This window comes from Prunus persica, chromosome G1 (genome assembly GCF_000346465.2).
Source record: "Prunus persica cultivar Lovell chromosome G1, Prunus_persica_NCBIv2, whole genome shotgun sequence".
Taxonomy (NCBI): Eukaryota; Viridiplantae; Streptophyta; class Magnoliopsida; order Rosales; family Rosaceae; genus Prunus; species Prunus persica.
The window spans coordinates 12,234,823-12,295,770 of NC_034009.1; the positions used below are offsets into that span (position 1 = coordinate 12,234,823).

At 38.0% G+C, this 60,948-nt stretch overlaps 7 protein-coding genes and 2 pseudogenes across 7 annotated transcripts in view; 1 reads left to right on the forward strand and 8 right to left on the reverse strand.

Annotated features, from left to right (window-relative positions):
• The window catches only part of LOC18790567 (sugar carrier protein C), a 6,975-nt gene extending 6,440 nt beyond the window's left edge, over positions 1-535 (reverse strand). The window contains exon 1 of the mRNA XM_007224252.2: positions 1-535. This exon is cut by the window's left edge and continues 94 nt beyond it. Within this exon, the coding sequence (XP_007224314.2) occupies positions 1-535 (535 nt within the window).
• Positions 23,641-25,113, reverse strand: LOC18792521 (annotated as a pseudogene).
• Positions 25,214-26,440, reverse strand: LOC18793947 (2-hydroxyisoflavanone dehydratase). Its single transcript, XM_007222608.2, has one exon. The coding sequence runs from the start codon at positions 26,298-26,300 to the stop codon at positions 25,320-25,322; it is 981 nt and encodes a 326-aa protein (XP_007222670.1). The 5' UTR covers positions 26,301-26,440; the 3' UTR covers positions 25,214-25,319.
• LOC18789154 (2-hydroxyisoflavanone dehydratase) lies at positions 30,034-31,320 on the reverse strand. Its single transcript, XM_007222582.2, has one exon. It carries the CDS (start codon positions 31,230-31,232, stop codon positions 30,249-30,251), a length of 984 nt encoding a protein of 327 aa, XP_007222644.1. The 5' UTR covers positions 31,233-31,320; the 3' UTR covers positions 30,034-30,248.
• LOC109946502 lies at positions 31,734-34,367 on the reverse strand (annotated as a pseudogene).
• Positions 34,456-40,995, reverse strand: LOC18789130 (ARM REPEAT PROTEIN INTERACTING WITH ABF2). Its single transcript, XM_020554583.1, has 19 exons — positions 40,313-40,995; positions 40,007-40,164; positions 39,223-39,395; positions 39,018-39,138; positions 38,855-38,929; positions 38,645-38,739; positions 38,460-38,535; positions 38,036-38,143; positions 37,552-37,680; positions 37,362-37,430; positions 37,101-37,160; positions 36,836-36,959; positions 36,574-36,713; positions 36,282-36,345; positions 36,068-36,147; positions 35,860-35,924; positions 35,659-35,776; positions 35,444-35,568; positions 34,456-34,880 (listed from the first exon to the last, which is right to left on the reverse strand). Exons 1-19 carry the CDS (start codon positions 40,551-40,553, stop codon positions 34,787-34,789), a joined length of 2,115 nt encoding a protein of 704 aa, XP_020410172.1. The 5' UTR covers positions 40,554-40,995; the 3' UTR covers positions 34,456-34,786.
• On the forward strand, positions 43,016-47,389 carry LOC18793331 (probable LRR receptor-like serine/threonine-protein kinase At1g67720). The gene is made up of 9 exons (XM_007223207.2): positions 43,016-43,653; positions 43,735-44,272; positions 44,379-44,830; positions 45,099-45,234; positions 45,353-45,424; positions 45,519-45,587; positions 45,905-45,976; positions 46,781-46,852; positions 46,932-47,389. The coding sequence occupies exons 1-9, from the start codon at positions 43,581-43,583 to the stop codon at positions 46,969-46,971; spliced, it is 1,524 nt and encodes a 507-aa protein (XP_007223269.1). The 5' UTR covers positions 43,016-43,580; the 3' UTR covers positions 46,972-47,389.
• Positions 47,009-48,887, reverse strand: LOC18789712. Its single transcript, XM_007227096.2, has one exon. The coding sequence runs from the start codon at positions 48,735-48,737 to the stop codon at positions 47,967-47,969; it is 771 nt and encodes a 256-aa protein (XP_007227158.2). The 5' UTR covers positions 48,738-48,887; the 3' UTR covers positions 47,009-47,966.
• On the reverse strand, positions 55,661-57,689 carry LOC18793500 (probable membrane-associated kinase regulator 1). Its single transcript, XM_007224795.2, has 2 exons — positions 56,065-57,689; positions 55,661-55,972 (listed from the first exon to the last, which is right to left on the reverse strand). Exons 1-2 carry the CDS (start codon positions 57,230-57,232, stop codon positions 55,965-55,967), a joined length of 1,176 nt encoding a protein of 391 aa, XP_007224857.2. The 5' UTR covers positions 57,233-57,689; the 3' UTR covers positions 55,661-55,964.

The following is a 60,948-nucleotide window of genomic DNA, read 5'->3' on the forward strand; positions in this document are numbered from 1 at the left end:
TCGACAATTGGAACATCATGTTGAGAGCACCACGGTATTTAGATGGGGCTGTTTCAGAGACATAGATCGGCACAGACTGATTGGCACATCCAATACCAAAACCAAGAAGTAGACGACCAACATAAAGCATCCAAACAGCATTAGCAAAGGCATTGACCAGGGCACCAGCCAAGAAAAGGACTCCACCCAAGATCATTGTGAGCCGGCGACCACACACTCTGGTTATAGTTGATGCAAAAATGCATGCAACCAGAGCAGCCAAATATAGCGAAGATGTGAAAAGTGTAAGTGTCTGGCTGTTGAATTTGCAGTACTGATCGTCGGAAGGCTTGATTGAAGACTCTTTCTGGTAAACCGCTGGAAAGAACTGTTTCAAGAAAGAGTCCATCGATGTCACACCGCCTGAAACTCCAAGGTCGTACCCAAAAATCAGACCACCGGTAGCCGCAACAATACATGTTATAAGAACCCTAGCTGTGAGTTTACCGGGGTGTTGTTTTCCACCACTCGATGGAGCTATATCGCCCCCAGCCATTGTTACCTTATTCTAACTCTTTCTCTCTTTCACTCAAAGATCAATCTAAAGAAAGCTAAGAAAACTACTTGAAGCAATAAAAATTGAACAAGAGAAAACAACTTGGAAGGATCGATGGAATTAAGCGTGCAAAATTAGGTGGGTTTGATGAGATATTTATAGTGCAAAACCTCCTATGCCTAGCAGGATTACTAGTACTTGTTAGATAATGAGAGTCTATATTTGGCTACTACATTTTTATATCTAATTGTGTATCACTTCTCTAATAGAAGTGGGACCCACCTGTAATCTTGTCCCTATTTGTAAATCTAATAAAATCCTAATAGCTTTTGATATCCAGATGAAGTTTAACTTAAAATTGGATTTTGGGTTTTTATTTAAACATAATAAGATTATATCTGTTGTTATTGAGCAAGTTCAGGTCAAATTTTAATCTTATCCGCATTATACAAAAACAGTTTAGTTTTCTTTTTCTTATTATTTACACCATTGGATAATTTTGTTTTCATTACATTTTGCTGGAGGAGTAAATGCGATAACCCTTCCCAATCCAAACACTAAAATCCGAACAAGACAAAACAGATTTAATTAAGCTAAACCTAATATTGCTGTTGGCCTATATGATACATTCATGAAAGGAGATGGACTCTCATCCTCAGTTTCCTTAACTTAGGTCTTTTTGTTTTATTTTCTTTTTTGAAGTCAACGATATAACATTTTCAACTCGAAGAAGAACAATCCTAAAAATCGGGTTGTTGTTGATTAACTAGGGTTTATCAAATTGTCCTTGAATTATAAACGGATTTATTTATTATTTTTTTAAGAAAGAAGATGTCATTCATTTTAAGGACCCGCCTCGAATTTTCTCAAAATCCGAGACGAACCCTTTGGAATTCCTGACATCACTCCGATGTCAGACCCAATCACTAAAGACCGAGACTTCCTGCCGAAATTTAGGCAGAGTCTCCCCTATAAATTAGAGATTTCCCAAAATTTATACCTGCATGAAAACGCATTTAATATTCCCAACTGGCAGCATGCACAATATAATTCATGCAATTCACACAAATGGCCTTCGGCCTTCCAATGATTCTTAAACGATTATCAAACAATTTAAATACCAAATATGACTAATATTTAGTCTGCGGCTGCACCCAATAACCTTAGGCTACCTACGTACCCTCCTTGAGGGATCAAGCCACACGTAGTTCTTCCCTAAAACCCAATTCCACACATCGGTGATACCTTATTTCAGTTCTTTGTATTTCATATAATCTCCCCATACGCCGGTACAACCAACGCCACGTATGGGGCCTGTCAACACGCTGGATAACCTACGCCACGTGCGACCATGCCATACTATCATTATATCTCCCCATACGCCGGTACAACCAACGCCACGTATGGGGTCTGTCTCAACGCCGGATAACCTACGCCACGTGAGACCTGCACATCATATCACAAATCTCCCCATACGCCGGTACAACCAACGCCACGTATGGGGTCTGTCGACACGCCGGATAACCTACGCCACGTGCGACCTCAACACAGTATCACAATATCTCCCCATACGCCGGTACAACCAACGCCACGTATGGGGCCTGTCTCAACGCCGGATAACCTACGCCACGTGAGACCTGAACATCATATTGCAAATCTCCCCATACGCCGGTACAACCAACACCACGTATGAGGTCTGTCCCAACGCCGGATAACCTACGCCACGCGGGACCTAACTTTCACTTGGTGGTGCTTGTAGTGAATCCAACATCCGAGGAGGTACCTAAAGTAGTGCGTATAGCACTCCAAACTGACACTCTAGACTTTGTTGTACCCTTGTACAACCATATATAATTATAGTTATATAAATTAATTCTTATATTGTGTAACCCTCCACAATCATCTAACACTCGATAATCCCCCCTAGAAAGGTGAGATTACTCCGGGAGACTCACGGTCAACCAATGGTCAAACTACTCTAACCCTGGTCAACCGGACCTGCGGAACCCACGACCTCCAATTTCCGATCCGAAAGTCCCTATGGGTTCTCACTACTACAAAAAAGCAAAAAGACGACGGTAAATCACCGTCGTGTATTCGGTTTTTCAATGGTCGTGGAATCCACCGTCATCTTTTCCCTCATAAACCACGACGCTAAATCATCGTCGTTGTTACAATATACAACGTCATCAACAAATACAAAACGACGTCTTTGAACTGCAAAAGATCTAAAAAAGCAGTCGAGGATGAGAATAGACGACCAACTCTCTAAACAAACCGTCGTTAAAAAGGAAAAATATGACACATATTAACAGAACAAGGCCGCAAGATAGACATACAACGACGAAAATTAAAATAAAACGCCGTTAAATATCATTTTCACGACAATAAAAAATATGACGTCTTTAAATACATTAGAAGACAACGTTATTTATACCTACTACGTCGCCTATATAAAAAGAGCCGTAGTAAAATAAATTTTCCACTTCGATTTTTCTATGAAAGATGACGTGGAAATAGTTGTCAGTGTCATTATTTACGACGTATGTATTTATAGAGTAGACGTTGAACAACGAAACAACGTCGGTTACAAATATATGAGAGTCGTATTACAAAATTTATACGTCCTATTTTCAGAAACAAACAACGACGATAAATATTAGACGTTGTTAAATACAACAACGTCGAAAATAAATAAAAACAGACGTGTTTAGTCTGCTAAAGTTCTAAAAAATAGTCGAGGATGAGAATAGACGACCAACTCAAACAAATCACCGTCGTTAAAAAGGAAAAATATGACACATATTAAAAGAACAAGGCCGCAAGATAGACATACAACGACGACAACTAAAACACTACGCCGTTAAATATAATTTTCACGACAAGAAAAAATATGACGTCTTTAAATACATGAGAAGACGACGTTATTGAAATCTACTACGTCTCTTATTTAAAAACAACCGTCGTGAAATAAATTTTCCACTTCGATTTTTCTAAAAAAGATGACGTGGAAATAGTTTTCAGTGTCATTATTTACGACGTATGTATTTATATAGTTGACGTTGAATGCGAAACAACGTCGGTGGCATTTATATTGTCGACGTTGTATTTATATGTATTCATTACTCACGACGCACTTATTAATATAGACGACGTTGAACTTCTAAACAACGTCGGTTCCAAATAAATAAGAGCCGTATTACAGAACATATAGACGGCGTTGATTATGATGAGAGCCGTATTACAAATAACGTCGTTTAATTGATATTAGACGGCGGTTATAATGAATTACCGTCGGAATTCATTTCGTTCCTCTTCGTTTATAAAAGAACTTGCAACGTGGAAAATGTATGATTACGTCGTATTTTTTAACGTTCAGATTATATATCTCATTTTTTAGACGTCGGTATTATAGGATTGGAGTCGTGTTATTTTGAATTACATGGCGGTTCTTAATCCTTCCCCGACGTGATATCCTGAATAATTGCTTCACAATATCGTCGTGGTTCTTCATTGTTACGTTGCTTTAAGACGTCGGTAAATATGCTGAATAACTGGTTCACAATAACGTCGTGTTTTATTTGAACGTAGAAAGTGAAGAAATCAAATTACAATATATTACAAAATTAATGTCATACACTGCCAATTACATAAGCATCATTCAATCCATATATCTTCACACCCATCTCGAATATTTTGACCGCCTAACTCACCCACCAGTTCATCAAATGTGTCAACATTTGGCATCCCTCTAGTAAATGGCTCACACTCAATTATCACATCACCTAAGACTTCATCACCAATAACATCATTATATTCTCTATTAGGCATTGATAACACTACCGACCAACCACGATGCATCGGGTCGTCAACAAAAAATATTTGTTTGACTTGAGAAGCCAAAACAAATTGGTCATTCCTATGTCCAATTTTACTCAAATCTACAAGGGTAAATCCAAGTTCGTCGACTACAAGACCAGAACTATGTATCCAATCACACCTAAAGACTGGGATTGTAAACTTTTGGTAGTCAAGGTCCCAAATTTCTTGAATGGCACCATAGAAACCCATATTTGAGAGAATTGGGTTTTTATCCTTGGCACTAGCAACTTGCATGGTATGTGGAAGTAAATAAACTCCACTATTTTGAGTTGTCCGCACATCATCTTGTGCCTTGATATTGAATTTAATACCTTTAATAAGATAGCTCCTATATAATGGCACTGCCATGTTTGGACCAGCTGCTAGCCACCTTAAATTTTCTGATACGCCATGATTGTCTTCCTCAAGTTCACTTTGAACCTGCAAATTAATCATATATCTTAATTCAATCTAACATAGAAATAAGAAGAAAATTAAAAGAGAAATATGTTATTCAACAACATATACCTTGAAGCGTAGCCATTGAATGAAAGTGCTATTGTGCTTAATACTAGGAGATAGCTTGTAAAACTTATCTCCTAGTATTAAGCATTCCTGTGAAGTCATCCTTCAAGTTTCGAATGGGAGAACTTGGTCTGTTGGTTTGAGCAAAGGAAGGCCCAGATTCAGGCGTGGTTGGATGGACGTTGTGCGTGACAATCATTTGGAAGTTGGTGATCTGTGTCTTTTTGTGTTGATTTCCAGCAAAAGTACACCTTTATTTGATCTTGTCATTTTCCGCTCTGGAGAAGGTGCAAAGTGCACCAATGATGGGGAGCAAATAGTACCTACGAAGGAAGAAACTGATAATGAAGATGGGGATTCGAGTGATGATTCTAGTAACGATTCGAGTGATGATTCTGTTGAAATCATGGACAAGTTTCCACCCCCAAGAAAAAACAAGGGTGGTGAAAAGATATTGAAAATCTAGTGAAATGTCCTTATCAATTGATCTTTAAGTCAGTTAACCAATTGGACAAATCAGATTCCTTCCTGTAATTGCAAGATGTATCAGTCCTTTTGTGGTTTTTTTAGTTTCTCCTTTTTTTCCGTACAGAATGTGCTCGTGAGATTATCAGCCCTATCAAACTAACAAGATCCCTTTGTATTCTGAAGCCAATTCACACTTTGTATCATGCCCTCATTTAATGATAGATGATTCTGTGTCCCCAAGGCAGATGAATTTCTTGATCTGCTGGTAAACTCATACGGATCGGAACCAAAATCACCAAAATCATTATCATCCATATCAATTTCTTCAGACACAAAACTGTACCTACTATGGCCATCATCTTCTTCAACATTTGTACTAGCATTAGTAGTTGCTTCCCAAGGTTCTCCGTGAAATGTCCAATTCTTATAGCTTTGGTCAATTCCATTAAAGTATAAGTGATCCCTTATAATTCCAACCCCAAACAACTTCAAATTAACACATTTAACACATGGACAACGGATATGTGTTATAGTTAGAAGATTTTCTACAGCAAAGTTCAAAAATGCTTCCACCCCAAACTCATATGCCTTCGATCTTCTATCCGAATGCATCCATGACTTATCCATCTCCGACACTATAACCTATTATCTATAATAAAGTGAAAATACAGGCAATGACCATCACTATAGCAGATTATACAAAGATCTAATAGCAAGTAATACACAACAGAGACGACGGGTTTTAAACAAAAACAGACGTATTTGGCATATATAGACGACGGATTTTCAACAGACGTCGTCTAATATAAGTAATACAAACGACGGTTTATGAAAAAAGCGTCGTGTATAAGTAATACAACGACGCTTTTTTCATAAACCGTCGTGTAATCGTCGTCGTATGCCTAAAAAGGCGTCGTGTCTCAGTTTATTTTCAAGAACCCAAAACCCATTAAGAACACAACATATATATGAAACCAAGCAAGAAACCAACATATACATGAAACCAAGCATGAAAACAATAAATCCATTCCCAATTCAACATAACATAGGGTGATTAAAAGATCCGACAAAATTAAATCCATTCCCAATTCAACATAACAGATAATGTAATCCATGAACCCATTAAACAGAAAATCCATGAACCCATTAAACAGAAAATCCATGAACCCATACCTATAAGCACATTATTAACATATCGCAAAGCATATACCTAAAACCCTTTAACAAAACAACCTAATATCATTCAATGAATTTACAAGGGGAAGATAGGGTTTGTACTTACAGGTTGGACGAGCTCACAGATTCGACGGAGCCTGGAGAGTGCAACTTTTAATTAGAGCAGAAGTGAGAGAGCGAATGTTATGTTGCGCGAAATCTGAAAATTTTAGGGTTCAGGGTTAGAAGTATAAGAATAAGAGCCAAATATAAAAAAATTTAGGGCACGCGAAAATTTTTAGAGCGCGCGCTCTTTAAAACGTCGAAAGAAAAACCATGGCGAAAGTTCTACAAGAACCGACGTAAATGTAATATTCCACGACGGAAACACTGAACGTAACGCCGTTTATTTTGACGCTTCATTTTTCGGATTAATTTTAAATTTATTTTGAATATTTTGATATAAAGACGACTGAAAAACCACGTCAGGGTTAAGAAAATGAAAACGTTGTAAATTATAATAGACGACTTACATATTAAAATGACGTCGTTTAAAGTGGAAACCATGTCGGATATTTTACTGCACGACGTAACATATGTATTCCACGACTCAACCACCGTCGTTAACAATTAATACCCTAAACCCTTAAAACTAAATTATATAATTTTAAAAATTAAGTTTATAAAAGGGTTTATAGTTTTACAGCCTAATATATACCCTAGACTACCCAAAAATTATACTTTAAAAATAAACCCCAATAAATAACAACCCTAATCTCTAAACCCTAGACTCTAAACCCTAAACCATAAAACTAGAAGTGATTTTATGACTCATCAAAACAATTTTGTTTTGGATAGTCATTTTAAATTTTTGTTATTCAAAATGAATTTTTTCAAGGTTTAGGGGGAAGAAAATATATCAATGACTTCATAGGAGTTGACTTTGCATTTTTCTGATTTATTTTAAATTTATTTTGAATATTTTGATATAAAAATAATAAAATATTCTTATCACAACAACAAACCACGTCGGTGTTAATAAGTTGTAGACGTTGTAAATTGTAATAGACGACTAAGTTGTTAAAATGACGTCGTTTAAATGAGAAACCATGGCGGATATTTAACTATCCGACGTAAAATATATATTCCACGACTTAACCGCTGTCGTTACAAAGTACTACCCTGAACCCTTAAGAAATTGAAGACGTTGTAAACCATAAACGACGTGGTTATTTCAATTAAACCATCGTGGTTATTTCAATTCTTGTCATTAAGTAGATCTACCGACGTAGGATAAGAAAATCAAAGAAAAAAATTGTTAACAAAAATTCTTATTAAGACGACGGTTTAAATTAAAGGTACGACGTATAAAATGAATAAATATGACGTTAAATTTTATTGTACGATTTAAAGATAACGTCGTAGAACTATACGAGAATGACGTCGATATATTTATATTTTCCGTCGTTGTACATTAATTTAATACGGCGATATTTTGTATTTTAAAGCCGTGAATTTGTTTGTAATTATACGGCGTCTTATACGAGAACCTCATCGTGTTATTTTATGAGTAAAAACGGCGGTTTTTATTGAAATCATCGTCTTTACTTTCTACGTCGGTCGATTCATAACTTCTGCCGTTCTTTGTTGGCATTGATTTTACACTGCGGAAATCTGTTTCAAATAGACGTCGGTTGTTTAATTAGGTACGTCGTTGTTTTTGAACAGCCATTTGAATCTCCATTTTTCAGTTGTCTAAGGTTGTATTACACGACGGTGTTTTTAGAACCGTTGTCTTTTTAAAAACCACGACGGTTTTCACTTAGACCGTCGTTGTTTTCTGGTCGTCTTTTTCACTTTTTGTAGTAGTGTACGGACCATCCATCTATGAACTATTATGCTCCTTCCCATATATTACCAAAACTCAACTTTCAATCTAGACCTTTGAATTAAATATTCAAACTATAATGCAAACCGTTTGAGTATTCTAAAAATACCACTTCCCTCATTCATTTTCCTCACACCTAAACTCTCCAAAACCTTCCTCCCTCTGTTCCTCTCTTTCTCCTCCACCATAACCACCCACCTCCTTGGAAGTTACTATTCATCTCGCGATATTTTTCACCCAAAAACACTATTCATCAGAAATCATTATTCATTCCATAATCGATCCTCTTGGTCACTATTCATAATTTCATGCAACTTTTGCTCGGGGGTACTATTTAGTCGTGGTACTATTCATCACAGTATTTTACCGAGGTAATTTCTTTCCCTTACCTCGTCCTTTATTCATTTCCTTTCTAAAGTGTTATTCTGCCCAATTTAAAATTGTTAAATTCAATTAATCGTATTTTCTTAAATTGGGTAATTTTTCAAGTCTTGTCGTTACTCTGCCTATTTAAATTCTGATCAAAACATTCTGATGGACCTATATTTCCCATTTTCCTTAGACTATTATTACTGGACCCGATTATACCTATTTCATTTGGTCCATATGTATGAACAATATTAAACTATTTGGACTTTAACGTTACCGTACCGTGAACTGACTGTTTTTACACCTGGGATGGAACTTGAAGGACTTTTGGACATTTTGAACCATATTACAATTACCTGAGATTTCAAGGACTATGAACAATTATTGGACAAAATGAGGACCGAATGACAATTTGGACACAATTAAAGCGCCAAAGTGCAATTTAAATAAATATAAAGACCAAAGTGAAAATAAACACAAGTACAAGGAATTAAGTATAAATAAGGAATTTTTAGTAACATTTTTAAATGTTGGACTAGGATTCAGTTTCCCAAGCAAGGCAAGCTGAACTCAAAGGCTCAGAGGGCAAGTCAAGCTTGAGCTTTGGATTCCAGATAGGGGGGACTCACTCCCGAACTTGTATTTTTGTGTATGTATAACATAGTAAATATTGTTGTGTGCAAAAGTTTTGGAGGGTATATCTTAAGAAACCAAACTAGGGAAGATTGAAGAACGAATTGACTAGGGTTTGAATAATAGACAATTGGGTGATGATTTTCTGATGCCTCTCATTGTCAACACTACAAGGTATATATACAAATGAATGATTTTCTGATCCTCTCATTGTCAACACTACAAGGTATATATACAAATACAACATTCAATTACACCTATTTCTAAGGCTAGGAATTCGTGATCCACCTTTGGTGGGATTTGATCTAGACTAAATCAAGAAAGTAAATATTACAAATATATTACAAAGATAATTCTTAACACTCCCCCTCCAGTTGGAGATTGAATGTCATGAAGTCCCAACTTGTCATGTAGTGTCACAAATTGATCTTTCCCCAAGGCTTTTGTGAATACATCTGCCAACTGGAAGCGTGTTGGTACATATGAAGGACTAATCATTCCAACTTGCAGTTTTTCTCAAACTATGTGACAATCTATTTCAATGTGTTTCGTACACTCATGGAAAACTGGATTTGCTGCAATATGCAAAGTTGCCTGATTATCACAGAACAATGATGTTGGAGCTTTTTGTGGGACTTTTAAATCCTGTAATATATAGCGCAGCCAAGTGAGCTTCAAATATGTGTTAGCCATAGATTGATATTCGGCTTCTGCTGATGATCTAGAAACAATGGTTTGTTTCTTAGACTTTCATGAGATGGGAGAGTTTCCAAGAAATACACAATATCTAGTAACTGACCTTCTAGTGGCACGACAATCTCCCCAATCTGAATCAGAAAAGGCTTTCAAGGCAAGATTGTTGGAGGCAGGAAAAAACAAACCTTGACCAGGAGTACCTTTGATGTATTTAAGGATCCGTAAAGCGGCATCCCAATGAGGTTTGCGAGGCTGATGCGCAAACTCACTCAATGTTTGAACAGAGTAAACTATATCAGGCCTTGTGATGGTAAGATAAATCAGTCTCCCAACCAATCTTCTGTACTTAGTTGGATCATTTAGCAACGCTCTATCTGTGGGAGTAAGCTTCAAATTTTGCTCCATAGGAAATTTGTCTGGACGTGCACCTTTAGGTCCCAAGTCTTGCAAAATATCTAATGCATATTTTCTCTAAGACATGAAAATACCTTTCTTGGAATGGGAGAACTCAATGACTAGAAAATATTTCAAATCTCTGAGGTCTTTGATACGGAAGCGTTGGATAAGAAACTTTTTGAGACGTTCCATTTCTTGAAGATCATTTCCTGTGATAAGTATGTCGTCAACATAGATAAGTACTGCAGTAAATGAATTATCTTCGGCCTTGGTAAATAGTAATAATCAGCCTTTGATTGTTGATAACCAGCCTTTTGTACACTATCTGAAAAGGTAGAAAATCAGTTTCTAGAGGCCTGTTTGAGTCCATGGAGGGATTTATTGAGCCGACATACAATGTTCTCCCCCTGTCGGCGAAGACCAGAAAGAAGCTCCATGTAAACCACTTTGTGTAAATCTCCATTCAGGAAAGCATTCTGGACGTCCAACTGGTGGATGAACCAATTGCGGGCAGCAGCAACAGTAATGAGACATCGGAGAGTGGTGAGTTTTGTTGTAGGGGAAAAGGTCTCTTAGTAATCAATGCCCTCAACCTGAGTGTAGCCCTTAGCAACTAGCCGAGCTTTGTATTGTTCAATGGTGTCGTCAGATTTGTATTTGATTTTGTATACTCATTTGCATCCAATCGGTTTATGACCAACGGGTAAAGGAACCATACTCTATATGTTATTTTGCTGACTTAGTTGTACATGGGGTAGTCGTTATGCCATGCCGGAGGGTGTTTGGGATGAAAGGGCTGACGCGGAGGTGGTATAGATTGTGTGGGTTGAAGTGTGGGCTCGGAAGATGATGAATGGACAAGAGTTGGGTTGACCGAGTGTAAGAGGACTTCAGAGGGTGCAGAAGAAGTGGATGGGGAGGACACGGGTGAATCGTAATGGGTTAATGGAAGTATGTTGGGATTATTTGGTAAGGTATGGGTGATGGAATTATCGGGTAAGGTAGGTAGGATATGATTATGTGGTGGTTGGAGTAACGGGCTGGCAAGTGGGGTAAGATTAACTGGTGGGTTAGACACATGGTCGTGTGTGTCAGGCACATGGGGGTTTAAGCTAGGTGAGTGCTCTGTTGAATTTGGCAAGTGGGTTGGCTGATTGATAGTGGGAAAGGGATGTGAGGATGGCCCATTGTCAGTGATGTTGGGAAATGACGAGGGGAACACAAAATTGGGATTGGGTGGTGTAGAAATAGATGAGAAAGGGAAAATGGTTTCACAAAATTTGACATCACGACTTACGAAAAACTTGTGAGTCTCCAAATCGTAAAGTTTGTAGCATTTTTTACCAATGGGGTATCCAACAAAGATGCAGCATTTTGCACGGGGATCAAATTTTTGATTAAGTTGAACAACAATTGCATAACATAAACAACCAAATACTTTCAGGTGATCAAAGGATGGTGGCCGGTTACATAACAACTCAAAAGGTGACTTGGTGGATAAAAGTGGTGGTGGTAGGCGATTAATTAGGTAGACAGCGGTTAAGACACATTCTTCCCAGAAAGAAAGAGGTAAGTGAGGTTGGAACAATAAGGCTCATGCTACGGTGAGAATATGTCGATGTTTGCGTTCGGCAACTCCGTTTTGTTGTGGAGTGTAAACACATGTAAGTTGATATTCAATTCCATTAGTTTGAAAAAAATCTCGTACTCAATTCTGTGCTCAAATTAAAGCCATCAGAGTTGATAATGGGTCTAAGCAAAAACAACAAAAGATTTTAAAAGATGTTGAGTTTCAAACTTATGCTGCATCAAAAATACCCATGTGCATCTTGTGAAATCATCCACAATGGTAAGGAAAAAAACGTGCCCATAATATGTGGGAACTTTGTGTGGACCCCAAATATCACAATGTAACAAATCAAATGAAGCATGTGTTGATATAAAACTTAAAGGAAATGGAAGTCGTGTTTGTTTGGCCATAGGACAAATACTGCAATTATCATAAAAAGAAATATTTTTTGAAGTCAGGAATGGAGTCACCAAGTTGAGACAAGAAGACGACGGATGACCAAGTCGTATATGCCACAAACTGGTGGGGTGCGAAACTTGATTTGAGACAGGAGTGCTCTGTAACGGAGACATGTAGTAGAGACCACCACATTGTTTACTCGAGCCAATTATCTTCCCCGTAGCCAAGTCCTGAAAAACACAAAAAGTGGGAAAGAAAAGGACACAATAGTTTAAAGAATTAGTGACTTTACCGGCAGACATGATGACAGGACCCGATCTAAATTCCGTTTTGGAATCCGAGCTGGACCCTGTGCGTGTCCGACACCTGGCGAATGTCGGGCACAAATGACCTATTTGCCCTTCTATACAAAACATGATAAAATAACAAGGTTGACGTCTACCGAAAAACCGACAGAGTTTCCCTTGTAACTGGCTCAATGCCAACACATTTACACCTGTCAAACAAGTATATATATATATATATATATATATACAACCAACTGCCAGCATACGTATATATACATGTCAACAGTTCAATTCTTAGTCTAGGGCAAAACATCAGAGCAACTACTAAGAATTTACAAAGGAGTTAATCCTTTTACAAAACAAAAATCCGACATCAAAAGAAAGGCGCGGAAGATGGGAAATGGCACGGTGGTGGATTCATGTGCACGTCTACTGCCTGGGGGCGCAAAACAACAAAAGGGGTGAGTGGACCAAAAACAAAATTTAGAAAATAGTATACGAACATAATAACCCCACTGTAAAAACAGTTATACAAACTAGCTTATTTTCTTTATTTCTGAAATCAATGCATGTATATAATTATACATTTGAAAACAGTTTAAAACTATCACCTAGGCGTACCCTTATTTCTGTCAATTCCTTATATCCGTCAATTTCTTGCATCACCATAGGTGACACATACTCGCAGGTCTCAATGACACGAAGTCAGTCCGAACCGCAACTCGCAGGATGCAGGGGACCGTAGTTCACCTGATCCGCATTACTCGCTCCACACGAGTTCGAGTACCAAGTAACTTGTGGGGCAACTGTCAAGCATGCTGACTAAACCGAAGGCAACAAATATAATCCGAAGGCAACATTTAATATCTGGGTACAAGGTGGTTGAAAAAAATATAAAGTTTCTGAAGCAAAACTGTTGAATCATTAACTTTCTGTAACCTTTAAAATTTTGCTGCCATTTATCTGATAATTAACGATAATATCTTTTCCTATATTCTGTAAAGAAGATTTCACTCGGCAGCATGCAACATAAAATATTAACAGAATAAAACAGCTTATAACTGAAACTGAACTGCTTAAATTTATTTATTAAAACAAAGAGTCCACTCACTGATAGTCCGAGCTCGCTGGACCTCTTGAAGGTCCCTTCTGCGGGTCATCTGGTGCCCGGGTGCCTGATTCAATGACCATAATATTCTATTAATACAATATAGTATTAAATTAAAAACCCTACCCCCGACTCTTAAAGTACATGCGTCAATTTAAAGTTATCCCTATGCCCATAAAAGTTTTCCTTCCACGTGGGATAGTTTAGCGGTATCTTGGTACTCAAAAAGCGCTAAAGTCCAACAAGTCAATCCGGGACCCCATGGGTCCATGACCTCACAATATGATCCGGAAGCCGCTAGAAGGTCCAATATATCTATGACACATGTCCTGAGGGTATTGGTGTCGATCGGACGGTCGGATTGATCACAATCGTTTAATCGCATAATTCCTAAATCCTATCCCTAGGGTTCGCGATTTCAGAGTATCCGGGACTCGATTCACGATCCGTCGAATCCTACACGTTTCTAAAATTATCTAGTGTCACATATCTAAACTTGATTACGATCCAACGGCTCAACAGTATTGAACCCGGAAATCGCACAACATGGAAAATCCGTTCGAGGCCCCAACGGTATCCAAATTGAGATCTGCGAATTCCTACGCGCTCGTGACAACCTAAGGATCGCATCCATATACAGTGCCACTACACTACCCTCGTCCACGATCCGCCACACGCGCCGGCAGCGATGGGTGTCCAAAGCGATTACGCATCGCCGGAAAATCTCAAAACCACTGCTCTAAACTCCTACCCTAGGTATAACACCATATTTAGAACCACTTTTGTTCTTGGACCTACCTCAAAAACTGACCGGAAGTGGCCGAACACGGAGGCCGAAAACTGGCTGAATTCCAATTTGAAAAATGAGCTAGCTACGGTCAAAATCGATGCAAACCTACCCAACCATCAGCTAGAGCATGGAAAATAAGTAGAAATCCATACCTTACTCGACAAATTTGGAGGAGAATTGAAGGAGAACGATCGGTTTGAAGTTTTGACAAAACCGACGGAATTCTGCAGTTTCCGGCGACTGGCGAGTTGCTCGTGACGGGGGTGAGGTGAGGCGTGACGGCGGGGTCTGGCCGGTCAGGTTGGTGTCGGTGTTGTGGCTTGTGGTGGGCGGTGGTGGTGGTTCTGGAAGTTTGGAGGGCGACGGACGGGAGAGGGTGTCGAAGGGAAGGGAGAGAGAGAGAGAGAGAAATGAGGTTTTGTAAAAAAAAAAAATCTGATTTTTCCTAATTACCATTCTGCCCCTCGTAATATTTTAACCGTATTTTCTTCGTTAAAGCTCATATTCGAGTCCACTTCGTGTCTACGAACTCGTGTCGTCGTGCTCTACGCAACGGTGTATGTGAAATTGTCAAAAAGTCAACTTTTTGTTAATAAATTATTCTAAGGGTAAAATTGTCTTTTCTCATAATAAATTACTAATTAAATATGAATTTTAAGTTTGGGTCGTTACACATGAGATTTAAGCGGAAAGAAGGAACACATAAAACTTTGTCTAGGTGATGTCTGAGTTGAAGGTACGGTGCCAATGGAAGTGATTGGGACTGTAGATCCAGTGGGTAAATTAACAATGGGCATTGGGCAAGATTCTATCTTAGTGAAAAGTGTAGAATCAAAAGTGATGTGGTCAGTGGCTCTGCTATCCAAAATCTAAGGTTTAGTGAAGGCAGAATTAATTGAGACATCTGTAGAAGATGACAGACCTGAAGCATTTGCATAAGAATTGTTATTACCAAAGACACGGTTTGCATTCATTATAAATATGGCATGAGCAGGTTATTGAAGCTTCTTTACAGAAGGCCCATTTGATGGGTTCGGTTGTGAAGACCGTGAATTGGAGAACTGGGTCGGCGCATGAAAGCTTTGGGACTGTTGGCCCCAATTGGAAGTCCAGGCTGGATGAGTAGAGACATTTGCTGCATTGGCAGCATGTAAGAAGGCAAGCGCCTTGTGGTCCGCGCTGGAAGCATGCTTTGGCTGGTGATGCATCTTTTGGTGATGATGATCATAATGATGATGCATTTGCTGGTGATGCATCTGATGCTTAGTCAAATATATATGCATCTGATGCTTAGTCAAATATATATGCATTTGATGCCGTGGAAATTTTTTGAGAATTGGGTTTTGTCTTTTTTGGAAGTGTTTGATTTGACATGGTGTTTGAAAATTGAATTTTTGTGTTTTCTAGCAATAAAAAATTTATTTTGATTTGACATGGTGTTTTTGAGAAAAGAGTAATCATGCACCAGGATGGTGCTCTGATACCATCTTAAGAAACCAAACTAGGGAAGATTGAAGGACGAATTGACTAGGGTTTGAATAATAGACAATTGGGTGAATGATTTTCTGATGCCTCTCATTGTCAACACTACAAGGTATATATACAAATACAACATTCAATTACACTTATTTCTAAGGCTAGGAATTCGTGATCCATCCTTGGTGGGATTTGATCTAGACTAAATCAAGAAAGTAAATATTACAAATATATTACAAAGATAATTCTTAACAGTATACGCATGAGGGCAGTATCCTCGACGACTTTAAGGTGAAAGGGGAATAGTGACTTCCCTGGGTTTCGATCCCCTAAACTTTCGAAGGGGCTACACAGACCGACTTTTCCAATACCTTACGCGTGAGTTCTAGTTGAAGTAGTGTAGCCGGTTAAATGGACACTCTCACTACCGTACCAAGTAAGTTGGTTATATTTTTATTTCTGGTAAGGGTAGTTGGCCTATTGGGATCGGTCGTCTGACAAACATATTTGGGCTCCCAAAAAACATTTGCGAAAGTTGTGTGAGTATGCCAACCGTTTTGGATCTTATATTTACATGGAAATGGTTTGGGTTGTGCATAATCTTTTCATTATTTTTCTTAAACAATATTATGGTAATTTTTTTTTATCCATTTTCAAACTTGGCCGGGAGCCCCCCATGCTGGCAGATGAACATATGTGATGCTCACCCCTACTTTTCCTTGTAGATCAAAATCTTTGAGCGTCACCTTGGTGTTGTTTCCGGACCTGTCAACAACTTGTTCATGTTCCTTGTCATTCTTCAACGGGTCGTGATTTCCTCTCCTAGAGCTGAGTGTGCTTGTTGTTCATGTCCTTCCTCTGTCTATAAATAAAGGATCGGTTGGCTTGTATTTTAATTTCTAGTTTGTAAAATAACTTTTGAGGTTTCTTGCACTATTCACAACCTCTGGGGTTGATCCAACCTGTTTTAATTAAATAAATGGCTTAACGTATTTTGAGAATCTTGGGAGTATAACTCTAGGGATTTGGATGTTATATTTTATGGATCCTCAAGGTACATGCCGCTGTCACTTGTCTTGATTTTGGGTGTGAGAACTTTCAACAAACAAAAGAAGAAAAAACAACTAAAAAAACAAAACAGAAGGCTCATAGGAAATGACCACAACACATCAATTGTGTCTACATGTGGGAAAACCAAGCTCTAATGCCAATTGGTTTGGAGTGGAACCTCAACTTCCTTCATGGTATTAGAAAATGGTTTGCCTATGTGTGAATGCGCAACAGCCACATGTGTTCCACGTCACCCAATATGTGTTATCACCATGTTTGGCTTGAAAAATTCGGGGGCTTGTGAGAATGGTGAATGTGAAAATGCCCACATTGGAAAACTAACAAACCTTGAAATGGCTAATAAGGTTTTAGGGTGAAACTTCAACTTCCTACATGGTATCAAAGCGGGCCGGTTGATTGGGCCTGATTAAACCCAAATCAAACAAAACCCTAAATTGAACCAAAAATCAAACAAACCCCAAATTTTTTATTAAAAAGAAAAAGGACAAAAATAGGTGACTGATGTGGAATTTGTTGCACTTGTGACCCACTAAAAAGTGGTCTTACGTGAGGAAGGGTGTTGAAAAATACACAGAGTCCCACATCAGATACTTAACAAAATAGAAAGTCTCATATAATAAATAGCTCCACTCCTAATAATATCGAGGACTTTTGTATAAAACTCTATACTTGTTAAACATGTGGTTAAGTTGGGGACCAATCCTAAGGGCATATTTGTCCAACCTTTGCTTTTGGGGTTCCAAGCCAATTGGATCAAAGCCTAAAAGTGAAGACTTTGAGAAGACTTTGGGTTTTAAACTTTGGAACTTTGTTTATCCATCAGCTCTTGGAGAGATTGATAATCCAATGATCAATACGGTGGGTGAGGATGCACCAAGCTTTGTTGGGCTTGGGTGCTCTTGGCTGCTTGTTTGAGTTGCAAGCAAGGATGACTTGAGGGATTGAGGTGTTTGGTATTGTAAGTAGTGTAGGGATTTTTTTTCTTCCGGCAGCTACAAACGGGCTGGGCTACCGTAAAGGGCAAATGAATGAAATTATCCCCTGTGCTTGAGTTCAAAGATCAAGCCCCAAAAATACTTCGAAATGACAGAGAAGCCTTAGGAAACACCATGGTTACCTTCACCAATAAAAATAACAACAACTTACAGATAAATTTTCTAGCTTGGCATGAGAAGCTTGTGGCATGGAAGCAAAATTGTCATGAGTTTAGCACTGAAGAGAAAACTAAGTGTTCCTGGGGGGGGGGGGGGGAATGGGTATTAAGGTAGGAGATGAAGAGTTTGCAGAGAGGTTTGGCTGAGAATAAGGAAAAATAGAGGAATAGGTGGCTTGAGTATTATTTCCGGCAGCTTGACAATGACTGTCAAATGCTAGAGCAGCTTGCCAGAAGGGGGAAAAATGGGGAGGAGGATGAACAGAGTACGAATTTGCTGGGTGTTGCAGGTGAGAGAGGAAGCTTGCTCTTTGAAATGTGGGTTGTCTTTGGTTGGGTAAAAGAGGCCCCTTTTATAGCCGTTGGAAGCCATCTTTTTCCAAGAAACCCTAATGGTTTCTATGTAATTTGGCCAAGCTTTTTCCTTCCTTTCTCCTCCCCTTCTTTGACTTATCTTATTCTAGCAAAATCTTCTCTGTCCAATCTCACAAAATCATGAATTTTTGGGAGCTCAATACTCTTTCCCGCAGCTGCCTCTATTTCCAACCATCTCCTTCTTTTCTTTTCTTCCTTCTTCCATGGCAAGGTCTGATGAGGGAAAGAGAATGAGTATGCATGCTGGTTCAAAAGTCGATTCCTCTCCTAGACCCTTGGGTGTCTTTTGCTTGAAACTTGCTTCCTTCCCATGTGCTGGAACCTCCCAGCAGCTTTGTATAATGGACCTTCAGACTTCCCCTTCGTGGCTTTTGTTTTTTCCAGCCAAGTGATGGGGCTTTTGTAGCTCATTATGGTAATTGTATGGGCAAAGGTGATTCATTAAGTAAGTGGACTTTCTTTATCAAACGTTTGGGCTTTTTGGTTGAGTCAATAGGCTATTTTGGTTGGGCTATTTTTGTTTGGAGTGATGGGCTATTCTTTTCTCTCTTGTGCTCACCCACATGTTTGGGCCTATGAAATGGGCTTGAGTCCCGAAGCTCCCAAGCAACCCGAGACTTCCATTTCTCTGCCCATTAATGGGCCTCATGACAATTTATTACCATCCATACCACAACTCACTCAAGCAAGCCCTGGGTATTTGAGTGGCTTGGGGCCCACTTAAACTTGTGGCGTGATTAGGTGCGGAATAATAATTCCTTGCTTGGCGTGGCGTGTCGCTCGGTGTGCTTCAATTTTATCGTCCTTGAAGAGGGACACGGTGCTTAGTTTAACATGGGCTTGTATTTTATAATATTATCTCAGTCTTTAGCATGACAAATTATTTATTTAGCATGGCATGTGGACTATGACTTATATATGACGAGCCTTCGTGTACTCTGATATGTGACTTTTCTTAATACAGTATCATATTGGGCCGGAAACTACCATGGACTTTTTTGGGCCTCAACAATTAGGAATACATCCTATAACTACTAGGTTTGTGCTAAGATCTACTTATGTTGTGGCTATAGCTGCTTGCTGATGGTTATCCCATCTGTCATCATATATGTATACTAGTGCTTTAGTTCCTACTTGTGCTCTAGTGAGTCCAACTATTCCTATCATAATTGTTCCTATATGAATTTGTTGATAGTGTGATTTTCTAAGATGTTCTATTATTATGTTACTAAGTAAATAAAGAGTTACTTCTTTATCTATACAACTTACTTCATGCTGACTTATGCTACTTACAATACTATGTCTATTTTCAAATCTTCCTAATTGATATAAATTATATTTATTTTTCTGAGATTTTTCAAAGCCTTTTCTAAGAAATTCTTGTGCTTCTTGTTCACTGGAGTATATATCTTTTCTTCTATAAGGATTATTTCCTAAGGTTAAATTTTCTAATTTATCAACTAAGTTTTTGGGTAGTGTAGAAGTGGTATTGTGTACTACTTGATTAATTTCTGTTATTTGTTCTTCTAATTGATCTACTTTTTTGGCTAGATTTAAAATTAATTGGATAATTAAATTATTTTCTCTAATAGGGATATTAGTACTTACTACAGATGTTGTAAAGTCTGTAAGTCCTACTGGTTCATTGTATAGTTGACCAACTTCTTCTAATGCTTTGATATATTTATTATTAATTTTAGAATATGACATTAAACTAAAAGTCTATCTATTTTACTATGTAACTTTTCTACTTGTTCAGTTAATGTTTTTTGTACTAATAGTATTTTTTGCACTTCTATTTTTAGTTGCTCAATAATTTCTAATGATTGGAATTCTATTTGTTTTGGCTTGCTATCTATAAGATCTATGAGGTCTTTGATTTCTTTCTTGCTAGGAAATCTTTGGATATTCCTATTATTATCTTCTAATTGGGATGTTATATAGTCTAAGTTTTGTCAAATTGTTTTTAAGGAATTTTTCTAAAAATATTCTAGTAACTGTTGAATTATCCTATTATTTTTGTTATGTTCAAATTTTACACTTTCTGTTTGACTAATTAAAATGTCAATAATACTATTTTCTAAGGGATTATTACTGCTATGTAAAAGATGTTTGTGTTTTTTTGTGGAAAATAACAAACTAATGTATTATTATCTAAAGTTAATTTTTTTCTTTTGTTGTTCACTGATTTCTAAATTAAGGTACTCTATCTTATAATTAAAATTTATCTAAGTCTACCTTTTTCTTTTAAGATGCCCAAATGCTCTTAAAAAGCTTCTATGGATTCTTTACAGACTTCTAAATGATATTGATTTCTTATTATGCTATTCTGTACTTTTAATTTTCTTCTAGGATAATTATCTACTTCTGGTGATCTTATTAATTCTTCTAGATTCTTAATTTTTATTTGGTATTCTCCTTTCTGTTTCTTTAATTCTTGTAACCTTTCTTTTATTCTAATAGGTGTCCACCAAGGGCCAAACATGCAAGGATTTACTGTTCTTAACTGGTAATTCTAGTAATTAAAAAAATTTAACAAGTTATAAAACCTTGGTTTTTATCAATTGTGTTGATTGACTTCTATCCTCAAGGTACTTTATTAGTATAATTATATTATTAAGGTGCTAAACTAAAGCTCTGATACCATTATTGAAGTGGGGTCCCGATCAAGGTTTCTAAAAGCCAAAATAACAACGAGACACCATGCCCAGAACATGAAACTAGAATATGGAACTGCAAAGACGCCAAGTTAAAGGGCTATGGAGCATAACTCAAAGGTCCTCTGAACTCAGAGGTTCCCTAACAGACATCTAATTATTGTTATGGCAAATATCAAACATGACCAAGTGCTCAAACAAAGTACTGATCGTCAGTTTAGCAAGATAATAACATAATTATGAACAGTGTTTCCCTGTTTTGGACAAGAAGTCTACTAAGAAAACTAAAAATTAAAGAGAAAAAAGACTTACTTAATAGCTTTTGCTGAAATTGCTATGCACTGGATATTAATCTATTGTTGGTGGTATTTAACAATGCTTGAAGTATATGGAGAATAAGAGAAAGTATATGAACAAAGGGATTTTTATTGAAAACTGAAGAAGGAAGTACTAAGATTTTTTCTTCTCTGGTGTTCTGTATTTCTCTTCTTCGAAGTTACAAACTATGTACAATGGTTTCGCCGACTCTACTAAGGATGGCTAAGGATGAGAGGAGAAGCCTCTCTATCTAATACTATCTTTTTCTTTTTCTTTTTCTACCTCTATGAAGTCTCTTACATACATCACATGCCAACTGATGGCAAACAAACGATTCTTCTGTATACTATGACAAAATGCACTCTAAAATATGTACAAAGAAACAAGACTTTATTTCTGGTAATGTCGTTGCGCAGTAATAACAGTTGGACAAATGCAAAGTGACAAAGTCTTCACATGCAGTGACAGACCCACAGTGGGGTCAATGGGGTCAAACGACCCTATGGACTCCATGAAAGCAAGGTAGAAGGTCCCCTTGAATAGCTGTGTGATCCCATAAATGGGTGAATGAGGAGGTTGCAGATCTGAGGAAGAAGAAGCTAAACAGGGGTTCTATTTTTTTTTTTTTCAAACGAGCTGGCCAAAACGCTGTCGTTTTGGACCAGTAGCAGCGAATTTTTTTTTAAGAAGACCTGGCCAAAACAACGTCGTTTTGGTCCAGGTCTTTAAAAAAAAAAAAAAAAGAACAGATTGTATAATTGAAACATACCCTCCCTCCCGAGTTGAGAACTTCAAAACCCCCATTTCCTAAACCCTCAAACCTAAATCCCCAATCTCCACCCCCCACAAACCTTTAAAAAAAAAATTTGAACTTTTACACTATTACCCTACGAGATAAGATTCCTGGGTCCATCCCTATTCACATGGTCTGGTTGCTTGAAGACAAAATCTTCACATGTAGGCCTGGTCTCTTCACATGCTGATAGCGGAGGAAAGAGCTCTAGGACTTGCATGTCTTTAATGCTAAACATAACTGGCCTTTTCGTCATTTTGAAAACATTTTAGGTGTTTTTGAGAGCTGGCTGTTTCTTTTGGGTTTTTTGCTAAATTTCCTTTAAGAAAATGATCAAACGCTTGGCTTCTTTTCTTGTCTAGTTTTGTTATCATGCTAGTTTGCTCATGTGTTGACTGTTGAGCTCTACTTTTGGGATTTTCCCTCGTCTTTTTTTTTTTCTTTTTTTTTTTATAGTGTAAAAAACCAGAATAAATATGAGAAAATAAAGTTTAGAGCACTGCTACACTAATCAAATTTACTCGTCACATTTTGTTCACCAGTTTTTACTTTGGATAACTCACAAAAACAACTACAGAACATGTCAAACAAGCTTCGAGCAACGAAAACACATACATGAAAGGGAAATCCATCAGTTAGGAATTCCCTGATGGTTTTATAAAGGGTTTAGAGTTTAGGGTTAGTATTCAGTGCGGAACCTCGTGGGACTGCAGTGTCCAAGCTTGCAAGAAAGAATGCTCACACAAGTATGCCAGAGGCAACGGATCCTGCATAACAACAGAGCCTCCTCACAAAGCTTGCTTGTGCACCTATGATTGCCCACACCTTCCTCCTTCGCCCTAGCTACCTATAACATACATGTAAATAAAACCTCAACCTCTGTATGCGGGATGGGATAATTTTTGCAATAAATTACAAAAGCTTTTTTCCTCTTTTTTTAATGCTGGTCTTGTTGTTATGGCTGTTGAGAAACATAGCAAAGATACAATGAGAAGAAGCAAAATGAAGGTTTGATCATGCGATGAGAGAAAGAAATGCAGCACTCCGAGAGCTGAAATTTCAACACATAATCATAAGAAGAAGCTCCGAGGCTATTTCTTTGGTGGTGGAAGTGGAAGTGGAAGTGGGAGTTATTCATACTCATGCTTGTGCTAACTACTTAAACAAGCATGAGTATGAATAACCCACCAAGTTTATTTATTTATTTTTAAACACCAAAAATACTCATTATGCTCATTACATCAAAGCAGAGCTCAACAGCAACACATGAGCAAACCAGCATGGTATATAATACTAGACAAGAAAAGAAGCCAAGCGTTTGAGCAATTTCTTAACATTCTCTGTCTCAGTCTCACTCCTGAGATGATAGCAATGTTCCTCTCCTTCCACTTCAAACAGCTCCACTTCTCCGTTCCACCCACTTTCCCTCACCAAATCAAAATACCAAACCCCTCAATCCCTCAGCTGATCCTGGCCGGCAACACACATAAGCAGCTTAAAGCACCCAAGTCCAGCCAGGCTTGGTGCACCCTCACCCATTGGATTGAGCATTGGATTATCAAGCCCTCCAGGAGCTGATGGATAAACAAAGTCCCAAGCTTTATACTCCAGAGTCTTCTCAAAGTCTTCACCTTTAGGCTCTGACCCAATTGGCTTGGACCCCCAAATATAAGAGTGAGAGAGAAATACACCCAAAATTCTCACACCACCATGCCCTTATAGCCAAATTACGTGCAATATTACCACCTGCACTATCACCCCCAATGTACAATCTGTCAAAATCTCCATATTTGGCCATCCATGGGTCTTTTTTGCAATAAATTCTTGGTTGTTTGAGTGAGAAGCAACCCAATGAAGAGCAGCCCAGGAATCTTCATAAGCAACAGGAAGTAGGTTCTCTGGGGCAAGCCTGTACTTAACAGAGACAGCTACAACTTGGGCTTCTGAGACCAACCAGTTGAGATAACAATGGGCATGGAGTGAGAAGGCAGTTTCAATGCAAAATACTCCACCATGGAAGTAAACCAGGATGGGGAGCTTTTGGTTTTGGTTTTGAGGGAGATTTGGGAGGTAAAGGCGAGCTGAGATGTTGGGATTGTGTAAGATTGTGATGTCTTTGGACGAGACACCAGTTTCTGGGTCCTTATCAGGAGATGGGGGCACATGTGGAGACCCTCAGAGGCGTTCAACTTTTCCATCTTTGTATATTCTGATGAAAGGAACGCCCTTGAAGGCTAATTCTTTGGTGGTGGAAGCCATTAGAGAAGATATGCAGATAACTAAGAACTGTAAAACTTGAGAGGGTGAGGATGTGCCTTTAAATTCATTAGAAAACAGAGAAAGAGAGGGGACATGTTTGACAATCATGCAGTAACAGCAGCCAAAGTAACCAACATGTGTCTTGTTTTTTATTTGCAGTCAAACAACGTAACCTCAAGGCTGTTTTGAATTTTATTTGTGGAGATGTTTTCCACAATCCAAATTTCCGAAAGATCTATAGTACATTGAACAAATATGTGAGTGAAATATGAATAATGGTTTTTTTAAGTGGACTTTGGTGTCACTAATATTTAATCAAGCTTTTTTAAACTTGGATTACAAAGCAAATTCATCCTCTCTCTTTTTCCTCTTGCCTGCATATCATATTTAGTTTTATGTATTCTATCTTCTGTAAATAGGTCTTCATGGGATTAAACTCATAGCAAAACAAGTTTATTTATTTTATTTTAGACACCAAAGATACAGATCAAAGCAGATGTCAACAGTTAAACACATGAACAAACCAGCATGATAATACTAGACAAGAAAAGAAGCCAAGCGTTTGAGCAGTTTCTTAACATTCTCTGTCTCAGTCTCACTCCCGAGATGAAAGCAATGTTCCTCTCCTTCCACTTCAAACAGCTCCACTTCTCCTTTCCACCCACTTTCCCTCACCAAATCACAATACCAAACCCCTCGATCCCTCAGCTGATCCTTGCCTGCAACACACATAAGCAGCTTAGAGCACCCGAGTCCAGCCAGGCTCGGTGCACCCTCACCCGCTGGATTCACCATTGGATTATCAATCCCTCCAGGAGCTGATGGATAAACAACGTCCCAAGCTTTATACTCCAGAGTCTTCTCAAAGTCTTCTCCTTTAGGCTCTGACCGAATTGGCTTGGATCCCCAAAAATAAGGGTGGGACAGAAATGCACCCAAAACTTTCACACCCCCACACAATCTCTCCAGTCCTGCCTTCATAGCCAAATTATGTGCAATATTGCCACCTGCACTATCACCACCAATGTACAATCTGTCAAAATCTCCAAATTTGGCTAGCCATGGGTCTTTTTTGCCATCTAATTCTTGGTTGTTTGAGTGAGAAGCAACCCATTGAAGAGCAGCCCAGGAATCTTCATAAGCAAGAGGGAGTGGGTTTTCTGGGGCAAGCCTGTACTCAACAGAGACAGCTGCAACTTGGGCTTCTGAGACCAAGCGGTTGAGAAAACAATGGGCATGGAGTGAGAAGGCTGACTCAATGCAAAATGCTCCACCATGGAAGTAAACCAAGATGGGGAGCTTTTGGGTTTGGTTTTGAGGGAGATTTGGGAGGTAAAGGCGAGCTGAGATGCTGGGGTTGTGCGAGATTGTGATGTCTTTGGAGGAGACACCAGTTTCTGGGTCTTGATCAGATGGGGGCACATGTGGAGACTCTATGAGGCGTTCAACTTTTCCATCTTGGTAGATTCTGATGAAAGGAAAGCCCTTGAAGGCTAATTCTTTGGTGATGGAAGCCATTAGAGAAGAGAAGATGTGCAGTTAACTAAGAATTGTGAAACTTAATGGAGGGAGCGTTGGCCTTTATTCATTAGAAAACAGAGAAAGAGAGGGGCCGTTTCTCTGACACTTTAGTACTTGTCATGCAGCAGCCAAAGTGGCTAACACATGTCTTGTTTTTCGTTGCAGTCAAACAAAGTAACCTCAAGGCTTTTTTGTATTTTATTTGTGGAGATTTTATTCACAATCCAAAAGATATATAGTGCATTCCCTTTATATTAATTTAACAAATCAGTGGGTGAAATATGAATAATGGTTTTTTTTTAAGTGGACTTTGGTGTCAAAAATATTTAATTAGATATTTTTGTCAATGAGTATAACTCAATTGGTCAAGCTCCTTCACCTCCATTTATGTGGGCAGAGATTCGAAACTTCCAGACACTCAATGAATATTTGTGTAAATCCCCCTCCCTTCTCGTACTAAAAAAAAAAAACTTGAATTACAAAGCAAATTCATCCTCACCTGTTTAGATTGTTTGCCACTCTTACTTTAACAAGCTAAAAATAGAGTGATTTGATGCGTGAAGCAAACTAATCAAATTAGAAAACAAAGAATTAAGGGAAAAAAAAAGGCCCCTCCATCGACATCAAGCGAACAGTTGCAGAAAATTTCTTTTTGCATTGGAAGTAACTCAGAGAGCTTATCCATAAGGATAATATTGCTTGTTCTATGAAACTGACGGTGACAGATTCGGAATAACAGCCGAATATATTCTACTTAGTACATTGATTAGGTGCATTATTTTTAATATAAACATAGGTTAGTAGAATATATTCAAAATACTGCACCCGGATAATTAGAAGGGCTAAAACAAAAATCCAGCCTACCTAGCACCCAACTTCATTGAAAAAACACCTTTATTTATTTATTTATTTTTTGAAGACCTTTCCTATTGAAAGGGGCGATAGCATATTAAACTCACACACACAATACGGACCTTATTTAAAGATGTGAATCTGATTTTTATTTTTTTTATAACTAATAAGATGTATTTAACCAAAGCATGTACTTGGAAAGTAAACAGTTCTGGGTGGCTATATATTTGCTGATCATGCACCTGCATCATATTGATTTTATTTAGGCCTATTCATATTAAGTGGTCAATAAAAATTAATTTAATAGCATGAGAGTGTGCATCTTGATATTATTGCATAGCCAGAGAAGTTTATTATTATTTATTTTTATTGAGACTCATGCTGCTATCATTACTTCATTGTAGAGCTCAACAGACACAAATCATGAGGAAATTTGGCATGATATCTGTTGATGCGAAAAAGTGGTTCGGCATTTTAGGGCTTAATTTAGTGATGTATGGGTCTTTGGAATGCTTTGGGTCTTGGTAGAGTACTTAATCTGCAAGATGAGCGAACGCTCGGTAAGACCTAGGGCACCGGTGTGGTACTAGCCGAAAGCTCTCTGATGTTTAATTAAGTATAGATTTAGTAAATAATTTGGACAGAGCAGTGGCTAGTATGCCGAAAGTTCAAGTTACCTCCATCTTGGGACTTGTGCCCCTTTTTATAAGCCTTGGGAGGTGTGCATGTTGTGTAGAATTTCGATGTGGAACTGTTGACATTCGTTGTGAGTGTTCCACGTGGCTAAAGGCTGAATTTGCCCTAAATTTGCCTTCGGCAGTCCTGGGTGCCGAGGGCTACCTTGCCGATGCCTTCTTTTGTCCACACGTCTTGCTCTTATTGGTCTGTTGACTTTGGTATAAACAATATCAAACAAGAAAAGAAGCCAAGCGTTTGATCATTTTTCTTGACATTCTCAGTCTCATACTCACTCCACAAATGAAAGCAATGTTCTTCTTCCTTCCACTTCAAACAGCTCCACTTCTCCTTTCCACTCACTTTCTTTCCCTCACCAACTCATATTACCAAACCCATTTTATCCCTTAGCTCATCTTTGCCAGCAACACAAGAACCCCACCCCACCCTAGTCAATCTTGGTGCACCTTCACCCACTGGATTCACCATTGGATTATTGATCCCTCCTAGATCCCATGGATAAACAATGCTCCAAATTTTATACCCTGGAGTATTCATGTTTGGTAGGCCTCACTGGACTGGACTGGACTGGGTTAAATAACATTTGAAACTCATGTTTAGTAAGAGAGAGGACTAACTTAAATGGGATTGTAAAGTCCAACAGTTAAAAAAATGCCTGACTTGCTCTTCCAATTTAGTGAGGCTGAAACATGCTTCGCAAAGTAGCAAGGTCGCTAAATAGAACACGCGAGTCCTCCAACGCAAGTTGCAAAAAGCAGTATATGGTTTGAAACAGTTACCACGTGCATGGTTGGACCATTCACGTTGGCAATGAGGAATTATGGGTTTAAGCAGAGCAATTCAAATCATACTCTGTTCTTGAAACATCATAAAAGAAAGGTAACAAATTTAATAATCTATGTTGATGATATGATTATTACTGGGAATGATGAACAGGAAATATCTCTGCTGCAAGACTATTTAGCTACTGAATTTGAGATGAAGAATCTAGGTGGACTCAAGTATTTCTTGAGGATTGAGGTGGCCTGATCAAAGCAAGGCATATTTCTATCTCTAAGGAAATATGTCTTGGACTTGTTGACAGACACAGAAATACTAGATTGCAAACCTATAGACACTCCTATTGTTCATAATCACCATCTTGGAGAATATCTGGATCAAGTTCCAACTAACAAGGAAGAATACCAAAGGTTAGTGGGAAGTTTGATCTATTTGTCACATACTAGACCAGAAATCGCTTATGCAGTGAGCGTAGTCAGTCAACTTAGGCATTCTCCAAGTGAAAATCACATGAATGCTGTTCTCCAAATACTTAGATATTTGAAGTCTACACTTTGCAAAGGACTTATGTTCTCAAAACATGGTCATATGAATAGTGATGGTTACATAGATGCAAATTGGGCGGGGTGTGTAACAAATAGAATCTACTTCTAGTTATTTTACATTCGTGGGAGGTAATTTAGTGAAGTGGAGGAACAAGAAATAGAAGGTAGTAGCTCCATCTAGTGCAAACTCCTTTGGCTACGTAGGTTGCTTACTGAACTTAGGTGTCGACCTATGTTTGCAATGAATCTCTTTTGTGACAACAAGGCTACAATAGCTATTGCACATAATTTAGTTCAACATAATCACATTAAACATGTTGACGTGGATCGATACTATATCAAAGAGAAGCTTGAAGCTAAAGTGATTCAATTTTCATTCATAAAGTCCAAGGATCAATTGACGAATATTTCTACAAAGGCAATTTCCAGTAGAGCGTTCCACAACTCACTAGACTAGTTGGGCATTGGCGATATCTATGCACCAACTCGAGGGAGAGTGTTGGCGTGACTTATGGACCCACAGTTACTTTCCTTACCCACCAAGGATTCCTATATTAAGTGTAATTGATTTACTTTAATTTATAATTTCCTACTGTAAATAAAATTAGGAGTTATTACTTTCCTTGAACTATAAAGATTTATTGTATTATAAATACAACCTCCTACAAAGAGAATAATACATAGAAAATTCTCACAACCAATATTCTCTTATACATCTCATATTTTAGCACTTTTGCCATCAACTCATTTATTTTAATTTCTTCATAATGCTAGTGCGCTGCAGGTAATGAATTAGACCATCAAGGAAATTTGATTAGTCATTTTAAGCTTAGATTGCATGATGGTGATAGTTTTGATGCTCACACTAAACACTGTCAATAGATTCCAATTATTCAAATATCATAAAAGACATTACAACCACTAAGTAGTACTTGAGGAGAAAAGAGAAAATGGGTTTTACTTGAGGAAAAAGTCAGCCAGTTATTTTTCTTTTTCTTTTTGTCAAAGAGAGAAATGAGATGGGCAGAGCTCAACAGTCACAAACGTGAGCAAACTGACATGATAAATAATACTAGACAAGAAAAGAAGCCAAGCGTTTGATCATTTTCTTAACATTCTCCGTCTCAGTCTCACTAAAGATATGAAAGCAATGGTCCTCTCCTTCCACTTCAAACAGCTCCACTTCTCCTTTCCACCCACTTTCCCTCACCAAATCACAATACCAAACACCTCGATCCCTCAGCTGATCCTTGCCTGCAACACACACAAGCAGCTTAGAGCACCCGAGTCCAGCCAGGCTCGGGGCACCCTCACCTGCTGGATTCACCATTGGATTATCAATCCCTCCAGGAGCTGATGGATAAACAAAGTCCCAAACTTTATACTCCATAGTCTTCTCAAAGTCTTCACCTTTAGGCTCTGACCCAATTGGCTTGGAACCCCAAAAGTAAGAGTGGGACAGAAATGCACCCAAAATTTTCACAGCACCAGAAATGCTCTCAGCCCCTACCTTCATAGCCAAGTTATGTGCAATATTGCCACCTGCACTATCACCACCAATGTACAATCTATCAAAATCTCCATAGTTGAGTAACCATGGTTCTTTGTTATCATCTAATTCTTCGTTGTTTGCGTGAGAAGTGACCCATTGAAGCGCAGCCCAGCAATCTTCATAAGCAATAGGAAGTGGGTTCTCTGGGGCAAGTCTGTACTCAACAGAGACAGCTATAACTTGGGCTTCTGAGACCAAGCGGTTGAGATAACGGTGGTCAAGGAACGAGAAGGCAGATTCAATGCAAAATGCTCCACCATGGAAGTAAACCAAGATGGGTAGCTTTTGGGTTTGGTTTTGAGGGACATTTGGGAGGTAAAGTCGAGCAGAGATGTTGGGGTTGTGTGAAAAAGTTAAGTCTTTAGAGGAGACTCTGGTTTGTGGGTCATGAGGAGAAGGGGGCACATAGGGAGAGCCCAGAAGGCGTTCCACTGTGCCATCTTTGTAGATTCTGATGCGAGGAAGGAATTCGGAGGCTATTTCTTTCGCGGTGGTGGAAGTCATTGGAGGGCAGAGAAGAGATACAAGATAAGTAAGGAATTGAAAGGGTGAAGCTTGAGGGTTAAGGATGTGACCTTTAAATGGAGGGAGGGTTTGCCATTAATTCATTATAAATAAAAACAAATAAAGTGAGGTGCCGTGTTTTACACTGCAACAAAAGTAGCCGCCATACGTCTTCCATTGGTCAAAAAATGTTAGCTCTCTGGCCTCTCAAAGCGATTTGCTTTTGTATCTTTCTGTTGAAAAAAAGAAGCCCGTGTGTTGAAACTAAAAAATTCGGCATTGAGAAGAGAAAAATATTGCCGGCTAAGAACTATCAAGGTAACTACGAACGAACAAAATGCCACACAAGCACGGAACTGCAACATCAACTAGATGTTCATTAATGCTAGCTTCATAAGGTGCATGTGTGGATAAACACAAATACGTATTAAGGAGGAGTGTTGAAAAACTAATGCTCATTTGTGTTCACAATTATATGAATTCAAAAGATGGAGATGGCAATGCAAAAATATTCTAGAACAAGCTAGCAGTGGCTGAATGCTCAAGGCGGTGGAACAAAAGCAATTGAAGTTTGAAGAACATTCTAGTACAAGACACATATGTGGCTAAGAAATGAAGAAGCCCAAGTCGGTGGCTGTGTATGTCGGCAATCAAAGCCTACATATAAATAGGCACGGTTGTACTCATATAAGGTGGAGGCCAACGAAAAGAACTCCCAAACTATAAGGTAGCCAATAAGCTCACCAATCTAAGTGAAGGGCCAAAAATAGCCCAAAACTAATAATCTAAACCAAGTATGGTGGCCAATAAGCCAACAAGCTATGAAGAAGACCAATAAGCCTACACCAAGCCATGTACTATGCCCCTCAAATATAATAAAATTACTTTGTTCAACTATTGTCCTATTGTCCTAAACCCTTTCACACATAAACCAACAATGGTATGAGAGCAACACACATCACACCTCCTAAATTCTAACACTTTCATATTAGGTTTGATTTCGGCACCTTGCCTTCATACTAGGAACTGCCTTTCGGTTCCAAATTATTCAATATCTTACCCTAGCAGACATTACTTGAGGCAGCCATTAAACTCAAGTTGAAATACAGAAAATGGGTTTTACTTGAGGAGAAAGTCAGCCACTTGATTTGTCAAATCCTTAGATTTCTGAGTCTCAGCTTTGACAATATGAAATGCATGATCTTCTCCTTCCACTTCAACCACCTTGCTTCTCCTTCTCACCCACTTTCCTTCAGTGCTTCATAGTAACCAATGCATCCATTTCTCAGCCCATCATTCTCAGAGACACTCACAAACAACAAAGAGCACCCAAGCCCTGCCAAGCTTGGTGCTTCAAACCACCAGGCAAGCCCTCTTTCCTAACTGTCGTAGCAATCTTATGAGCAATGTTGGCTCCTGCATTGTCACCACCCAGAAAAAAAACGGATCCACAGTGCCGCGATTAGCAGCCACGGCTCATCAGCGATGGCATTATCAGTAAAATGTGAGGCAACCCATTGGAGAGCAGCCCAGCTGTCCTCCTAGGCAACGGGGCCATCCTGTACTCTACTGACACAGCAATTTTGGCTTGGGAGACCAAGCTGTTAAGATAGCAGTGGTGATCTAAAGAGAAGGCAGATTCGATGCAGAAACTTCCACCATGGTAGTAGAGCAAGATGGGGAGATTTTGCTGTGGTTCATCAAGTTCTGGGAGAAAGACTCTGGCTGAGATCAATGTCTTTTGAGGACACTCTTGTTTATCAGTCATCAAGCGATGGGGCTGCATATTGAGAGCCTAATAGGCGTTCAACAGAGCCATCCTTGTACACTCAGATAAATGGGAGAAGCTCTGTCTGCCTCCTTGGCATGGAATACATGGAGAAGGTGCTGGGTTTTTCTTTTTTTCCGTAGAAAGAGAGCTCTAAAAGAAAAAGAGGCAAGACCCAATTGGCATTTTTCTATATACCTTTTTTTTTTTAATCACAAACGGTTCCTTGCGAAATTATGACTTTTCTTTCCTAACTTTTTTTTGTGACACTAATGATCTTCAAGGTTACCCTCTACACATCAAATTGGTCCCTATCATTAGTTTCAGGCAAATTTTTTTGTTAAATTACTGACGTGATGTAGAACCCGCACATCCAGTGATATAAAGTCACGTGACTTTAAATAAAATAAAATATATTTTAAATATTTTAAAACTTAAAACCCATAAAAACAAAAACAAAAATACCTGGCCCCAATACATTCTCACTCTGCCAGCGCCCTTCCCCCCTCGCAGACCCACCTTTTGCCTCTCTCTCCCTCCCCTTCCTCCCTTCTCTCTCTCTCTCTCCCCCTCTCTGTGTCTCTTTCTCTCTCTCTCTCCCTTCTATTTTTTTTTTAATTCTACAAAGCCAAAGTCTTGGACTTTTGCTTTGGCTACGGCTGCAATGCCAAAGACTATATGTGATCTTTGGCTGACCCTGTAGAAGGCCTCTACTCTTGGACCTCCACAATGATCACATTATGTCTCTTGCTTTTGATTTCTTTCCTCTGCATCTCCTACTCTATAAAATCTGTTTTTCCCTCCGATCTTTGTAGGCAACAGCAATCTTTTACTGCCCATGTCCAATCACAAGCAGAACCAAAAGGAGGGGCAATGTTTGGTTGGATTAGACTGTAAAAATAAAGGAAGAAGAGGGAGAGAGAGGCAAAGAGTGTGTTTGCGAGGAGAGAGGCGCAGCGCAGGCAGAGGGAGGAAGCAGAGGGGATGGTCATGGTGCAGTTTTTTTTTTTTGTGTTTTTTTTTTTTAATTTAAAGTTTTAAAGAAAATATATATATATATATATATAATATTTGTGCAGTTTTTCTTTGTATTTAAAGCCACGCGGCTTTATACCATTTGATGTGTAGACTCCACACATGTGCCACGTCAACAATTTAACAGAAAGTTTGAGGAAAGCTAACAACATGGACTATTTTGATGTGTAGAGAATAACCTTAAAGATCTTTAGTGTCATACAAAAATGTTAACGACAAAAGATGATAATTTCACAAACCTCAAGGACCATTCGTGATAAAAAGCCTTGTTTTTATGACTTAACCAAATTTGGGTAAACTAGTAGGGGTTAAGTTTAACACGAGAGGTAATTTCCTTGATTCAATGGCTAATAAACTTATGATATTTTTCTAGATTTAAATTTGAGAAGCCAGGCAATGCTATTCAAATAAATAAATAAATAATAACAAAAATAGTTACCCTTGAAAGGCAACAAGATCAAAGCACAAATCATGTTTATGCACAATTGTATCTCTTACTTAATACTATCTCATTAAAGGGCAAAAACTTGGGGGAATACCAAGAGAATATGTAGGTGAAGGTCACATTCCAAGCAATGTCGGAATTGTGTTACAAATGAGGCTGCGTGTCTACATGTAATGGAATCAGAATTGACTATAAGCAAACTAAAATCAAAGAATTAGAAACTTCCACTGCTCAACAACAGCACGAACATCTACTACCGGTCTCTGTACAAGAGGGTGTTAGAACTCAAGAATCAAAGGCGGCAATTTATAGCCGCAAATTATGTGGGTTAGGCTTAGTAAGCGCTTTAGTAAAGTAAGTGCAGATCTCGGGTATTATACGCATGATCAAATGAGAGTGCCTGCAGTATTCCAGCATAGAGAGAATTTCAGTAGATGAAAGAAAGAAAAAAATCAAGACTCTTCTTCATCAAAATAAGAAAAATGATGATACCCTTTCGCTAAGGAAAACAAGACTAAATCTAGGAACTCATGTGACTATACATAATATGATCTTTTTCAACCAGTCCATTCATAGAATATACGAACACAGTAAGCTTAGCAAAGATCCAACTGATATTGCAACACAAAAAATTATCTGAGTTATATTAAGTAATATGAACTTCAGATTACTTAAGAGCATGAAAGTATTCATTTATCATAAGAGTAACTATGTGCATCTCCATAAGTTTCATTTCAAGTCCATTTATTAGAAAAATGATATAACAGAAAGTACTCAGTAATTTTAGCAAGTAACACCATCAGCACAAGCTAGCTAATATTTTCCGTTGAAATACACGGTGTAACTCCCAACACATTGCAAACTCTCCTGCACATCTTTTTTAAGGAAAAAGAAGAAATCCAGCATAATCTGCATAGGAAGAGATGTTTTGGATAAGAACCAAAGGTTGGAAGGAGCACATACCCTGGTCTGGCACTCAATTTTTCAAACTGCTCCAAAATAAACAAAATGCACGTGTGCCTTAATGACATTGCATGGAAGGCTTCTGAAAGTTCATACATGTTTGAAACATTCTCCAATGATACGTCCTACGTCAAAAAAGTAGAATAGTAATTAGGCAGCTGCCTTTTTCAATTCAGAGCGGTACATGAACAGAGAGAGAGTGTGTGTCAGGTCACCTGTGCTATTGTATACTCACAAAGCCGCTTCAGTCCCTCCAGAAGATACTGATCTGCAGCTCTGAGGAGATCTTGAGCAATATCGAGAGTAATGTCCACTGATCCAGTGTATATAAATCTGTGCACAATCATAAGTCTCTGAATTATCAAAACTCACCAGAAAGCTTTCATGAAACAGGAAACACACAACCTTCACTTTACCTCATCATCAACTCGAAAACCTCCCATCTAATATTTGGTATCTCTATGTCCCTTGCATCCTTCTCCTGTAATAGGTTAACTGGAAATTATAAAGATATTGCACACTATCAAACATGAAGACATCCTTTCTACTCTGTTACATGCACTTCAGTGTTTACTTGTAGGTAAATGGTGATCCAGTATGAAATCACTATATGCAGATACCCACCCGGTAACCACCATCAAACATTGCACGAAATGCATCTGAAGAAGCAAGCAGGCAAATTCTGTGAGCATAGAACCGTCTACCTGCAGTTGGTGAGTGAAAAATCAAACATTTACGGAGTTCCTTTATGCTAAGACAACAATCAATTATGCTAATTGAATGTTCCTCTATGACAGCAAAGTAGGAAGAACTTAAATGAAAATAAATAGATATAAACCTTCAACTAAAAATATGACATCGGACAGTGTGGGATTGTTTACATACTGCTCCCCTAGATAGACCTGCACAAATATTTATCCACCATCATAGGCAATTCATACTAAATACATATTTTAATGCTTAAAATGATGGTAGTTTCAGAAAAAAAGTATTATGCCACCATATTGACATTATATTATGTCCAAAACATAAGGATTCAATATACACACATGTATACATATATAATGACCACAAGCATGAAAAAGCCTTCTGCTATTGAAAAAGCCTTCTGCTATTAAAAAACACCCAACCTGTGGTGTCGGAGATGGGGGAGCTGCATCCACAGGAGAAAGAGTCATGGCTTTGTTGGCCAACTTATACAAAGCCATAGCAGCATCAAGTTGCTGTTTATGGGCAGTAGAGCCAAGAAGCCCAAGAAGCAACTCCAGCCCTGCTTAATAATATTGTATATATCAGCAAACTCAAAACCAACATAAATATATAAACAATATAAGTTTCTATGCAAAAAAACACCATGAAAAGTATGATTTAAATACAGAGGATGTGACATGCCATTGTTGTCAATGAATATTGTTCTCAAATCATCTGGGGAACAAAGATGAGCAAAAGCCAAAGCAACACGTTTCTGGACAACCCTCTCTGCTACACGCATCAAATATAACAAATGGGACAAAACCTACATTAAGAAAATTAAGGAATTACAATCTCAGATGTTTTTAGCATAAAATTCATATAAACATAACGCCATATGCGTACCAACAGCTAGAAATTACAAAAGTCAAAAATTAAAAAGAAAAAGTAATAAGCATGAGCTCACTCGTCCATGAATCTTCTCCTCTAATCTTTTCAATGTTTTGGTCACGCAATCCTTTGTTGCCTGAAAATACAATTTGTCAATAACTTGTGATATGTAGCAAAGAGAGAAGAAAAATTGAAAACAATTGAAAAACATCTCTTATAGTTACAAAATTAATTGAGGAATCATATTATCAAACTATGACATTTAGAAACGTACTGTATTTAGAGGAACTACAAACATAGCTAACTCAGAGAGAGAGAGAGAGAGAGAGAGAAATACTTGAAAAATAAATTCTCCATCCTGCAGCTTCTGAACACCTCCAACCCTAATAAAATCGGACACATTATCCTAGAGGAGAAAATGAATAAACAAAATAACATCACATTAAAATGGTGTTCAATGTCTACCTGTTGACCAATTTATAGCATTCAGCCCACAATTTCATGAAAATTCATAAATTATACCATACCTCATTATCTGCAAGGCCATAAAGAGTAAATGCAGCATTATGTTGCAAAGACCCATTTTTTGAATCAAGAAGCTTCAGCAATGGCAATAAACCACCATTATGAGCAATACCAGCTTGGTTGTTTGTGTCCTGAATTTGCAACACTTGATGCAATTATTGCCAAATCACATAGTACAAGACACAGAAAAACCAGTATTTCAATAATAAATCAAAATTATGGCATTGGATTGCACTATCAGGAACCCGAAAAACCAGTAACAGTATTACTGATTAGAAGAAATTCCTCAAAAATTTAATTCTAGAACTCCTGCCCAACTGTACTAACATATATGACCCGTAAATTCATCTTTATTTCCATCTATGGTTACATTATGTCAATTCTTAGCGCACAGTAGAATACATCTGCTGGCATGAAGACAATAGCCCCACACTGAACTTTTCAATTTAAACAACGAAAAAACAACAAGTGTGGAGAAATAATAACCTGTGCCAATCGCCCCAATGCAAAAGCTGACATCTCCCTCAGTTGTACGTCAGGGGATTGAAGCATCTCAATCAAAGGTCGGACAGCACCCCTCTGTACAATGTGAACCTACAAAAGACTTGCTATTTCAATGGATAGGCAAAGGAAAATTGGAAGGATCCAAAAGCAAATTAATGCTTAACCACAGAAAATTAAGAACGTGAAGGTAATTATCCGCATCGAAGCAACAGGGCAAGAAAAAAGCACTACCTACAATGAGAAAGCAAACACTACAGGTCAAGGAACTATTTTTCAACGGAGAGAAAGAGAATATTGATGACATTTTGTTTCCTAACATCTTTGTCGTGCCAAGCGCAGAACAGGGGTGAAATTGTTGACTCAACTAATGGAAACATTTAGAAGGAGAGAAATATATCCAACCCACCTTGCAATCTGAATCAGTTGCAGCAAATTGCCCAAGTAATAAAGCTGCCTCTCTTTGGCTCTCAGAGCAGCAAGAACTATAATTCAATTTAGAAGACTTGAGAAACTTCTTCACGTTATAAAATAGTGGACGGAGAATAACAACAATATAGTTGCATCATGTGACATGACACTATTGGGACGCACCTAAGCAATCCAATAACAGGTTGTAAAGCTCCCGCAAGAAGAACTTCTTTCTTTATGTTTGGAGATGAGTGTACCAGATTTCCAATAACACCAACCTGCATTGCATAAAAAATAATCTGAAGCTGCAGAAACATGAAGTGCGAAAACCTAATTCTGCACAGTATAAGCCCAGTAGTTCATTGTAATTTTAGTCTAATAAGAAGATCCTACCGCTTCATAATGTATGGCAGCATCCTCAGACCGAAGCATTAGAATGAGGGTAGGAAGAGCATTGCATTCGACAATCTGCAAAGTCGTAAATTGACAACATTTGTTTCATGTTCAAAACAAATTTTTTATAATAAATCATAACTTCACAAGAAAGGTCTATTACTTGATTCTTATTCTCGTCATTTTTAAATGCCAGGGTTCGTAGTGCTCCAGCAGCTGCCCTTTGCACCTTGGTATCAGCAAATTCAAGCAACTCAACTAAAGGTGGAATTCCGCCTTCTATTCTGTATATGCAGTCCTGGTATCATTAGAATTTTGTGTTGCTACAGTCAAATTTTAAAATTAGGGTACTTGAGAGACAAGCAAACCTGACACGTGTTTTAATGCTGCTGTTTTCATGAGCAAGGTTGGTGATGGCATCAGCAGCTCTACGAATGACGCTATACAAAGCCCTGGATACAGGACTATCCTTGTGCCTCTTCAACAAATCCACAAGATGAGCCAATGCACCAGTGTCAACGATGAGTTGTTGATGCTCAGGCTGTTGACACATAAAAGAAACTGGTTTAGCAATTACATGTGGAGTTATTGTGATGCTGAATTAATACTATCCCAGAGTGTCTACGGCATAAATATTCATGCAACATCATAAAGGTGAAGAATAATACTGGCTACACCAAGAATCAAAAGCAAGCAGACATAAAAGGGCATCAAGATGTTACACGTTTGGTATATTAGAATACTTCAAAACCGACACAAGATGGCAGAGTTTATGCACTCGGGCACAATCATGCCACACCAACTTACTATAACATTTCAGCAAGTACAAAACAACCAAAAGGCCAGAGAAGCTAATTGTACTAAACCTTACATATACTACAACCAAAAATAAAACAACTTTTTGCCACAACTTGCAAGCTATTATGAAATCTCAGCCTCATGCTAATTTTTTCATTCAATTTTATACAAATTTTAAATTTTTGCAACTTCAGTTACCATCCAGCTAATACAAATTTCAATCCTTGAACCTCTGCAAGTAATTTACACACTCAATTATACGATCACCAAAAAATAAAACACGAAATATATTCATGCAGAAATAGAAAGTTTTAAGTGGATTGAAATATTGAAAAACAGTAAGAGTAAAGTGACCTTAACTGCGAGAAGGCCTAGTGCAAAGGCACTTCCCTTCTCGACCTCGTGTTCGTACGGCTTCGAACTCCGGTCTCCTTCGCTTAAAGGCGGCGCTTGAAGATGCTTCACCAGAGCCGGAACCGCACCGCCTTCAACGATCACGTTCACTACCTCCTCTGCCCCAACACAAACACACAAAATCGTTTATTCCAAACAATACAAGAACCAACATAACGCTAGAAACTTGCAGAACTGAGAGCAAACTAGAAAAAAGGGAAATTCGGAGGAGATCGGAGGGTGTTTTGGGGATTTTGTGCAACCAACCGTTCTTAGCGAGCTCGGCGAGGACGTGCGTGGCGCGCTTAGCCGACGCTCGATCGGCTTCGCTCCAAGAGAACGTAGAGTTGAGGACCTTCACCTGCTCGCTGACCTCGCTGAGCAGGGCCTTTCTGGCTTCGCCGGACTTCACCGAGATCTCTCGTTCGTCTCCGATTTCTTCCTCCAGTTTCCGCTTTTGCCCCTTCCTCTCCGGGTGGTTCTGATCCTGGCGCCTCTGCAACTCCATCAACGAGGCCAAACCAAAAAAGCGAAGATGAGGAGAAGAAGCTGATCCGAAATGGAAAATTTTTGGATTTGAATAGGTGAGAGTGAAAGACAGAGACAAGAAAGAGAAAGAGAGTGCAGAGGGGCACTTTCGGAATTCCCAAAAAATTACGAAAAAGAAGTAAAAGCTTTTTCTTTCCGTTTGTTCTTTTTTTTTCCCTTTCTTTTCTTTTCCGGTGAAATGTGTCGGGTTTAAACCGGCCTCATGATTTCCGGTTCTGCTAACTAAATCTAATTTTTTTCTTTTTTTTTAATTAATTTGTTTTTTTTTTACTAGATTATTATTGATAATTAATTGATTAACGTGCGCTCCCGCTCTGAGAAAGTACAGAAGGAGGACGGAGTAGAGCTAACGTGCGCATGGTGTGTAGAGAGGATGGGCCCGCGAGAATCAGGGGGTCCCTTCCAATTTCACTGTAGAGCCGTCGTGCTTGCATGTAAAGTGGGGGGCTGACTTTGGGTGGCTGAGTCGGGTCGACCCGAGCGGGATGCTGGTCGGGTTAGAAATGGATCCGGAATCGAATCCTTGTGAAGGTGACGTGTGGGGGGAAAAGCTGAAGGGGTCATGAATTTGGCACCAACCCGACCAACCAAACAACGGGCTCATCATCATCAAATAGAGGAGGATGAGGAGGAGTGGATTTTATTTTACACACGTGCTGATGGGTTTTTTTTTTTTTTTTTTTTTTTCGCAACTTTCAATTGTGTTCACATGTCCAACAAACATTTTTCAGAAATGCAATTGTAGAATTTTCCTTCACACACAATGCACGCAGCCATGGGAATTTTGGAGAGAATCCAATGATGATTATATAATAAAATATAGGGTGACCATCAGCACAATCAAGTTTCGGGCCCATTCTTAGTAGTGCCACTTCCACACTTTGCTTTGGGCTTACTCTAGCAGGCTAGTTGATGGTAAAATATTTAAAATATTAGAAAATATTTTTGATTAATATAAATATTAAAAATTAAAATTATTAATTAAATGAGGATAATATAGTAAATTTATACTTTTTTATATTAAAAAAAAGAGATATTTAGTCATATCTCTATTTTTAATACTAAAACTATAAATAATCCTTATACCATTTAATTTCTATAAACAAATCCAAAAAATGACATTCGGCCCTATTGAATTTAATTTTAATTATTAAATTATTTTGATACCATATTGAGTGTTTTGGGCTTTTTTATGAGGTTTTAAATCAATGGCAGTTTTGTAATTTAAAATAAGTTAAAAGCTTTTTTGTTATATTGTAAATAGATTTTGGGTGTGTTTCTAAAGTCCATTTTATTTTATTTTATTTTAAAATTGTGTTCCTATATTGGGTATAATAGTGAATCTCCCTAAAAGAAAAAGTGATATTTAGTCAAATACTCATTCTTAGCACTAAAACTCTAAATAAACCCTACACCATTTAATTTCTATAAACATATCCAAAAAAAATCCAAAAAATGACAGATTGCCTTATTGAATTTAATTTTAATTATTAAATTACTTTGATGCCCCATTGAATATTTTGGACTTTTTTATGAAGTTTTTGAGTTGGGTTTGTTTTAAGAAATCAATGACAGTTTTGTAATTTAAAAGACGTTAAAAGCCTTTTTGTTATGTTGTAAATGAGTTTAGGGTGTGTTTCTAAAGTCCATTTCATATATGGTTTTTTTATAATTTGGGCTCCTATATTGGGTATTATAGTGAATCTCTCAAAGAAAAATCAGATAATGGATCATATTGTTATGAAACACAACTATCCATTATTTTTTTTAATTCTAAAATAAATTTAAATTTTTTTAAAAAAAACCTCTCACAAAGTCAAAAGCGCATGCGAATAGACTAATATTTACTTATTTTGGAATAGAAAACGTTATGAATTGGATGAATTAGGTTTAAATATGAGAACGAATGGGTATGAAATCAACTACATTTCCCTAATGTTTCCCTAATCAACTACAGTCACTGAATAGAATATTAGTGCCAATAGGGATCATTATTCGGCCCATGACGCGTCAGCTGGACGGACCAAATCCTAACCGAGCCTGTAGCCACCTTCGCCCAAGGTAAGAGTTTGAAACCTAAACCCCACACACCCATTTTAGCATGATTAGGCTCAACCTGACCAGTCTAGGTTCCCCATTGAAATATATCATCTTTTAATATTAAGAACGTCGAACTTTGTGTAGGAGACTAATTCATTTTAATTGAAATATTCATGTCGAATTACAAGGAGATCATAAGAGATTTTCTAACACACATTATCAATATGACATTTCCTTTAGAAATGCTATTTGTGATATGAAATGCATTAACACGAAGTTAAAATACTAAAAACAGAATAAATACGGATTTAGCCAATTTAGTTGACCCCTTTTTTTTTTGGGGAAAACAATTTAGTTGACTTCAATGTCTCTTGATATCTTCCGCGAAGCTGTATATTTGTTTGAACTTTGACGAACTAAATTAGGATTGGAGCTTTTATCCGTTTCGGTTTGCAGTTTACTGTTGGGCTTCGTTTTTTTTTTTTTTTGCCTATTCTTTGCTGGCCTCCTCACTTGTTGTTTTGTTCGTTACGACAGTTTATTTGTTTTTCCTTTCTTTTCTGGTAACCTTTCACCGTGGACTGGGCCTTCCATTTCCATTTCTTTTTGACAAAACAAAAAGAACCAGTTACTAAGTGTACCCCACACACCCACCTACCCCACCAAAAATAATAAATTAATTTAGTAAAAAACTACCAACTCTGACCAAGCCTTCGTTTTCCCGCGTTTACCCAACTAAAATACCTTTCCTCTTCCCCAACTCCACCTTCTCTCAACTCCCTCCCTCTCTCTCTCTCTCTCTCTCCTCCTCCTATTCCTTCCTTGCATAACTCACTCACCCAACTCAACCAAAACCAAAACACCAACTAAAAACCCTTTCATTTTCTCCCCACATCCATCTTCTCTCTCTCTCTCTCCTCACCCCTCTCATGCCTTTCCCCCAACCATGTCATTGCCCCTCCCCCTCCTCCTCCTCTCCCTCCTTTCCATCCTCCCTCAATCTCTTTCCCTCCCCAAAGGTAAGCAAGCACTATTCATTTGAAAATTTTTTTAGTGTCACCTTATCATTTTAGTTGCCAATGATTTTGGGTTGGATGCAGGAACACTAATAAACTGCGGTGCGCCGGTCAAATCCCTGATCGACGGCCGCGAATGGCTCCCCGACACCGGCTTTGTCTCCGTTGGGACCCCGCGGAACCTGACGGCCCCGGTCCTCGTCCCCGTCCTCTCCACCGTCCGATCGTTCCCGAACAATCCCCACCGCAAGTACTGCTACACGGTGCAGGTCTACCGCAACGCTAGGTACATGGTCCGCACCACCTACTACTACTACGGAGGCCCCGACGACACCCCGCCAGTTTTCGACCTGATTGTAGACGGCACCCTCTGGGCCGTCGTTAACACCACAGAGGACTTCGCAAAAGGCGAGTCGACTTACTACGAGGGGGTCTTCCTCGCTCAGGGCAAGACCATGAGCGTGTGTCTCGGGTCGAACAATTACACTGAATCCGACCCGTTTATCTCCGCCCTGGAGTTTGTGATTCTCGAAGACTCGCTCTACAACTCCACGGATTTCAAGTCGTACGGCCTCGGCTTGGTTGCAAGGCACGGCTTTGGCTACACTGGACCAGTCATTCGGTATGTGCCTTTCTTCTTTCTTTGTTCAACTCGTAAATTCGTAAAGTCATAGACTTGGAAGTCAAATTTGTGTGAGCTTAGAATCTGAAAATTTGGTCTTTTTCAGATACCCAGATGACAAATTCGATCGGTTTTGGGTGCCATTTGAAGGGTACAATCCTGTCAATGTAAGCAACACGAATGTGTCTGTTTCTGACCTGTGGAACTTGCCCCCTTTGAAAGTTTTCCAGAGCGAATTGACGACCGGGCAAGCTGAAACTATCGAGTTGAATTGGCCTCCTGGGTCAGTTCGGGAATCGAACTACTACATTGCTCTGTACTTTGCTTTAGGGATGTTGGGGTCGAGGGTTTTCAACATCAGCATCAATGGTGTGCCATATTATGAGAATTTGGATGTGACCCCAGAAGGGCTTGTGGTCTATGCGCGCAAATGGCCTCTTTCTGGTGTTACAAGGATCACTTTGACTCCCTCTGCTGGGTCAAGTGGTGGTGCTCTGATTAATGCTGGCGAGGTGTTTGATGTGCTGCCTCTTGGAGGAACAACTTTAACTCGAGACGGTATGCTTATCTTTGATGCTATTGGGTTCGTATTTTGATTTTGAACCAACCCACATGCTAAAAGTTTGTATCTTGGAATATTCAGATACCAACTGTTAGATGCCATTTTGTTCCTAGGCTTATGCAAATATGAACTATTAGCTCACAAATTAATCTCACATCTCCAAGATGAGTGAAATGCGTTCAGATAAGTTGGTTGGTTTTCATACTTTATGGCAGTCAGTTTAGTGATGTCAATTCTTACTGGGAATTGGCTTTCTTTCCACAGTTATTGCTTTGGAAAGTGTAAAACAGAGGATTCAGAACCCTCCATCTGACTGGAATGGTGATCCTTGTTTGCCCCGTCAGTACTCGTGGACAGGCATTACATGCTCTTCTGGCCCTCGACCTCGTGTGGTCACTTTGTGAGTGGAAACTTATTATAATCATTCATATTGCTAATCAAGTACTTCCTTTTCTTTTCCTTTTTTTTCTTCTGTCTCAGCATTGCATATCCTAATATCTGTTTCCTCCTTCTTCCAGAAATCTGACGAGTATGGGCCTTTCAGGATCGTTATCACCTAGTTTTGCCAATATGACCGCATTGTCTAATATGTAGGTTTCTGAAAACTTTACTGTCTATTTAAATTGACAGAAAGAAAAAAAGTATTTGTTGAATGCCTGATTGATGATTTCATTCTTTCGACAGCTGGCTTGGGAAGAACAATTTTTCAGGGCCTATTCCTGATCTCAGTTCATTGAAGAGACTGGAGAAACTGTAAGTTGTGGCAATTTACTTTCCCCCCAGATTTTATTTTTGAACTTACAATGAAACACATGATAGCATATGGAACTATTAGCACATCAGCCACTATAAATGGAATCATAGATGTCAATGACCTCAATCTATAACAAATATTACTTGGGGTTTGACAGAGTGACTAATATTTTGGGGGTTTCTTATCTGCTACTTTGTCATTGCATTGATTGTCATATCTAAATATTCGGAACCTGAGTCTCCTTTTACCTTGACCTGTTGCCCGAAGTATGTTCTTTCTCTGATCCAATGTTTGTTCATTTTTTTCCTCATTTAAGGCACTTGGAAGACAATCATTTTAGTGGGGATATCCCCTCATCGCTCGGGAACATTGATAGCTTGCATGAACTGTAAGTATCAAACTATCAAAATTGTTTCTTTGTTGGTTCTTGGTATTAATTTGAGATTTTTACTTGCATTTTCTACAATGTTTCTTTGTATAGAAATTGAATGAGAAAAAAATTGGTTTATTATTTTATTATTGGGTTAAGCTCAAACAAATATACTGTTTGATTATAGAATTGTTAGCATTGTAATTTACTGGTGCTAAAAGTTAGTTGTAATTGCTTTGAGAACTTTATGATGTAAAGTTCCTTTGGTTGAAAATAACTTACGGTTTAAGCCCAGTATCTGCGACCTCCCCATTCTCCTATTATTGGAAACACCTACTTCTCAAGGCATATTAGAATCAGAATTGCTTCAACTAAAATCTGCATGTTCTGTCTGTTTTGTTGGTGGGAAGGAACTGCCATTAGAAGTGTTTCATGGTCTATACCTTCTAATTTGACAAAGGGATTCTCACCAAGTTTGGTAATATATGCACGTACGTTTATGTCTATGTATAGGACTAGAATGTTATGGATGCTTATTGTTACTGGTTTCAGATGTAGATATTTATCCGAATTGATACATTGTTTTCCATTTTTATTGAAGATATTCTAAATTATTATGTTTCTTGCTGATAATTCAGATTCTTTCCCAATTATTATGCTAACAATGCTGTTAGATGACCACACAGCTGGGCAAACTGTTTTTTTCCTTTCTTTCTTGTTTTTTTTTTTCCTCCTTTTGGGTTGGGGGTTCTGGCACATGTGGTGATTCTGCTCTTTGCTTGATGTTTCTGAGTTTCTGACCTGTTCCCCTGTCTCTTTCAGCTTTTTACAAAACAATAATCTGACTGGTCAAGTTCCTACTGGCCTTACTGGAAAATCTGGGCTGGACCTAAGGTAGTTGAATGTCCACTAGTCTTCCCACTTAAACCTTATGAATTGCACTTTAAGCTGATTGTTTTGATTTTCATTTCAGGACTTCTGGAAATTCTTTGTCAGCACCTCCACCTTCTTGAACAGCTAGTGTATGCATTCAAAGGTTGCTGTGGCTGCTTTTTTTTTTTTTTTTTTTTTTTTTTTGAGAAACTTGTTCCATACCTACATGAAGAGCTCTCAAACATTCGGATGGGAAATTTGCCCTTGCCAGCTCTTTGATCCCAGAGTCGAAAGTTCTCTTGCTCAGCTGTCTTTAGTTTTGATAGGATTCAAGGTCCTCAATGAAACTTAAGTCTGCAGTTTTATGCCCGATTGTTCATGTACAGTCATTTTGATTTGCTGGTTTCTTGGTATAATTGGTTGCTGCTCCAAAGTTGTTCATATTAATTTTCCTTATTCTTTAATACAGGTTTTTTTTTTCCTCTTTCAAATGTACACCCTGAATTTAGACCAAAAAGAAAAAATGTACACAATGAATATGTTGGTTTGTTATATTTTGTAAAGTGATTGGTGTTGTTTTTTCATGTCTTCATCCCTTGACTTTCTCATCTAACAAACAATAATTCAATACACTGTCTTTAAGCAGAAAACTTATATGAAACGGGGATAGCAATTATCCCTGCCCAATCATGCTATGTTAAGTGAAAAAATTATCACGTATGACATAACATGAATGACCGGGAATAACAAAACAGGTCAAATATCAGATTCCTGTTGCTGCCATGCCTCACATGTTGGACCCACTGAGTCACAGATTTGCATCTGCATGTTGCATGACTTCTCACTTTCCAGTTGCTTATTTAGGAGAGCCAGTTGGCAGAAAACTGTATGTACTTTTGGGCAATACAAGAAGTACCAAGTAATTAAACAAATTTTGTTAATATTGAACCACAAACTAGAAAGTTAGCATTTACATTATGATTTTTCAGATCCACCATAATCAACACTCTAAACATGAGACAAATCTTAAATGAAACCCAGAAAGAAGAAAAAAAAAATTGAGAAGGCAATGAACATGTTGGACAATGATGTAGATCAAACCAGCCTCTTCTTTCTACCAAATTCCTAAATGCTCTCACCTCTCTAGCCTTCCTTTCCTGAGAGGAAACAAAGGTGGCAAGGAAGTGCTCTTCACCTGTGTGCAAATTGGCACATTGATCATTGGCCTTATTCTTATACTGGCTGATCTTGTTCTCTCCAACCCTTTCTTTATCCTCTTCATGTACTTCTCTTTGTTCCCCATCCCCTCCTTCTCTTGATCTGCTGTTGCTGCATCAGCAAATGAGCTCGAAGAAGACGTCGAAGAGGAGGAAGAAGAAGACGGGGACAACGACGAAGCACGCTGCTTCTTCAGCTTCAGCAACTCTTTCCATAAAACGGTGCACTTAGGTGGCCTTGGAGAGGGGTCATCATCAACAAACCAACTCCCTCTGCTCTCCTCCTTGTTCACCCCTTCCTCATTCTCATCTCCCTCAACATCTTTGGTTTTGAGGCTAAGTTTGCTGAGCCTCTCAGCATGCTGCTTTTGCCAAAAGGGAAGGAGCTTCCCTTCAAAAAAAAGCTCATCTGCAGATAACATGGTATGGCTACTCACATTGCTTGAGAGAAACTCGAATTCCGGGTTACGTACCTTTTGATCACACTCCATTATAAGATCTTGCTCACCCTGATGGGCATTTGGGGTAATGGAGATGAAGTTATTTTCGTCGAGGAATTCGGCAGAGAACGAAATCCGGGGGCTGGAAGGTGTGTCCATGGATCTAGAGGTTGCCTGAACAATTTCTAGGGACACCATTTTGGTTGTGTTTTGGGCTGGTTGGTGGAGAGTGTTTTTGAGCAAATGCATGAGGGATGTGATTTATAAAGGGAAGGAGATGCTTTTAAAGTTTCAGTAATTTGTTAATCTCTGTGTTTTTGTTGTTGCTAGTTATCGTTTGGACGGTGAGATTATAAAAATTAGGTGGTCTGGTGAAGGCGAAACATGAGAGCTCAGGTGCTGTTTAGAATATAGAAGCAGCACATGGACAACTTTATCTTGGAAACTCAAAGACAAAAAGCTTTTTTTACCTTTAGTTTCTCATACAATTTTTCTTCGAAAATCCCAAATATCATTAGAAAAGGTACAAAGTAATCCTGGAAAAGGGAATTTTTCTTTTTGGTCAAAAACCTGGAAAAGGATTTAACCCATGCTATTATTGATAATTATTTAATATGAAAAAAGAATATAGAAAGTGAAACATTATATTAACCAAAAAAAAAAGCATATCATATATGTGATATTTCTTTCCAATATAATTAATTCTACATTTATTGCAGTGTATCGGATAATCCGATATTAAAGGAAGGGAAAATTGAACTAGGATTTCAGGTACAGAGTTAAATGCTCTTAATCACTTAAAACTACAAGTCTTACGCGGGATAATCTTAAATTTGGGGAAGTTGGGTTGTCTTGGATAGACATTATGAGAGAAATTGGTAAAGTTTGGTTTCTTAAATAGAATATAATCTTAAAGCCCTTCATGCCTGCCTTCCTTTCTTTTCTAGCTAGATATAGGGTAGGGTAAATCCTGAACTTTTCAAGATACATGCAATATTTTGGCAGGGATCTTCTGCTTTTCAAATTAAGAAAAGAAAGTTTGGTGCATGGAGTTTTAAATTAGGATTATCTCTGAGCTTAGTGGCAATTGATCCAATTGAGTTTGGATTAGTCAAAGAGAGAGGAGCTTTGTTAGTTTGACTCCCCTGCTTACAGGGGGATATAACATGGTAGAGTTGCCAAGCATGTGGTCACATGAGAGTTATTTTCTGCCATGTGATCTCTGAATCAAAGATACATTTTTTGTTGATGACCAAAATACCCTTTGATGGGCTTTGACTGTTTCTGGTATTTGATGTAAATTCTCCATCCTGGGTGTGTGTTCTTGTCATCTGGAAGTGTTTTTCAAGTGGTAGATATCATGTTCATGGCTTAAAAAGCTTCCATCAAGATTTGGGCAGTTGTAATTAAATCAAGACAGCTAATCAACATTGGAGGTAACTCTTGTGATTATTAAATGCAGTTATTCGCTGTGATCATTTAAGCAAAAGCACATAAACACATAAACCAGAGAGCATTCTGTGGTCCTCCTCTGTCCTCTCTTGTATAATTATTTCTTGTTTGTTGTGTCTTTGTTCTGCGACGACTGAGGGAGACAATAATGTGTCAAAGTGTCTGTTTACTTGCTAATCTAATAAACAACAAGAACCATCATGTGATACACAAATCATTCAAATTTTAGCAGTGATCAATTGATGCACCATTTCATCACAACACATTCACGTAATCGGTTTAGTGAAGACTTTCTCCATAATTAGGTTGAAATGTAATGTGTCTTGTATATGTTGTTCACGTGATAAAGTGACCGTGAAATGAATCGTGCATCACGAGTAAGAAAGAAGCATTTAACCTGTGGAAGTGAAGGCTAGTAGGCAAGGCACTATTTATCTACAGAAGAAAACTGGCTACAGAGTTATGACAGACAATGATCAGTAAAGGGTTAAGAGACAAGAACATATACACATAATAATAGTACATTCCTATCTGTCAAGACGTGACCAATTCGATCTTGTTAGTTTGGAGAAATATTGGGACCACAAGTTTTGGTGTTCTAGGCAATTATAATTATAAAAGAAGAGGGATTTCAAATGCAAACCAATAAATAAAAACTGCAAAGGCAAAGCAATGTGGCTGGCTAAAGACTGTACAAGACAAGAGTTGGGGGGACCATTAATTAGCATTGACCATTTTATTAAATTAGAGAGGAGTTTACTCTGGTTTCATATAAAGCCTAGCTGTTACTACATGAAAGAGAGGAGATCAAATATTAATTACACATTATTTATTTTGTACTCTATCATTCAGATTTAGCACTCTCTACTCTCTAGTGTGTGTATGAGAGAGAGAGAGAGAGAGAGAGAGAGAGAGAGAGAGAGAGAGAGAGAGAGAGACTCAGGCCAGACAGTATAATAGGTTAGGTGGATTATATTGAAATTGAATCATCTGGGTAACTGATTGGTTAGGCATTCAGAAAAGAAAAAAATATTTAAGCAATAAATGGATTTTCTATATTCCCTCCTCAGGTTAGCCGAAATTATGAGAAACGATTAGGATTTGGATACGTTCAAGGTTTGATTTCCTTTAATGTATAAGATTATAAAATGATATTTTAATTACTCTAATGTATGAGAAAGGAAATCAAATTCGGGTGCAAGAGGACGGACACACTACCTAGTGTTATAATAGGATTATAAGATTACGTCAACAGGGTCTAGCAGAGTGGAAAAGGGCCTTGACTTGCAAACAAATTGTCTCAGGTTTGAATCTCCATGGCACCATAGTAGTGTGTGTGAGAGGAAAACTCTTATTCTCTTGTAGTTTAGACAATCACTTGTGTTAAAAAATAAAATTATAAAACAGCAGAAAATGAGGGCTAAATGAAAAAAGTGGGTGGACTTCAATGTGGCATCCACAGCTTGCTGTTGGCAAGGCCCCATGCTCAAGGCTAACTTTACACATGCATTCATATCAAAAGGCCCCCATTTCTACAATAACAGCATCCATGGATTGGGTGGCCCAGAGACAGACATAATTGTATTGTAATATTTTACAGCCGTGCCTCACCCAGAGTTTGAATAACGTAGCTTTTCGCATGAAAAAAAAAAAAAAAAAAAAAAAAAGCGTAGCTTCGCGCTACATAACAGAACCAGCTGCAATTAGGTATCGAATAAATTAACCACAAATTGTGAAGACAACTACAACTAGACGAAAAATTAATTGGTAGTTACCAGGTGAACATAAACTTTGGCAATGAAGAAGATCAGCATTATCATCGGGCCGTGAATGTGGGATTGTTTTGAGGAGTGTTAATTAAATCTCTGCAGTCTTTCTGACTAATCTACCATATTATACTAGATGTCTGCTACTAAATGCTCAGCCCTAATAATACTACTTAAATTTCTAATTGCCAATTGTTGAAGCTACACAAAAGTTTCACTCTGACACCTTCAAATCAATTGAATTAATTTAAAGGAAGCTGAGGCTGGGTTTGGTACAAAACGAGTTGAGCGTATTTGTCTAATATTGAAAAGTTAAGGGTTTTAGCATGGGTTTATAATAAGTTGGCCTACTCGTTTTATTGCCAATTAATTTTGAAGTGAAACCTCAACTTCTTTTAGTACGTATATAATTTTGAAGCCTTTGTCATCTTTTGATGTGGAATACTCTCGACAAAAATAATACAAAGAGGCAACGTCTCCCTTAATTAATAAATACATAAATTATGTTTGCATGCAGTCTCAAGCCAAATGATCAAACAAACACAAAAGCCAGGACAAATTTGTGTCTTCTGCTTCTACTTTTTGTGATCGAATACCGATTTCTAGCTACCACTGTTTGTTCGTGGATGTCGCAATGTGATTATGTTGGGTAAAGTAAACGAACTATTAATCATAAACCAAACGGGCCGCAAACATTTCAAAACACCTCAAGCATCTAATCTAATCTAATCTAACTGCAGCTAGCAAACATTTCAACTACTCAACCATACGAGAGGGCAATGTGTCGAGGGAGAGGAGCAAAATCATGCCAAGCTGCCCCTTGTGCATAGCTTTATATGATCATGATCAGAGACTAGACTAGTTCAGACAAACCATTGCCTAATTAGTTCAAGTATCTTATCATTACAACTAAGGGTAAGTGAGACAGAACTATACGCAGTTAGTATGTTTTTGTGGTTGTCATTCGCTCATTCCTCACACCACCCAACACCCCCCCACACCCACTTCCACCACCACAATTTATTTATTTTTCTTTCTATTTTTAATCTCGTTTTCAACAACATTGATTGCTTTATGGTTCATTATCGTCATTTTAGAATTTAGATTTTAGGTTTTGAGTCTTGGATTTTGAACGGCCCAAAATTTAAGACTTAAAACTTAAAATTAAAACGATTAATTACGTCGTTAATTTTCTCGTCTTGCCAAATATTCATTGATTTCCAAAAGTATTACATGAGAACTCCAATCATAAAGTTCTATTTGGTTCATGGGAAATGAGAGTTGAGGATGGGAAATAAATTGTTATTCCATGTTCGGTAAGTTTAGGCATGAAAAATAGTTGCTTTGCACACGGGAAAGTATGGGGAAAGTGAAACTCTCCTTCTTCCTTGGGTTTTGTTTTTCTCATCAAGAGAAAATTCAGGAAAATAAATTAACATTAAATACACTTTTTTCATAACAATTTTATCCTCTATTAACAATTTATAATTACAATATAGTATTAATCGTGAATCAAACTGGACCTAAGAGTAATCTTGCCAATTGTTTTTAGCAAAAGAGCAATGTTTACAAGATAGTCAGTTCGTTATCTTGATAACAATGATGAACACAAATTTGACCAAAGCGATCAATATCAATCGATTAAGTGAATATTAATTTTTCTTCTGACTTGATTGAAAATCAACTTCGATAATTTTTTTGGCAAAAGATCAGTTTCTTTGGCTAGGATCCACGTGTCCCAAATCTCAGATTTTTTTAAAATAAAGCTTATTGTATTTTGATAAAAATGCTTACAATATTTTTCGGTGGGCTTTATTTTTTGAGGTAAGATATTTGTGGGCTTTTATAACGTGAAAAAACTTTCAGTACGGATAGGAAGGAGAAGGACCACGCCAATTAGTGCAATAAAGTTCATGTGACTTGTCTCTCTGGATCCATGTGAAAAACCTTTAATGCCCAGCCATAGAAGACAAATAATTACAGATGTGACTGCATTTCACTTTTCTCAACTCCGATCGATTATATATGCCTAATTTCCATCGATTTTATATGACGCAATGTGTTGGTCTACAAGGTTTGAGGGCCACTCTTGCACTATCATGGAATCTTACGTACCTACACCTAGGAACGGATTCAAGATTTTAAAATAGAATGGGTTAAATTTATCTTATATACACACTAGAAAGGTGCAACTACTACAGCGTACCAATTCATTCTTTTATTTATTCATTTTTCATTTAAAGGAATTATGTGTGAAGAGGGATATCAGTGAAAAGAAAATTAGCAGTAAGATGTTCATAAAAAAATAAAATATATATAAATAAGTTATCAGAGATATCCTACACAAGAATGTTTTAGAATAGTCAAAGATAATTCAATTCATTAGTTTGTCTTATCTTCTTTTTCTTAAATATATTATTGAATGAGCGATGACATAATTTTCATTAGTAAGTACGGATGAGTTAATCCCTTCTTGAGATTATCCCTACTTACACCAAAATATGACCGTGACAATATTCCAAATCAATTAGAAATTATAATTCATTTTAACTTTTTCACGTAGAAGTTTTACGTTGCATAAAAGAAGTTCTCCATTGGTCGACATAGATATTGTGCCACCGTGTATATATGAAGGTACTGTACTAGTAGTAGTACGTGGTATGAAAGGGGTGGTTGATGTTTATTCAGAGGGCCTGGATCCCCTATTTATGATCCATTGGTGTTATTTGCTATGGATGGTCCACATGGAAACAAGTTAGATTCAGAATGCGTCGTCGGTCTGACAACGACAAACTAACTGGTGCCAAATTGATGTGATTTGTCCCTCTCCACATATTTGACGATTTATTGCCAAAATGCATTAACAAAGTAATCTTAAAAAAACCTTTTATTATTGTGAAGAATTAACATAACTAAAATATCAAGAGCTTTGGCTTTGCTATAAATATCTAAACCCCATTGAAGGGAGAGGTTTTACAAATTGAATGTAAGTGTGTTTTTAACCCTAGAAATGAACTCTATAATATTGAATCACGATTAAACAATTATAAACATCGTTCATTGGCTTCTAAAAACTCATTATAAAAGTGTAGAATTCCCAAAATTTGATAATCTAAAAAGAATTACAATCTTGAAATAACATGTCCTGAATTAGATAAGGAGGTTCTTCAATTTTAGTGTAAGATTTTGGGTTTCTCATTCTTACATTATTGTTTTAGCCTTAGAAATGAACTCTATATTAAATCATCATATAACGATTTCATTTCAAAACAATTATAAACCTCATTCATTGGCTTCTAAAAACTCATTTCAATGAGCCAACGGGTTGCTAACGAGTAGTATCAAATTCGAATCCTTATGACACTTTAATTGTAATTTAGATTATCACTTATATTTATAAAAAAATGAATGAGTGTAGAATTCCCAAAATCTGATGGCTAATGAAATGGTGCCCCGACCCAATTAAGTACCTCCACCAACTAAGATTTGGATAATCCATACGAGAAGCCTATAATGCTCTATATATATCGTCCGTATAAATTGAAACTTTTATTAGATCTGAAAATGCCATAAATAGGAAGTTGGCAACTACTTTGCCAGCTTCCCTTATTAAATATCCACCGTCTTATCCAGTCACAATTGCTGAAGCTTCCTCTCTAATAATCTCTCCCCACATGGCTGACCTCAAGTCAAGCCTCAACAAACTGAAATGACCATGTGCCTTTTTCTTTTAAATTAATTAATAAAATTTTGTTTTTCATTTGATTTTGTTTTTTTTTTCCTTCCCATAATTACAAGTCAGAACTCGATCAAATTCGTTCATAGAAGAAAAGTTAAAAGCAAGAAAAATCATACACATTTCCAGAAAAAAACTGATCCTAAAAGTTATGACACCCGAATTCATCATTACAAAGAAAAACCCAAAAGCCAAAATCATAGCAAACTCCCATATGCTACAATGATTTTTACGTTAAATTCATTCACATTTTTGGTCAATTAAACGGAAAGCAAACACAGCCTAAACAACAAGATTATATAGATTTCAAGTTCCGAGGCTAAACAGTACTCACAGACAGAGACTTTTAACTAATTTGATGCTCAATTTGAGAGACTAAATCCAAATGAGTGTTTCCAAAATACCATCATATCATATCCATCCCCATCACATGCATGTCATGTATGTCATGCAGATGCAGCTTTTTCATGAGACCTCGGCCGTTTGGAAAACAGACGTAGAGATAAAAACACTTGTACAGATCTATTTATCTGGACGAAATCAAATTTAATTAATTAATTCTTCAAATTCTAATATAAGTCAAATTAATTAATTAAGTTGGATCTCAAATCTCATCACTGACCATGGCACGTAGCAGCGCTCTTGCTCTGAACGACCAAGGAGTTCTTGCAATGAGCAATTGCGCCTTGAATTGCGCTCTGAAGCTCCTCCATGGACGATGCTGAACTGTTGCCACCACTCGTACCCAAACCTGAGCCCGAACCCGTTAACCCGGTAGTACGGGAGAGAACGCCTGAGTGGCTTGGGGAGCACCTCATAGAAGAAGGGCAGCTCGAAACGCTACCCCTCCTTCTCGGGTACCTCAGGTTACCCGAGAAGGACTGAGAAACTAAACCATGACTGCTGCCACCACAATCTTTATTATTATTATTTCTCGTGGCGCATTTTTCTGCTGAGGTTTTTGTGGTCGTGATGATGCTTAAGCCGCCGCCTCCTCCTCCCATTTTCTGTTGCTGTTTTTGGGAGAGTTTTTCATACAAGGGCTTCACCTTCTTCAAGTATTTGCTAAAAACCTCCTTGGCAGTCAAACTCATACGTTTCGGCTTCGCTGATGATGCATTATTGGATCCGGGCCCCACCATGTTGTTGTTGTTTTGCTGCTGGTGATCTGGAACATTGTTGTCTTTCTGTACTTTCGGCTCCTTCTTGAACACGGACGAGAATCTCGACAAGGAAAAGTACTTCTTCCTCGAAAAGGCATCGTTGTTGCTGGCGGTGTGCTGCACCGCGTACTTGCTGCTGCTGCCGAGGCGCTTGTAAGACTCGTCGTTGGTGTCTTCGGCGACGGAGCTGGGGCGAGAGGAGCCACAGGACTGGTCGGCGAGGAGGCCGAGGTCGCTGGCGAAGGAGGAGGTGGAGTCACGTGACTCATTGGAGCTGCTGGCTGTGGAGTCACGTGAGGTGGTGGTTTCGGAGGAGGAGCAGTTGTAAGACGATGACGTGGAGGAGGGCAGGTGGAGGGTGCGGACCATGGAGAGGCGGGGGGAGAGGTGGAGGGGGAGGAGCTGGCCTTTGTAGAAGAGCTCGTCGGCGGGGCAGAGGGTGTTGGAGGATTTGCGAGGAGAGAGAGAGATTGTGAACTCGAAATCTGAGGAGGAGGAGGAAGAGAAAGAGTGGGTTGGGGAGGGTGGTAGGGTTTGGGATTTTTGGTGGGGATGATGAATATGATGATGCTTCTTCACTTTGATCATGTTCATCTCATCATCTTTTCTCTTCATCCTCATCTCCATTATCTTTGTTTGAAGCAAAAGCAAAAACAAAAAGCAAAAAAGAAAAAAGGAAGAAAAAGAAGAAGGGAAGCTACATAATGGTTTTTGTGAGTTTGAGAGGAGGGGATGATATTAATGGGTTTTGTTTTGATGTGAAGTTTGGGTGTTGGTTCGTGTTTTGTACGTCAAAAGTGGTGTGGATCTGGGGCTGGGTTTTGGAAGGGCTCTTACCAGCTCACATGGGATGATGGAGGTTTGAAGTTTGAACCTTTTCTCTCTCTTTCTTTTTGCTGACTGATGTGGTGTGTGATGAGAGAGAGAGAGACACACAGTAGAGTACAGGTGATTAGATCATATATGAAGGGGTAGGTGTCACGTGCCTGAGACCTGAAAGGTGGGGTTTACTTCACGTTATTCTAATTTATAATCTATAAAATATCTTTGTTGTGGAGTGACGGAAAGAGAGAGAGAGTTACATGAATGGAAGAAGCCGGGCATGCTGTAATTAGTGAGGGCATGCCGCTGCGTGCTCTGCTGCTGGCTCATATTATCACCATAATAATTATACGACCTTCATCTTTTATAGATTTAATTATTATACGTTATAATCTTAAATCTTATTGGACGTGATCTAAACACGAGACGAATTAACTATTGGTCTAGTTTTACAGTAAATTACATACCAAATCACAATCATATGTTTACAGAGCTGCTGGTTATATATATATATATATATACATATATGCACTCCTGCATGCTTTGGACATGTGCAAATCATGATTTCTGATAAAAACCTGCCGATTGCATTACATTATTGGGTCAACTAACTTCTAGTTAAAAGCCTTGAGCCCATCTGATCATTTGCTTGCTGTTCTTCATAAAGTTGTGATTTATTTATCATGCATAGAGCCCACGGTACCTTCATTTGTAAAATCTGATGCCTGCCCTGCCATGCCAGATAAGATGAGGTAGATTTGACCTTGTTGATCCATCTGGCATTAAACTTTTGCTTTGCACAGGGAAATTGTTGCTTCATACAAATATAATTAATCAAATCAAGTGATAAAAAATAATGAAATAGTAATTTATTAAGGAGGTCACTCTGTCCAGGAAAATTAACTAGATTCTCAAGACAAGAGATTTGCTCTCCAATCCCAGAATCATAGTAGAGAAGAAATAGCTTTTCGGGGCATCAAAAAGGTAATCTTGAACGAAAACAAAATTAATTGTAGTTAAACTTGCCAGCTATGAGGTATGAATACGTATACTATAATATTTCTGCAAATTAGTGGAGATTAGAGCCATGATTAATGCTACATGAAGTAATTGATTTGTATTAGTAAAGAGATCATTGGGTCGACTTGGAGCATTTTTCTCTGAGTTTTACAGGTCAATTGGATTGGATGCGAACGGCCTTTGGAACCTTTACTATGCATCCAAAATGCCCCTTTACTATGGCTAGCTATCCATTTAACCGACATTCAATTTCAATTAAAAGCCTATCTGCATGAAATTTAAGGGCCTATTTGAGAGTGTTTTTGCAAGAACTAAAAGCACTTTTTGACAACCAAGAACACTTTTGACTGCGTTTATTCCAAAAATAAACCTAAAGAGAGTTTTTGCAACTTATTTCAAAAATAAAGAAACTAAACCAGTCAGATTGCAACTATGTTGTCACAAAGCCAACTCATTGTCCGCAATTACTAAAAGATAACATATCTGCACCAATCGACTTTCCTCTTTAGCAAAGATAGATCCATAAAAATTTGTTATAAAATTACGCCATAAACAAGCCAACGAAATAGAGACGATGATGGAGAGGGAAGCAAAGAGGATGGGAAGGGAAGGAAGTGAAAAAAAATGAAAAATATAAGAAGAGAGGACAAAAAGTATGGTAGTCACCGCCCCAAAAGGGGTGGCCGGCGGCTAGGGGTTTTCACTCTTATGTTTTCCCACTTAGGTTTAAACACGTTTGGTATTTCATCCCACCATGACCTTTAATTTGAATGCAAAAATGTACCATGACCTTTAACTTAGCGAAAACAGAAAACCAAATAGTGGATGTGTCAATTATTGTTCGAAAGAAATAGTGTTAGCATGAGCCTTTTGTGCTGCATCACGTGATTTTGGCTTCTCTAATGTCCTTTTCGCTAAGGTATTACTCTTAACGTGGACAAATCGACGTATATACAGTATCCTATATGCCAATATTAAAGGCGACTTCAAACTTCTGAATTATTTGATTCTGAGTGCACAGTCTTAGGACGTTTCTCCTTGCTAGTTAATGGCATTATATCCACTTGCAATTTGCTCATATATTTTTCCAGAAGCCAGTTAGTTACTGTATATGGTTAATTAATACTCTTGTGCTCGGATTAGAGCATCAATTACCCGCATAAAAAAAACATGCGTATTTCATGTTTCATACACTTTTATTTTTATTTTTCTCGTCACATGACTCATTATTTAATAAGGGAAAATAAGAAAAATGCATATAAAACATGCTGCATGGAAGGTTTTACTCGGTCCGCACACTTTTGGGGGAAAAAAAAGAGCTGCACACCTATGGAACTTTTTCATTTTTCATTCTTTTTAGATTAGTAGCTAGGCCTACACATGTAATGGACGTTATTATCACATATAATCTATGTCGCCGAAAAGGACCAAAGTAATAATATTGGTGTCTTTGCTTCTCTTCCAGCTAGCAACAGTATTGTTAGTTCCATTCACGCATTATTCTCTAGCTAGGATTGGTATTTGCTGTTTGGTATGTGGATGTGGATGTGGATGTGGTCCTAATAGCTAATTAAGCTCCCTATTATTTCTCCTATTTTGTAGATGTTGTTGGCTACTCAAATAGGTAAAGCCTTTTCTCCTATCAAGTTGACAAGTGTCATCTTGCATAAAAGCATTAGGGTTTTCTGTATCTATCAAGTCAGCCTGTAACGTGTACGAATTTGCAAATTAACTTTGAGAAGTAGTGTGCTCCGCTGACAAAAGTTTATTGGACATTCAATAAAAGGCTTCTAGCTATACTACGTAGAAGTGTTATCATTTATGTCACATGAAAGACAATTTTTGACAAAGTCAATTTGCCTTGTTCAAAAGGTAAGAGCACCTCCGCCTAAAAGGCAAGGACAAGGTAAAGGTAAGGCAAAGTTTGACACTATTTAAGTAAATAGTGTCAACCTTGCCTTTTTTGGTTTCACCCCAAAGGGCAAGGGCAATAGCAAATATTATTCATTTTACTTTATTTTTTTTTATACTTAAACCATTAATTTTAAAAAGCTTTTTAGATAATATTTTCGGTTGTCACGTGTCACTATTTATTATAAAATTCTCATTTAAAATTTCAGATAACATTTTTCGGATAAAATTTTCAAATTAAATTTTTGGATAAAATTTTCGATTGCCATGTGTCTATATTTATTATAAAATTCACATATCACTCATCATACAATTGAAATACCTACTCACTCATCATACAATTCAAATATTTTCGGTCTTCAGAGTCCGACACAATGGAGTACAAGAACGACTCAATCATTGGCGAAGGCGGTTCCACCGGATCACGACATGGGAGAGTATTTTCCTTCTGAGGACGTAATAGTGCCATTATTTCAGACATAGAATGCACCACTGGAACCGACTGTGGGCATTGTTCACTTGATGAGCCATGTGTAATGGTTTTCCTCTTTTTTGTTTTACTTTGACTAATCTATTAAAAAAATGAAATT

Excerpts from the sequence above, each read along its gene's own strand:
- LOC18793331 (XM_007223207.2), top strand. The coding sequence starts at position 43,581 with ATGTCATTGCCCCTCCCCCTCCTCCTCCTCTCCCTCCTTTCCATCCTC. Across the intron at positions 43,654-43,734 it reads ATCTCTTTCCCTCCCCAAAG|GAACACTAATAAACTGCGGT; the intron begins GTAAGCAAGCAC and ends GGTTGGATGCAG. Across the intron at positions 45,235-45,352 it reads CGACCTCGTGTGGTCACTTT|AAATCTGACGAGTATGGGCC; the intron begins GTGAGTGGAAAC and ends TCCTTCTTCCAG.
- LOC18793947 (XM_007222608.2), bottom strand. The coding sequence starts at position 26,300 with ATGGCTTCCATCACCAAAGAATTAGCCTTCAAGGGCTTTCCTTTCATC.
- LOC18789712 (XM_007227096.2), bottom strand. The coding sequence starts at position 48,737 with ATGCATTTGCTCAAAAACACTCTCCACCAACCAGCCCAAAACACAACC.
- LOC18789154 (XM_007222582.2), bottom strand. The coding sequence starts at position 31,232 with ATGACTTCCACCACCGCGAAAGAAATAGCCTCCGAATTCCTTCCTCGC.
- LOC18789130 (XM_020554583.1), bottom strand. The coding sequence starts at position 40,553 with ATGGAGTTGCAGAGGCGCCAGGATCAGAACCACCCGGAGAGGAAGGGG. Across the intron at positions 38,930-39,017 it reads ATGACGAGAATAAGAATCAA|ATTGTCGAATGCAATGCTCT; the intron begins GTAATAGACCTT and ends ACGACTTTGCAG. Across the intron at positions 37,161-37,361 it reads ATGGAGAATTTATTTTTCAA|GCAACAAAGGATTGCGTGAC; the intron begins GTATTTCTCTCT and ends TTGTATTTTCAG.
- LOC18793500 (XM_007224795.2), bottom strand. The coding sequence starts at position 57,232 with ATGGAGATGAGGATGAAGAGAAAAGATGATGAGATGAACATGATCAAA.